Source organism: Cornus florida, unplaced genomic scaffold, assembly GCF_030987335.1.
Source record: "Cornus florida cultivar Cherokee Brave unplaced genomic scaffold, ASM3098733v1 CherokeeBrave_3.0.0_Hap2_Chr11, whole genome shotgun sequence".
NCBI classification, from domain to species: Eukaryota; Viridiplantae; Streptophyta; class Magnoliopsida; order Cornales; family Cornaceae; genus Cornus; species Cornus florida.
The window spans coordinates 19,008,642-19,080,730 of record NW_026775581.1 but is presented as its reverse complement, the minus strand read 5'-3'; the positions used below and the strand labels follow the sequence as shown (position 1 = coordinate 19,080,730).

The window sequence follows — 72,089 nt, the reverse complement described above, 5'->3', positions numbered from 1 at the left end:
AATCAACCAATGTGGATACTCGGATATCGCCTGGATTAAAACCGTACTCTTGGAATCACTTTAGGGCTACTAACCCATTGGTACCTTCCCCTAGTGCGCACTATAGTGTAGGGAGCTTTATATCTCCCGTACTGAACCAAGTCCTAACCATGTCAATTCTTGATTGATATCCCAAGTTCTAAAATCAAAAAGTCGTGAAAATCAAGATACAATATATATATATATATATATTCAATGCACTTAGCCAAGTACCATGCACAACCAGTCATGGAGGTTACACAATGTATGCCCTAGTCATTCAAACTACGATGGCACATTAAATGTCATATAAGTAAATGTGTATGCCAACAAGTTAATTCATAACTTCAACTCGTAGAATACTACCATGTGATCATGTAGCAAGTCCCAAATCATAAGTTTGACGAGAGTTCAATATCAAAGCATACTTAACTTGATGGATGCATAAAAGGGAAATTTAATCAACTTAAGGGATTAAATTCTCAAGACTACAAGGCAACTTTCAATATTCTACGAACAAGATATGCCAAGGATCATGTCAAGGACAAGTTTAATATCAAGTTACAAGTTCATTTCATACAAGATACAACCATGTGAATCAAATTCCATACAAAGGAGATGATTAAATATAGGTCTCAAAACTTATCCGATTATTCTCTATTTGATATACGTGAAAGGACTTGTCAAGGAAATCATGAATACCAAGTTAGAAACTTAATCAAGTCCATGGAACCAGTGTTGTAAATATACCACTAGTATAAGATTAATGATTTAATTATTTGTTTAACAACTCTTGAACAATTAAATCATTACAACGTAAGGGTGCAAGTTCATTAACCACATTAATGAAGTCAAGATACAATAAGTCATGATGCATGATAAAAAGGCAAAAGCCCCATGAAATAAAAGTCTAAATCATTAGAACACTAAGTAGAAATTAATTAACCTAATTAATTAATTTCTCTAAAAATCAATGTTGTCCAAAAATTCTCAAAATAATATATGTGAATGTCCATTCCATGGTGATTGCAAATATCATAGCAAGATATAATCATGTGGAATTTAATTAATTTAAATTAATTAAATCTCTAGATTTCAAAAGTTATTCAAATGATCCCAAATAAATATATAATAAGAATTAAGTCATGGTCATGCCATATATCAAGTCTAAAATGGAATACAAGTAAGGTACAATTAAGTAGAATTTAAATCAAATTAAACTCATTAAATCTCTAGATTTGATAACTCATTTAAATCATCTCAAATTAATATACAATAAAGATCAAGTTATGGCCATGCCATATATCAAGTCTAAAGTGAGTTATATGCAACTACAATTAATCATTAATTTTTCACATTAATAAATGGCATGCATACAACTTATATTTCACTACAAAAAGCAAGTAAAACCCTTAGATAATAAACTAGAACACCCCCTACCTCACAAGAGGATTGTTCCTCTTGAATCTAAGACAAATCAACACAAAATGGCAAACTCTTCAAGGGTTATGTAGAGGAGGATGAAGGGAACAAAAAGTATTCCCAAGGTTAAGCTTGGAAATCAATGGAAGGCTCTCAAAAATCAAAGTCAAAGCTTAAAGCTTTAAGCTTCATCCATGGAGGCTAGGGTTATTTCAAGAGAGGGATAAGATAAAGTGGTGAAGATGAAATGTGAGTGGAGGATATAGAGATCCTCCACTCACTATGTGAACTAGTACCATAGTCAACACACCCAAGTCTTGGTCAATTGCACAAAAACCCTTCTTTAACAACATAATCCCAAAGTGGCCTAAAAATATTTGCATAAAGGTCCCTCCTCTAAATATTTTGCAAACTTAATTGCAAAGTGGTCCTCAAGACAAAAATAATTACTTTAATTAATTACACAAGTAACCCCAAAAATAAGAAAGTTTCCAAAGAAAGTGTGCATCCACACTCCTAAGGAAGAAAGTGCACTAATGGCATGCATTTCTAGGAAAGTAAAAATACACGTTTCTAAGAAATCATATATTCATGAGTGCATGCAAAAGTGGAAGCAAAACTGAACACGAAAAGTGAGGTTGTGCCAACAAAGTGACAAACGGGAAAAAGACGAAAGGTAAATAGTGTCAAAAAGACGAAAACGTGGAAATGACTTGGTCTTTAAAGGAAGTAGTCAATCCAAGGGAAAGAGTCTCGGAAACCATTTCCAAGCACTCGAGACGATACCCAATGACGAGAAACAGAATTGTGAAAAGAAAATTAAACGGAAAAAATTTATCCGTAAAATTTGAGAAAAATGAAAGGGAGGAAAATGACTGAGTCATTACATTTGGTGGGTTCACGGCCATCACGGCTTTTAAATATATTGTGTCTTATAAGGTTGTTAAATCTATATATAACACTTGCCCCTTCCAAACCCAGGCGATGTGAGATTGTGCACCTGTAGCTCGCCTAGTGTGGTAACCTACTGGTGCCACCTATACACTCTCACACACACCCGCCCATAAGGTCGCCACAATCACCCTCCTTTAGGGCCCAACATCCTCTTTGGCCACACTTTCGGCTGGGTCAAGCTCTGATACGGGTCATTACATTTGGTAGGTTCACGGTCATCACGGCTTTAAAATGTATTGTGTCTTATAAGGTTGTTAAATCTATATATAACACTTGCCCCTTCCAAACCCAGGCGATGTGGGATTGTGCATCTGTAGCTCGCCTAGTGTGGTAACTTATTGGTACCACCTACACACGCTCTCACACACCCGCCCATAAGGTCGCCACAATCACCCCCCTTTAGGGCCCAACGTCCTCTTTGGCCACAGTTTCAGCTGAGTCATGCTCTGATACCATTTGTAACAACCCTCACCTTATCCAAACATAATATTGTTCGCTTTTGGCTCACTTGGACCAGAGACTTCCCAGGGGGGTCACCCATCCTGGTACTACTCTAGGTTAAGCACGCTTAACTCTGGAGTTCTGGTGGGTTCACGGTCATTACGACTTTAAAACTCATTATGTCATAGAAGAGTGTTGAATCTACATATAGCACTTACCCCTTCCACACCCAGGCTATGACAGCCCAAGTTTTGTAAACCCGGTGCGTCAGTGATGACTAAAAGATGACCCGATAATGGATCCGAAATGCGGAAGCGAAAGGTGAAACAACGGTCTCTAGAGATACAATGCGTCTCTAAGACACCAATGTGACCCTCAATGAGGTCACAGAACCCAAAGGAAACAAATGCAGAAGTGTCGTTTCAAAAACGGACAAAAAGAACCTAGGGGCAAAATGGTTATTTTGCAAAAAGTGGATTCAGGTGCTATTGAGCACACCGCTGGAAAGAAAACGACAAATTAGTCAAGTTCAAAAAAAATTTTACTCAATTTGGAGTCCAGACAGGGGAGAAAGGTCAAAAACAAAAATGATGTCGTGGCGGCCCGACGAGGACAACCCACAACTGCTGCAACTGAGAGTAAAAATGGATATCTAAACGGACTCTTTTGGAAAAACTCAAAGAAAAAACCCCCCCTAAAATCAAGTTTCCTACCCCGATCGCGAACGGAAACAAAAAAAATGCATTGTAAAATGCCCAGAATGCCCCCAAGAAAATCAGGTCAAGAGGAAAAAAAAATAATCTGAGCTGCTGCCCAAGTTTTGGAAATAGGGCTTCGGGAGGTTTTTAAATTCCCTAAATTGAAAATGCAATCTTAAAATACACCCACAAGACCTCCGGAAGTTTCGGATTGGTCATGACGATTTTCAAAAAAAAGTCGATGAATAGTACCAACTTCATTTGTATTAAAAATTTGCAAAACCTGGCAGTAAGGATTTTCTGGAAAAATATGGATTTTTGAGGGCCAAGATGATGTTTTCTGGAAAAACACAAAAAAGAAACCCCCCCTCAAAATCAAGTTTTCTATGTGACACTTAAGGAAAAATGAAAAAAAAATCATTTTGAAATACCCGAAATGCCCCTGTAACAGAATAGGGTCAAACAAAAAAATATGCGACTTTAGGTTTTTGTTTCATCAAGGAAGGTATTGTTTGCCAAAGTGAGCATGCAAGTGTATATAATATGATAAAATAGATGTGCTACAATGGCCTATGGCCTCATTACAATACATTTACAACATTTGACATGTCAAACCTCTAAGTTAGAAAAATTACATTTCATAGACAAATCATGAACATGCTAACACTTGCATGTGAATAAGAATGCTTCTAAAGAAGCTCAACTCAGCAAATCACCCAAGCAATTGCAATCTCCAATCTTGTATCCTGTACCTGAAATATGCCCTAGTATCATAGGGGTGAGTAACATAAAGCTACTCGTAGGAAATGAGTATGCATCGACCTACATTTTACAAGTGTACATGATTTAATCATTGTGGTTTATTCCACCTAACGTCTATGTCAAAGGTGAGACTCAAGGAGCATCCTAGCTACCTAAGATCATTTCTAGCATAAAACACATCCTTTATGCAATTTCAACAACACAAGAGCATGCTATACATAGCAACAAGACATAACATGCTTACACAAAGCAACTAGTTAGAAATATGCTTACACAAAGTAACCAGATAGAAACATGCTTACACAAAGCAACTAGTTAGAAACATGCTTACACAAAGCAACCAGATAGAAACATGCTTACACAAAGCAACTAGATATAGATTCTCAAAGTTATCAACTTGAAATCTAAATACTAAATCAACTAAATATAGCAATTTAGTATGGATGTACTTAACAACATCAAATTGCCATTAGCCAAAACCACAGTCACAATATAAACATGATTGATAACTTGGAATTGAATGCGAAAACAAATAATGGAAGACTTGGACATCACGTCTCAGACTAAACCAAGAACAAATTGGTTATTCCGGGCATTAACCCGCCTAGTGCGCACTATCTCAATTGGGGAGAACTCATACCTCCCGCACTAAAGCCGAACTTTAGCCATATCACAGTAACAATGTTCCAAGATTCCAAAATAATCAAATAAGTTCACAACTTATACGTAATTTATATAATGCACTAAGTCACCTTCTATGCACAAGTAGATTGTATCCACACAACACATGCTCTAAATCCACAACTATAGGATGACAATGTCGAATCTTCAAAGAGCGATTCGTTACACGCTATAACAATATAATCCAATATTGAAAATATAAACTCATAAATTCATTATAAGTCAAAAGTCATGTTTTAAACATACTATCAATGTCAAATACATGAGTTAATCAATAATACCATAGAAATGGAATTTAATCTATAAACTAATTAAATTCCCTATGTTTCAAATCTCAATCAAATGGCCTCCAATTAATACATGATAAATAATATAGCATGGTCATTACATACACCACATCAAAACTCGATTAGGCCATAAGAACAATAAAGTAGAATTTAATTAAATCATGATAATCAAATCCCTAATTTCTAAAACAACATCAAATGGTTCCAAATTAACATATGCTAGAACATAAGTCATAGTTATCACAAATATCAAGTTAAATACTTAATTAGGTCAATGGAACCCTCAATTAGATTTTAATTAATCATTTTAATTAAAATCTCTAGATTTTCATACTTGTCCAAATGCTCTCAAATTAAAGTATATTAAACAACATGCCAAGACATAATTTAAAAGCATATCACAAGTCAATTTCATGCAAGGTACAGCCATGGGATTTAATCTTTCACAAAAGATAAATATTAAATAAAATATGCAATTTTTATTCAATCAATACCAATTTAATATATGTTAACAAACATATTAAAACATGATTTTCTAGCATGCCACAATTCAAATCAAAGTTATATATCATCATGAATTTTAAATCTTATACAAAGAAATAAAAATTACCAACTTTCTAAATTTGATACAAGGCATACATATAAGTTTTATAATCATGAGAAACATTCAATACAACACATATAAATCCTAAAATACTTCCTACCTCAATTTGAGATGAAAATCTCAAAAGCCATCAAAATGGAACGGCTCCGAATCCGACGAAACTACTAGGTTTTGTCGGGAACAACGCCGTGAACATAACTCTCATGAAAGCCCCATCAAAATCATAACTTAACCTCAAAACCAAACTCAAGAAATGGTCAAAACTGAATTCTAATAAGGGGAAAAGGTAAAGCACGGCGAGGGGAATAACAAACGTTAAGGTCGAAGACTTTCCATCAAGGAAAAGTGAACCAAAAGAGGAGAAAGAAGATGGCAGCACCCCTTGGGCTGCCATGGGAGCTCCAGGTCGTGCATGAAGAAGGGAGAAGATGAAAAATGAAATATCTCACCCCCCTTTTATAGAATTCTCAAAAAGTGCCCCGAAAGGTCCCCGCCGAGTCCAAAAAAGTAAAATTTGAGCAGACGCGCTCAAATGTCAAAACTTTGTGAACAAAAAAGATTCAAAATGATAAAATATGAACAACGGAAGAAACAGCGTCGAAAACTGAGTCTTGAGTAGAAAGTTATGCCCAAAACAAGTTTGGCGCAAATTGAGGGCAGGAACCCTGAAACTGAAAAATATCGACCAGGAGGAAATTCCAAGAGTACACAACTCAACGAAATGTGAAAATGAATCCCGTACGAGGATCCAGGCTCAAAACAAAACATTTTGTAATAACTTTCATTAATTGCACAATGGCCCCTCCGAAAAGTGAAAACTGCACTTATGGCCCAGAATGAAAATATCTTCCAAAAATATTTTCTTAAAAACTCCTGAAATAAAATATCTTCAAAAGATATTTACGAAAAACACCCCAAGAAAAGAAAATAATTTCAAAGAACTTTGCATCCATGCCCCTATGGACACCGGGAGCAACCAGAGTACTTTCTTGCAAAAGTAAATATACGTATTTCGTGGAAACCACTCAAGATGGAGATACATGAAGTCAAAAACTAACTCCGAACACAAGAAGTGTGGTTACGCCAACAAAGTGTCAAACGGGGAAAAGACAAAATAGGGAAAATGACGAAAAGTGAATAATGTCGAAAAACGAAAAATGCGGAAACGACTCGGTCCTCAAAGGAAGTTGTCAATCCACATAAAAGAGTCTCGGAAATCACTCCAGAGCACTCGAGACGACACTAAGCGAAGAGGAACTGAACTCAGAAAGGAAAGACAACGGAAAAAAAAATATCCATGAAAATCCAGGTCATTACATAGGCGATGCGGGATTATACACCTGTAGCTCGCCCAGTGTGATAGCCTACTAGTGCCACCCGCACATGCTCACACACACTTGCCCATAAGGTCGCCACACGTGTCATGTCATATTACCCGTGTAATAATCATGTTGTGTTCGTATCAGGGTTTCTTGATACGAATAATAATCGTGTCATATTTGTGTCGACCCATATAGCAGAATACCCATGCTCTGACTAGATACGAACACGACCCGCCAACACAAATTGCCACCCCTAGTCAATCGCCCAGATATATTCCCATGAATTCATTGTAAAAAGGCTGGGGAGTCAGCAATGACTTTATTAGGTGATGATTTAATAATCAATTTGCCTTGTGAGCAAGCAGTACATGGATAATCACTTGGTAAAATAATCTTCTGATCCTTTAATGAGTGTCCATGTGAATTTTTAATAATTCGATGCATCATTGTAGACCCTAGTGACGATGTCTATAATGCCAAAGTATCAAAAGTCTTGGCTCACAAGACTTTTGGTGTATCAGAACCTTTGACTTAATTGTTCCGATAGTTGTATAATACAAACCAGAAGAAAAAATAGAAAGTTTTCTAATATATGTTTCTTGATTGAAATGATGAAAGTCATATAAAGATATTCTACATCACCTTCATCTGTAGTCTTAATATGATAACCATTACGATGTAAGTCTTTAAAACTTATTGGCTTCTTCAAGATTTGGTAAAATATAAAGCATCATCAATATATATTGTTGTCCCATATGATAACATAATGTTAGCTCTTTCGGAGCCTTCAATAAGGTTTGTGGGACTTGATATTGTACTAACACTAACTTCAACCAATGTTAAATGGGAAAAATATTTTTGATCTCGAAGGATTGAGTGCATCGTTCCACTATTTGCAAGACATATATCATTGACATTAATTAATGCATTTGTCAGATCTATGCCTATTTATATATGCAAAATTCATATTTAGAGTTAAAAACATGAAAAACAAATAAGATAAAAATATGCTGAAAATAACATATTAGAGATAATATGATGAAAGGAAAATAAATTAATTGATGTAGACATTTTCATCATCAAGTGATCAATTTTTTCCATTAGGGTTCTCAAAGAAATCTGAGACATCAAGATAAGCGATGTCCATTAGCTCATTATAAGCAGTAAAATTCATTTCTATATTATTTCCCTTTTTTTTTAATTGAGGCTTAATACAAATCAACCAAAGTCTTAGGCACATGACAAATACTTTGCCACTGCCTTTTCATTTCACACCAATTACAAGCATTTTCTTGTGCCTTCTGAGGTTAAGGATAATCCTTCTCTTTTGTTTGTTTCATCTTATTATTTTTCATTTTGGGGATTTGATGTGAAATTTTTATTTTGACATTTTGAGGAATAATGACCTCCACGGTTATGGAAGTTATTTCTACTACGGCCATGCCCATGACTATGTCCACGTCCACGACCACGAAATGAGGCAACATGATCTAGTTGGACGGGACTGGTGATTTCTTAACAAAAGCTCAATATTTTACTTTGCCACAAGTATGCATGATATTAGCTTTAAATATTTCATAAATTTATGCCCTCGACTTGAAAGTGGAGTATTTCTTTTCCAATATATATGCTCATCAATAATATTTTCTTTACATAATTTCAATATAATGCTGATTTGAAATCAAGGGCGTATCTAGGGGGTAGGCTTGGGCCCATCCCAAAAAAATCAAAATAAAATAAAAAAATAAAAATAAATATAGTCAATTTTAGCCCAGTCCAAATAAAATAAAATTTATTATTAGTATTAGCCCACTCAAAAAAAATATTAGGCCACCCCATCGACAATTCCTGGATCCGCCCTTATTTGAAATAAGACCGAATTATATTGGCCAACAATTTTATAATCATGCAATCGCAATTGCATCCATTCATACCAACTTTTGGGAGGATTACAATTTTGATGATAATATCATATCAATCCTTCAAATTTTGTCATAAAATAAGTAGGTGTTTCATCGTGTGGTGTTCAATTTTTAATTTCTCATAAATTATTACTTTTGTGCAGCCTGCAAGACGCTTGATTTCCTCATTTACTTGTATTCTCAATATTTATAAAAATGAATCTCATCAAGGATCTAAAAGAAATAATTTGTAACCGCAATATTAAGGATAACATAATCAAGTCTTTTCAATTCTGACATATTTCAAACAATTGTAAATAACAAAATAACACAGTTGAATAAAATGAGAGCATATATATTCTTATGCACGGTTGGATCACAGAGATAGATAAAATAAACACTTAGCCAGTTATTAGGCCTAAAAGCATAAATAAATAAAAATAAGCACTTATCCGTTTATTCGGCAACTCTAGTCTTGTGTTCAGTTAGATTGCAAAAATAAATAAATTATGAATTTTCTGACCTTTTAATGTGAGAAGGAAGATTGGATTTTCCTCGCACTTAGCTAAAGCCTTGATAAAGTATAATAAATATAAGGGCGAAATGCAAAAAATCTCCCTTGATTTTCACCCGTTTGTAAAAAAATTCCCGTTATAAATATCTTTAGCAATTAACTGCTCTCAACTATCATGAGTTGGTTATCTTTACGAAAATGCTTATGATTATTTAACTAACCTCTGTTAGAGTAATTGTGTGAGGAAAATTTTTGGACAAAATTACCCTTAACATGAAACATCCGTTTGAGTGATTGTGTGATTAAATTTTCGGACGAAATTACTCTTAAAATTAAAACATTACATTAGTATTACTAAAGTATCCACCACTCATTTTTTTTTTTATTGCATAAAACACTAAAACAAGGCCTCTGATTTTGAAACGAGGCCTTTGATTTTTTCTTTAAATGTTCTTGCATTTGGAATATATATAGTAATATGGTAGTTATTTATTAAATGTCAACTTAAATTGATTTTGGTGAAAAAAAAAAAAAAAAAAACTTTTACCATGATTTTTTTATAAAATAAGATTAAAAAAAAGATATATACAAGAGATCCAAAAATATCAGTACCATGATTTTTTATAAAATTTAAAAGTAGAAATTTATCAAAATATGTGACAAAATCATCTCATAATTAGGAGGAAGTGGCTTTTTTCATTTATATAAATATATGTGTGTGTGTGTGTGTGAGTGTAGCATATCACAATTTAATAAAAAAGTATTGGGATTAAGATTTATGATGTTGAAATAAATCAAATTTTATGTCATAATAAACGTTTTTTCTATAGAAAAAATAAATAATTAAAGATAGTCCAAACAAATATTTGTTATTTAAGTGAAATATCTTTTGACTATAAAAAAATAAAAATATAAAGACAAGTGTGAAATATGTTTTTGTGGGGTGGGGGAGGGGGGTTTTGTTTTGATATTATGGTGGACACCACTGGATTTTTTTTGGGTATGCTATATCTATAATTTTTTAGAATCTTATAAATTTTTATTTTTAAATTTTATAAAAAATCATGATACTGATATTTTTGGATTTCTCGTGTGTGTATATATATATATATCTCTTTCTTTATCTTATTTTATAAAAAAATCATGGTACAAGGTATCTATAATTTTTTTTTTTTTTTTTTTTTATACCAAAATCAATTTAAGTTGACATTTGATAAATAAATACCATATTACTATATATATTCCAAATGCACGAATATTTCGAAAGAAAAAATCAAAGGCCTTGTTTCATAATAAGAGGCTTCGTTTTAGTATTTTATGCAGTTAAAAAAATAAAAATAAAGTGAGTGGTGAGTACTTTAGTAATACTAATGTATTGTTTTGATTTTAAAGGTAATTTTGTCTAAAAATTTTATCTCACAATTACTCTAATAAAGGTTAGTTAAAATGACCCTCTCATGATAGTTGAGGGGGATTAATTGCTAAAGATATTCATAAGAAGAGTCTTTTGTAAACAAGTAAAAGTCAAGGCGGATTTTTGTGATTAAAATTAATGGTACTAATATTTTTTTTTAGAAAATCATGGTACTGATACTTTTAAAAAAATCATGGTACTGATATTTTTGACCTGTTTATTTAAAAATAAGAGATTGATACCGTTACGCCACTGGCTCATTGATTACTTTATCTATTTTTTTACCATAAAACCCTCTTCGACTATATAAAGGGGGTAAAAGAGTTGATATTTAGATCAAAATACCCTTTTATTTAAGTCTTAATTCTGCCGAACTTTAAAATTTCATCTCACAAACCGTACATTTAAAAATTATTAATAATATATGTATTGAAAACTTATGAAATAAGGATTCCAGAAATATAAGATTTGTACAAAAAACCTTTATAACCAGAGAGAAATAGGTAATCTAAAAATTTACTTCAACAATCTTATTTTATTTTTAAAAAATAAAATACTCGAGATATTTGTAAAAAAAATTCAGAATTATTCATTTACATATGGTGCTGAATATATAAAAAATTTAACCCCAACAAAGATCGATTTTATGAGATATCATATTTTGCGTCAAAACATTTTCATTCTTTTATAGACTCACCATTTAAAAAATAAAATAAAATTGAACATTCAGTCTCTATTGGGGCTAATTTTTTTATATGTTATGCTTCATATGAAAATGAATAATTTTAAAAAAATTCTTGTAAATAACCCAAGTATTTTATAAAAATTAAAATAAAATAAGATTATTGTAGTAAATTTTTAGATTATTTATTTCACTATGGTTATGAAGTTTTGTTAAACAAATCTTATATTTATGTAATCCTTGTTTTATAAGATTTTCGTGTATATCTTATTTGTAATATTTGGATGTACGGTTTGTGAGATATGCATTTTTGAAGTTCGGAAAAATTAAGATTTAAATAAAAGATATTTTGGTCCAAATATTTATTCTTTTACCCCTTTAAAAGTTGAGGAAATTATTTGGCAAAAAATTAAACCAGGGAGATTTATTGAAAAAGGACTTAAAAATGATACAAGTTAAGGGTTCTTTGGTAAAATAATAGAGGAAGGGCTTACCAAAAAAAAAAGTTACGAATCCAAGGAGGTTTTTATGTACTTTGCCCTAATATATATATATATATATAGGGATTTTTACATATAAATGGAGTTATGGAGCCATATTTACTCATGGATGGAGTTAGAGTCTTATATTTTCACAAAAATGAGTTTGACCTAAATAATGACATGGCACATGAAGTTTTACTGTTTAAAATTTTTGTTACCCAAAATGCCCTTCTCCTTATTCCAATGCATTTACCTTATCACCCTTGTTCAGAAAACATGGTACCTGGAGGCCAAAAAGTGGTACCTTCAGTTCAAAAATGTGGTACATTTAGAACAAAAGTGGTACCTTCGTAAAAGGGAATTGTTTTTGCAATTGAAAATGACAATGAACCCCACACCGTTAATTAAGTTGCACATTACATCCATAAACAGCTCCATTAGCGCCATGAATAATACAAATTATTCTTCAAGCTAGCTAAGCGAGTGTTTAGAAAATATGGTACCTGAAGGCCAAAAAGTGGTATTTTCAATTCAAAAACGTGGTACCTTTAGAATAAAAGTGGTACCTTCATAAAAGGAACTTATTTTTGCAATTGAAAATGGTATTAAACCCCACACCGTTAATTAAGTTGCACATTAGATCCATAAACTGCTGTTGAAAAATTTATAAACCTTCTTATTAAATATAAAAGCCTAACATGCATGTATTTATTAAATAGAACAACCAAAATTCATTACTTTTCATTAAATCAAAACCATGAAGTGAAGTACCATGTCTACAAAATACTTTAAGTCACCACGAATGTCAAAAAAGTTATGATCCATCCAATCTAATAAAGTCAACAAAAAATAAAAAACTAAATCACTAAATTTAAAGAAAGTAATCATCTTTTGCAAAATAAGAACACAATTATTAAGTTTGAACATTTATTAGCCCCTACTCGTCCATACAAAGTCTCTTGATTGCAATATTAGCCCTCACTTATTCATATAAAGTCTTGATGGCAAGAATCGATCCTCCAATCACACTGTCAAAAAAAAAAAAAAAAAAAGGAAGAAGGTTACTACATTTAATTGTATCACATTAACGAAAAAATTAACCAACCTTAAAGAAGTAAGCGAAACGGAAAAAGTGAAGGAGAGGAACTGAAAACGTGGACAAATTTTCAAACTCTTAAACAAAATGAGAAAATATAATTAAATGCATAAGATGAGGCATTCCGGAATTTCTAAACTGGGGCATTCCAAAATTTCAATAACACATCAGTATAATTATAATTGTATGCAAAGAAAAATATAATTCCAGACTGGGGCATTCTAGAATCTCAATAACACATTAATCTCTTTAAGTTATAATGTATAAGATGTATGTTTGAATTCATGATAATCATTCTATTCTTATTATACAATTAATATATATATATATATATATATATATATATATATATATATAGCATCCTACAATTAATTAGGACCCAGATCTATATCAAAATTCTAAATGGTCTTCATGTATAAGAGGTCTAGAGACCAAAGTGTCTCCCTATAATCATTGAAAAATTCTAAAGATTTAATTATGACCCAAATCCATATCAAACATGATCTTTGGATACCATAATTTTTTTAACAATTGCATTATTAAAATAGTTATTCAAAAGTCCCAAACAGCCTTGTCGATTAAAATGGTGCGAAAAAAAAAAATCTACCATACTAACTATTTAGATGTAGTATATGATAATTAAGAAATATTTGTGTTATTTATGGCGCTAATGAAGCTGTTTATGGATCTAATGTGCAACTTAATTAGCGATGTGGGGTTTAATACTATTTTCAATTGCAAAAATAAGTTCCTTTTACGAAGATACCACTTTTGTTCTAAAAGTACCCCGTTTTTGAACTGAAGGTACCAATTTTTGGCCTCCAGGTACCATGTTTTTTAAATACTCGCTTAGCTAACTTGGAGAATATTTTGTGTTATTTATGGCGCTAATAGAGCTGTTTATGGATGTAATGTGTAACTTAATTAGCGGTGTGGGGTTTAATGCCATTTTCAATTGCAAAAATAAGTCCCTTTTGCGAAGGTATCACTTTTGTTCTAAATGTACCACATTTTTGAACTGAAGGTATCACTTTTTGGTCTCCAGGTATCATGTTTTCTAAACAAGGGTAATAAGGTAAATGTATTGAAATAGGAAGAAGGGTATTTTAGGCAACAAAAATTTTAATTCATGTGCCATGTCATTATTAAGGTCAAACATTTTTGTGAAAATATAAGACTTTGACTTCATTCATTCATGAGTAAACATACCTCCCTAACTCCATTTATATGTAAAAATCCCATATATATATATATATATATAACAGAAAGTGGGTAATTTATATGTTTTTTGGTTGGTGGAAAACGCGTGGTGGTCTCTTTGTCCTGTCAACAACCTCTTCGTGACCACGACGAACAACACTTGACTTGGGTGTTGTTTTCTGCGAACATCGATTATGGCACCGAAGCGACGGCAAGAGGATTTCAACGCTCGATCGGAGGGCAACAGTTCCGAGCCCAAGCGTCAAGAACTTCTTTCTATGAGAAAGTGAGGACTCTGTTCTTGTTTTTTGTTTTTTGTTTTTGTTTTTGTTTTCATACTCTTTGAATTCCTTTTTTTTTGTAAATTATGCCCAGTCACTGACGTAGTTTTTATACTTGGTAAAATTTTGAAAGTGTAAACTAAGTTAGATTTGGTCGTATGGTGAAAATTGTGGATGAATGTGCTTTGTTCAGGTGAGTTTTGGTTGTCTTTGGCTCGATATTATCTGGAATTGAGATTGTTGTTTGTTGTCCTTTCTTGTTTTTGATCTTTTTTGAATTTCCCTGTGAGTAATTTATGCCCAGTCAGTATATGTAGTTCTGTACTGGTATGCATATTTTGTAAGTGAAAACTGAATTGAGTTGGAATCGAAAACTGAATTGAGTTGGAATCGTTGGATTGTAAAGTAAAATGGTTGATGAATGTGCTTTGTGTGATTTGATTCTCTTTGGCTTAATATTATCGGGAGTATATTGTTCTTCCTGTTTGTTAAAAGGGCTAACCTACTGCATGAGAATCCCACAAGTGGGGCATGTGGAAGAGAGGTTCTTTTCGGTTTTGAACCCTTGATCTCCAAGTCACAATGGAGCAATCTACCTTTACTCTAGGCATGCCCAGTCACATTATGTTGTTGTGGACTCCTATTAAAACTGAATTGGGTATGATTATAGTAAAAACAGTTGATGAATGTGCTTTGTTCATGTGACAGTTGATTGTTTTATGGAGATTGGACTTTTATAAGTTTTATTGTTCTTGGGGAAGGTTTTGATGGATTTTCTGAAATTTATGGAAAACAGGGAAATATATGGAATAAAAAATTGGGGTAAAGTGCAAAAAATTCTCCTGAACTATTGCATTATGCAAATAAAACTACAAATTGCTCCCTAAACTAATGATTTGTTACAATTAAAGAGAAACTCACCACAAAAGACTATTTTATCCTTTCTCATTAAATTTATTATTTCTTATTAAATTATTTTTATTATCTTTTCACTCATCTAAACATTAATTATGCCATTTACCTTAATTTTATTATTAGTATCAATTTATCATAAAAATGAAAAAGTAAATAAATTTAGTTCTAATGACCATTTTTTAAATTGATTAACTTATTATTAAAACTTTACTATTTATAATAAAACTTACTATATTCGATTTAAAAATTTTAGCATAAAAAAATACTTTTTTTTTTTTCATACAATATATTTATGAAAAATAAATGATTTAATTAAATAAAAATAACCTTCTTTTTTTTTATGCAATATATTCATGAAAAATTAAGAAATTAAAATAAATTGTTATAAAATTTTCTATTGAAGATTTTTATTTCAACAATTAATTTCAAGAATTAAGGTAAATTTATACAATTTTAATGGAGAATATGTTATCAAATTAACATGAATTTTTTTCAAAATTTATTTTTTAAAGAAAATGGATTAAGTGTAATTTAATAAGATAGGGAATTATGGTCATTTAATGAAAATAGCCCAGACATGGGGCATTATGCAACAAAAATGTGATAGTTCAGGGATATTGTGAACAAATTTACTTCAAGGGTGTTATTTGCAAATTTAGACATAGTTTAGGAGTTTTTTTTTTTTTTTTTTTTTTTTTCACTTTACCATAAATAATTATGTTACCAAGTATCGAAGTGGGCAAGGGTGGAGAAAGCATGTGCCCGGGGGTAGCTGCCCCCCCCTCCCCCCTGCTGGCCACTAGATTTTTTTTTTTTTTTTTTGTGCTATACATAAATTTGTAGAAATTGATAAAATGCCCCCCCCCCCCCAAAATTAATAAAATGGCCCCTCTGTCCCTGAATCCACTAAATTTTACCCCCCCCCAAAATTAATAAAATGGCCCCTCTGTCCCTGAATCCACTAAATTTTATTTTATTTTATTTTATGCGTATAATTTGTAAATATTTATAAAATAACCCCATAAAATTTATAAATTATCCCCCATAAAATTATCTATTTCTAAAAACGTCTTTAATTCTTTGTTCCTATTCATTCTTATTCTTCAAATTTCTTTTTGTCATCTTCAAAAACTTTTGCATTCTCTTTTTACAATTAAAACCTATTTTTTCCTTTCAAAATTTGCTCATATTTTTTTTCTTTTTATTTCATTTTCTTCTTAAAAATTTCCTTTTTCTTCTTAAAAATTTCTTTTTTCTTTCACTCATGCATAATATTTGTGCAATAACCTTATTTATTTATTTTTTTTCTCTTCTTGTTCAATTTTTATTCACTTATTATAATGCACTGTTGTTATGCTATTATATTTTTGGCCTATTTGGAAAAAAAATTATTTTGTCAGTGTTAACTTCCCCAAATTCCTAGCTCCGCCCCTGGAAGTGGGTGTACTGTTGACATTGAGAAATTTAATAGGTTTACATTATAGAATTTGTGGTTTATGTGAATGGAAAATTGTATAGTTGTACTTACCAAAAAAAATAAAATTTGTACATTTGGGCTGGCTGATTTACTAAAGAATTGTTTAATTTGGGGGCTGAGTTGGCCTAGCATTGCATGGTTCATGAAAACATAACAAGAATGCTTACTTTAGTGAGAAATGGAGTGAGTGTGGCCGTATGGCTTTAATGTTGAGAAGTTTAATTATTTTGCTTAAACAATCAGTGATTGCTATTACATGAGTAATTTTATTTTCTCGGTTTCTGACTCTTTCTTTAATAATTTCTAGTGTGGTACAGGAGGTAATGAGGTTGGGTGCAGTCGAGAGATTTATGGAACCAGGTTTGGAGCAATTGATACGTCGAGTTGTAAGTGCATTTTCTGAAATTGTTTTGTTGAGATAACATATTCAATATGTTTCTTTGTAGAATATTATTTTAAAATTGGGATTAAAATATGTCATCGGTTTGTTGTTTTGCATATCATATTTCTATGGAGCTCATCAACATCATCATCATCACCATCACCATCACCATCCTTGTATTCATCCCAAATGAATAGGGTTGGCGACATAATCTCTTTTCCATTTTATTCTATTACATGCCATGTTTTATCTTATATTAAATTTTTATGGTCATTTTTTATTACTTCATTCCAAGTTATTTTTTTTCTGATCTTCTTTTTCTTATCGTTGCATCCGCGATACTACTTTCTATGTGTCCATACCCTAAACACACTTTCTCTTATTTTATCATTAATAGACACTATTTCTAATCGCTCCCTCACACTCTGATTAGTAAACATCCCTCTTCTAGTCACTCTTGCATCAATCTCAACATTCTCAATTCAATTCTAGGAATGCATCGTTCTTGTTTCTCTTGTACTGCCCAGCACCATGCCCCGTATAAGATAGTTGGCCTAATCCTATAAAATTTTCATTTTAACTTGTTTGGTATTTTCTTATCACATAGGATACCACTAGTCAGTCTCCATTAGTTGGTGAAGTCCTCATTGTAGGAGAATTATCAAATGTCTTTGTTTCTAAAGTTATCAACTATAGTTCATCAATGTGGGTGATTATCTGGTCTCCATAGAGTTCGAAGCCACTAGATGCTACAGTTTGCAAATTAATCAACTCCACAGTGGAGCTTTAGCCATCGATAAGGTGGATCTGGTATTGTTCTCATTCAGTGTCAAAGGCCACTCTGTATACCAGTGTGCTGGTATGCATTTAATAGTTCGAAGTACTTGATTGAGAATTCAAAAACTTAGTTTATTCTGTTTGTGGATCGTAAAGCCCAACAAATGGAGGTACAATTTTGGTCACTAGTATTCAAGACACTTAATGTAGTAGTAGCTTGCATCGATTCATTTGAATGCTAAAAGATGTCAACAAAAAATTGTATGATAGTTTATTTTGTTGGTGAATCAGTACATCCAGTTATCATCAATTTGACTTTGTATCAACATCATTCCATAAAGGATGCTAAGAGAATATTTGCGTTATCCTCCACCCCCTATGTTGGAACTTGAATATATAATTTTGGTGTTCATGCATCCACTGAGGGTGTTTGGGATGCCTTATGATCTTAAAATGATTCCACTATGTTATATGCTATGTTACCTGTACTAAGCGAAGTGTTGGATGCAGGTGTGCATCATTTGTTGGACTTCCTCAAATCTCAAATCTTAGGATACAAGAATATGTGACTAAAAGTTGAATACGGATACGTAGAGAGGGGGCGAAGGGAGGGTGGGCGAGGGGAGGGCCAGCCCACCCCCTCCCCCCACCTATTTTTTTTTTCTTTCTCAAAAGTGTATTAATACTAACTATTTATAATTATTAATGTTAATTTTGTATAGGAAAGCTAAAGTTGGCCCACCCCATATCTTTCTCAAAACTCTAATAATGGTAATTATTTATAGTTATTAATGGTGATTTTTGGAATCTTTGGGAGTTTGGAGGCCCTGTTTAGGGATGACAATTTCTTCCGACTCGACGGGTTTTCGGCTCTCCCCTGCACTAAATGGGGTGGATTTAGTGGCCCCTAAATGGATTTGGGACGGGTATGGTAAAATAATTGAAAACCCGAAGCGGGTTTGGGGCGGGGGTGGATTTAGTGATGAACCCGCCCTTTTAATTATTATTTTTATACATAAAAATATATATTTTATATTTTTAATATTGTTACTTTGTTGGAATTGTCCGTTAATATATTTTTTCACTACTTAGTAATTTACAAGTTGGGCCAGCTTATTTATTAGCTCAATTTGAGCACATTGGGCTATTATGTATATATTTTTATTACGTAATAAAAGAGGCATAACACAGCCCACCCCCGTCGCGTCTCGCAATTAAACGGAGTACAATAGGGTGGAGTCGGTACTTTGTCTACTGGAGTAGGGACAAAGATGGTATAACAATTACAAACCCGTTTCGGAGTAGGGACAGAGTTGGTGTGATAGATTTTCTAACGGGGTGGAATAGGGTTTAGCCAAACTCGCCCCAATTTCGCCCCGTTGCCATCCCTAGCCCTGTTAGGCCTTGTGTTTCTGTCGAGGAATGTGTTTCCCTTTTGAACGCTTCTTTTATAGAATCTTTACTTATCAAAAAAAAAAAATTCCCATTTGTAGTTACCAATCTATGGTAAGTAAAGGTGGTTTGTGAAAGAAATTACTTGTGACCCCTTTAAAGTCTTTATTAGCATTGCTTTTAAAAATTCAATTTAATGAAAAAAAATGTTGTAATCCTTGCTACAATATATTAGAACTCTCTCTTTCTCTCTCTCTCTACATATTTATATATGTATATAAATTAATTGTTATAAATTGAAGAGAAGAAAAAGAATGCTCAACACCTCATTTATTGGTTGTTAACTAATCTTGTCTCCATTTATTTTTCTCATATCATTTATAGAGTTGCTATTAAAATTGTGCATTAAAAATGCGCCGAAACAAAAATAGTTAAAATTTTTATTTTTTATTTTTAAAATTTAACTTTATATTACTACTTTGTGACTGTATTAAAAAAAAAAAAAAAAACTACGTATGTAAATACATTATATGTTTTAGTATAGTGCATTGTTCTAAAGTTGTTGTTTTATTAGAAAATATTCAGTTGTTACTCAAATTAAATAGGAGATGTGGTAAAAAAAAAAAAGAAAAAGATTTCAATCTATCTTATAGAGAAAATACTAATCTTGTCTCCATTTATTTTTCTCGTATCATTTATTTTGCTATTAAAATTGTGCATTAAAAATGCACCGAAACAAAAATAATTAAAATTTTTATTTTTTATTTTTAAAATTTAACGTTATATTACTACTTTGCGCCTATATGTAGACATGAACTATGTATGTAAATACTACTTATCAAAAAAAAATTAAAAAAAATAACTACGTATGTAAATACATTATATGTTTTAGTACAGTGCATTGTTTAGAGTCGTTGTTTTATTAGAAAATATTCAGTTATTACTCAAATCAAATAGGAGATGTTGTAAAAAAAAGAAAAAAAAAAGGTTTCAATCTATCTTATAGAGAAAAAAACTAGTCTCTACTATTAAATGTGAGTTTATTTTTATTTTTTCAATCATGCTATGTGGACAATCTGGGTGTCCACGAAAAGGGTAATCTGAGAGTCCATGTAACAGCAGACTTGTAATGTTCCGTTTGACAATAACTTTGTAAATCTATTAGATCCTAGAAATGGCAACAAATTTTTTTAAATTTTTTATCTTTTACCCCTTGGCAAGAAAACTCACACACCTATTTGTTTAAATCTTCACCATCCACTTTGGGAGGCAGAGGAGATACCACTGGGCTACAACCCTTGGTGGGAAATGGCAACATTTTTAGTTATTGTAATTCTTTCTGATGATACATCACTCTCTGTAAATGATTTCTATTAACATTGTAAAGAATCACCATTTAGTAGAGTATTTGTCTTCAAGAGTGGTCATTGCTGCTCACAAAATTTTCAAAGTTAAGGCACTAAGTCTGTCTACACAAAAGGGAGTGTGTCTAAGGGGCTGTTTGTGTGAAGACTAATAAGGATGGATTTGGGTGTTTTGTTTTCTATCACAAGGCGAAATATGAAGATGAAAATCTAACTGTGCTAGCAAGTGAAACAGAATGGTCTTGGATGTGCAAACTAAATGGAATAAATGCAAGGCACACAACAATGGTTTGCAAGAATACAACAGATACGGAGTTCATGGATAGAGAAAATGCAAACACACAATACATAAGGATTTACTAGGTTCAGCACCTGCCCACGTCCTTGCCTCCAGGAGAGCCTCCCGAGGATTTTCAGATCTTACTATCACTCTTCTCTTTACCAGGTAGAGAAGAAACCATTATAATGGTTCTTTTCGCTGGCTGAGAACCCACCCTCTCTTTTACCAGGATCAGAGAAAATCTTTTCTGTTTAGTAATGCTACTGGCAGAAATAAGATTTGTAGTCAGCTATGGAACATGAAGTGTGTCCAATAAAGTTAAAGGAGTAACTGATAGGTGACCCTTCCTAACAATGGAAGATGGAGAGTCATCCGCAAGGCTTACCTTGCAATGGCTAGAGTAGATACTATAAGATTAGAAGGAGGAGGACATACCAGTCAAATTGTCTGAAGCACCAGAATTAATGATAATGTTTAGATGCAATAGTACCTGAGTGGGCATAAGTGGAGGTTGGTTGAGATGATGTCTCCATCTGATTATAGAATTGTTTATAACTTGTCCAAATCTGCCCGAGTCAAGGTAACTGTGGCAAAGGAAGAAGAGGCAGAGTTGTTAGGAGTTGACAACGAGACTGGTTGTGTAACATAATGTGTAGAGGAACGTGACTTCTGTTGTTTCTGCTGTGGTGGGCATCCATGCAGTGCATAACAATGAAATTCAATATGACCAAGCTTCCCGTAATGGTCACATCACCCACGTTGTTGTCCAGGAGGAGGACCAGTGCTAGAACTTTGAACTAACTCAGATGGTGCAGTTCGTGAAGAGTTGGGAACACGAACTGCCATAGCAGAGTGATCAACATAAGCAGTGCCTCGTGGATGAGTCTGAAAGCTCTCATCTGATAACACATAGCAATATGCATCCTTAAGAGTAGGGAATGAAGACAACACCAACAAATGAAAACGAGCATACTCAAACTCGTCGTTTAACTCAGTAAGAAATTGAAACACCCTATTCTTCTCCACAATCCCCGCATATAAAATTGCATCATTTGGATCCTTGCAAGAGTAGTGGAAGGAATCATAATATGACATCCTTCCAATATAACATGAAGCTTGGCAATGTAACCTGAAATTGTCAAGTTACCCTAAGAAATCGAAATCTCGTCCTAACTGCAAAATTCCCAAATCTGCTTAGCAGTTTTCATGAATTTATATATAGTCAACGGCTATGTTTGGCTGCATTGATTTGACTAGCCAAGACATAACCATGGAATTATTACAATGCAGCGAATGCATTGTGGATATGCCTTCTCTCACTCAGCTGGCTCTTTCTCAGAACCAATAATATAATTAATCTTCCAAATCAAATAGTTGGAATCATCCAACTTCACTATAGTGATCTGAAGTCCTGAATTTTCTCATGAGTTGTTGGGAAAAATGGAACCACCACCCATAAAACCCGAGTCATGAGAATTAACTGTCAAGGACCCTGAATCTATCATTCCCTGTCTACGAATCAAGGCAATGAGCAATAGTTTTATGCAATATTGAAATTCTACATTACGCTACATTTTATGGTTCTACAAATGGTACATCATTATTGATTGTTTAAATAGTCAGTAATATCTCGTTGATGTTATATGTGTTTCCAGGTTAAAGAGGAAATTAAATTAGCACAAGAAACTAGTTTGACTAGCTTTAAGGGGTGAGGATTATAACAACTATCATAAATATATGTTTTCTTTCTCCCTCCTCTTTTTTTTTTTCCCCAGTGATTAGGTGACAAAGTTATCCTTATTCCTTTTTCTTTTTTTTTTTCGCCTATATGGTAATAGTTTATAGGTTAAACCACCCTTTTCCCACGTAGTTGAGTCAATTGACACTCTTGTTAGTGAATGATGCATAACTGACATATGGTTGAACTTGTTGTTCAGGAACTCCAGGAATGAGATACATCCTTCTGAGTCAAAAATCTTCCAGCTATGCTTTTTAGATAAACTCTCTCTTCCAGTATTGACTGGAATCCGAATTCAAGGAGAAAAAGGCACCTCCATCAGAGTTGCTTTAGTTGATGGTTTAACAAAGAAAATTGTCAATAGTGGTCCTGAAGCCTCGGCAAAGGTTGAAATTGTTGTTATTGAAGGAGATTTTGATGACGGTGAAGGACATTATTGGACAATTGAAGAGTTTAACCAAAAGATTGTTAGAGAAAGAAAAGGGAAAAAGTGTTTTCTTATTGGAGACGCATTTCTGAATATGAAAGGAGGCCTTGGTACTGTAGGTGACATTTCTGTTACACATAATTCGATCTGGATGAAGAATGGTGAATTCAGGCTTGGAGCTAGAGTGGTGGATGATTTCAGTGGGACTAGAGTAAGAGAAGCAATATCAGAACCCTTCATTCTCAAAGATCGCCGCAGCTCATGTGAGTAGTCTAATCTTATTATGTGCTATTTATTTGCTAAAAGCTGGCATTTGCAATTATATATTGGGAAGAGAAAGTGGGTTCAGTGGTGCTACAAAATTTTGTGACACGGATATATTTAAATATATGACTGTTAATATGTTTAATTCCAAATGTTTAAATGTGGTGTGGTATTAAAACTAGTTTTGTGTATTCAGAGCTTGTGAGTTTTATGAGTTCTAGTTGTGTGTTTTGCATAATATATTAGTGATGATGCCAGTGGGAATATTAGCCACTTGCCACTTCAATTTACTTATTAATCTGTTATGTCACACTATATGCTCTTGAAGGCGGTGAATAATTTTCTTCATTATTGAACATATTTACTATGTGTTTTTAGGTTTTTGACTTGTAAGAGAAGGTCTGCTTTTCTTTTTGTCTAACCTCCTATTCTGTAAGAATTTTTTGGTTTGTGGGCTATCATTAATTATTATATTGGGTTTGTCTGGGATGCTTTTGTGATAGAGACTGCACGGGATAAGGTCAGGTTATTGTTGTGACTCGTGATCGTAAGAGTTCATAAGTTTGGCACACCTTATTACATCGGATTTGTGTGTTTGATGGAGAATAGGATTTGCATGTGTAGTTATAAAGAATTGATCCCCACTTGTTAGTCTGCCCACTGGACATAAAAACATTAAGGCAAGAGAAGAGAGCTGAAAAACCTTCTGTGTATTCTTTCAGATAATGAAAGATCTTGTGATCGATTGTTTGATCAATGGCAAAGGGAAAAAATCTTTGAACCAGATTGGTGATCCAACATATCATCTAAACAAAGAATCTGAAACTTCCAAGCATGTTTTGTGTGCATGTGCCCTGACATGAAGAAAAATTCTACAGAAGATTATGAATGGCTTTTTTCTACGTAATGTTGAGGAGCTAGGATGATATTCAAGGCTTGGTGGTGGCTGTGGAATCCAGTTGAACTTTACAAAAAGGTTTAAATGCGTAGCACTTCAATTAATAAAAGGAGATTTTGAATGTACCTAAATTAACTAATGTGATATAAAATGTATATCATATATATGTATGCATGTATTTCTGTTTGTATATTTATATTACTTATTCAGTAACCTATATGTGGAGAGACGTTTTAAGGGGTTAAAACGTTGTTCACTTGACAAAAGCATTATTTCAAAGCTCTCGTATTGATTGTCAAAATCAAGCATTTGATCCATCCAAACAATGTTCTTTTGAATAAATAGCACCGTACCTGCATGTTTAAACAAATTTTTTTTTTTTTTTTTTTTTTTTTTTTTTTCAAAAAATAAAAAATTAGGAAGGAGAACGTTGAATGCATATCAATTCATTTCCTATCAAACAGAAGGCTATAGTTGGGAGGCATTTTCTTTTTAGGTGGAAAATCAGCTGGGAGGCATTCATCTTAATCTTCTAATTGAATTGTATTCTAAACAATGTGATAAATGTAAGTAGAAATAGTGAGTCATTTAATGATTTGGTTCTTTCTGTACAGAAACAGACAATGTGCTGCTCAAATGGATCTGTTGTTTTCACATCTCATATCAGCTTGTATTGTCACCTCTTATTGAAGTCTGTTAGTTCCCTGAACTTTGGAGTGATGAGGGAATTGTCAATGTTCTTGAATTGGTTTGAGCTTATGACAGATGAAGAACATGGGCTACCCGTACTGTTCATTTTTTTTCCCCCATCAACTTCAATTAGTTCAACACGTAGCATTTAGTTTAATATTGTATGGTGTATGAGTCATGTGTTGGCATATTCCTACTCAGAACTTATGTTATAATGTGTCGAAGTGGCTTGAGTCTTTTGAGTACATCCGTGAAGACAAGGCATACACAGAATTGTGAGGAACAAAGTGAAATTCACATCCTTAATCACATATGTATGGGATTCTTATATTAGCTATAAATATGGGGTTATAGTCAGTCTATGGGTATGTGGAATGTCTCTAATCATCTACAAAGAGAAAATCATTGTGAGAGGAGAATTCCCAATTTATTCAATTGAGGGTTTCCACGGATTCCATCATATGTGGTTGTGTTCATCAATCCAATTCAATTTGACTGGTTTAACTGTCAGAGTAATCACTGGTGAAACAAATTCGTAAGGAGAAAAGTCTGTTGATGAACGGACTGGCTACCTAAGACTTTTGGTCAAAAGTTTGGAGTCTGTCTGTGTCAGGAGGTGTCTAGGGTTCTAGGGTAAGCGGAGTGATAACCTAGTTGTAATCTCTTTCTCATATACCAGACCTATGTCTTGTGGTTTTTACCTTTTGGGTTTTCCAAGTAAAAATTTGTGTGTATCTACTTTATTCTAATTTAATTTATCTTTGTTTCATGATTGTGAGTATGATTGATGAAAATTGAAAATTTACTAAAATTTAAATATCAATGTTCAGAAGACATCATTCAACTTTTATTTTATTTTTTTCTAGGTTTCTGTCTTATACTTTGAACTCAGTAGTGTCATTTGGTTATTCTTCTTATGTCCTCTTTGGTACTTGCTGCTTCAGAATTTCAAATTGTGATATTTATTTGAATGAATAAAGTAACATGTATTACTTGACTAATGAGTTATGGCTATGAAAAAAATATATATATGTCTAGTCGTAGAAATCACTAGTTTCTTTAGTCTGAATTTCTTGCACATATGGATTCCTATGAAACTATAAAGAAATTCAGGCAAAGAAGGTAAATTGTTGCTAATTCTAAGGTGGTGGAATAACTTTTTGATGGTTGAAATATTTAAACAAGCTCACCGTAATTTTGGGTTTCCATTTGCAGTGTACGAGAAGCACTATCCTCCACTTCTTTCTGATGAAGTGTGGAGATTAAAGAAGATCGCCAAAGATGGCACTTTCCATGAGCGTTTAAGCAGAGAAAACATTACCAGTGTGAAGGAATTTCTGACTCTGTTCTTTATAAACCCTCAAAGACTGCATGATGTAAGAATTGACTCATCTTTCCTCTTATATTAACCTTTGCAGCATTTGGTAGTGATATATTTAACTTTTTACTCTGTTTTCATTGAAGATTGTGCAAGGCACTGTGAGTTGTACGCGGCGGAATATTTAGAAAGTTTTGTATTTTTAGATATAGATATGTGTCTTTTTAATCTTTACTTATTTTAGCAATTAAATAATTAATCACATGCACGATAAGATAAAGTAAAGTAAGAGTTAGAGATGACACCAGGATTTTTAGCGAGGAAACCCCAGTTGATAAAATACGTCAACTGTTTGCGCGGGAAAAATCTCGTGGATTGTGCAGTTCAAAGTAAACCGATCCACTATGTATGAAACAAAGTACACTGAACTTTGATTCTGGCTCACACCCTATCGTTCTACCAAATACCAATAGCTGACAATCCTCTGGCTTTGCGACGTCCCATCCAACAACAACTTGATCTCAGGCTTATGCTTGACCTTTGTAGAAGGGTAGTAGGTAAATTAAACAACACTCCTCGAATGCTTTGACCCTTTCAAAGTGTGATCACTTTTACTTTTGTTCTACAATATCTGAATTTAATGTAGAAGTTGATTTGTTTTTCTCTGATTGTTGTAGATGCAACTGTATGATCACGATCAGGATTTGAACAATACTCTTAAACTCACTATGTGTTTATGTGTGTGTTCTAGAAAGACTGACAGAGAAATCTTTTGGATTTTCTGCAAAAATAATCTTTCTAAGGCTTTTAAGAATAATGAATTGATAGTATAAAAGTCGATAATAAACCTAGGTGAATATCAGGGTTTATATAGAATATTCAAAGACTTAATCTTTCAGAAAATAAAGGAAATTTCATGCATAGGACTTTTGGTACAATTCTAAACCAAGTATGAAAGAAATCAGAACAGTATTGCAAACTTACCAAATCCTGTAGAAGGCTCCTGAACCGGTTCAAGAATGGCAGAGTTATTTCGAAGCCAATTTTGAAAGGCTTGAACCGGTTCTAAGAAGCTTGAACCGGTTCAAGTTTGCCAGACTTGAATCATAAGGCTGAAACTTGGTAAAAACACTGTTTTGGATTTTCTGAAAATATACCAAGTATGGAACTGCCCTAACCTTTTTAGATTTCTTCCTAAAGTGTTGTTTTTTAATTTCTTGATGATCTCAGTTATGGCATCTTTGAATAACCTTCCAATTCTATAGTCGCTATCGATCCTGATATGGTAACTTGTAATTACAACTCGACTAGGACTTGTTTTGTTACCGAAAATTGCCGATTACAAAATTTATATTTCACAATCTCCACCTTTGGCAATTTTGTGACAAAACCCTAAAAACATTTAAGTAATCTACCAAAGAAGAAAAGTAAATTACAATTTTGTTAAAAGGAAAAACACGGAATTTCTTCTCTGTTCTCTTCTCTTATTGGATAAACGATTTGACCTGATTTCCTGCACAATATCAAGCAAAAACTACCAAGTGAAGTTTAATAAAAAAAATTATAAAACTCCCCCTTAAGTAAATATCCAATTATCTCCCCCTTAAGATAATATTTATCTCTCCCCCTTTTTGGAACAAATTGACAAAGAATATAATGTTAGAGCAGAGAAAAATAAGAGATACAGTAGAACAGTTAAACATGTCATTCAGTCAAAATATATTATCCAAAAATAATGACCATGTTAAACACAAAGTATGATGTCATGATGCATGAGAAATAGATACAAAAATATTAGCATCATTATCTCTCCAACCATAAAGTCAGAAAGTCATCAATACTCTAATCTCCACCACTCTCCTCATCATCATCCTCATCCCCACCTGAATACTCATCATCATCATCCTTAGCTCTCAAAGATGGATCTGGAGGTGTAGGCCGGTAAACATCATCTAAAGAACCTCCTTGCTGTTGTCCTCTAATCTGTCCCATTTGAACCTTGAGATCTCTTCTCTCATCCATTATCCTATCAAACATAGAAGTTTGATTCTGAAGAAGAAGAGAGTACATCATGTTTGCATCAGCTCTTGAAAAATTCCCTTGTGAGGAAATAGTTGTGTAACCTTTGGAGCCTGTGAAGAACCCTCATCGGCACCTCTCTGAGCCTTTCTAGCATTCTCCCTAGCTAATTTGGACTTACTCAGAGCACGAGTATCTAGCTCAGTCACAATACGCTGATGGTAAGCTCTGGGAGGAATCTTAATATTCTTGAGCTTGTAGAAATTCATGATTATCATTGGAAAAGGTGATGAATTGCAACGCGGGTTCTTTTTGTAATGAGCCACCATTTATTGCATAATGGATAGTGCAAGCTGTATGTGCTCATCTATAGCAAGAAAGTATAGAATATGTGCTTGCTCTAGAGTGATCTCGTCCTTTTTTCCAAAATATCCCAGATTAGCCATGGCGAACAAATTAAAGAATGCTCCCTCATCTGTCAGAAAACGAGCTGAAATGCTATCTTCATTCCTTGGAGTGGAACACATATTTTGAATACAATCAATGGCAATTATAGACCCGAATCTTCCAATGGTAAGACTTGTCCTATCATATCATCTCTGTCTGGTATGTCCAAGATGGCTTAGATGGCTTCTTTGTCAACCACATAATCAATCCCAAAAAGTGATACAATGAAGAAATTATCCTTGACCTCTCGAATATTGGCATAAAAGTAATGTACCATATCTGGAGAAAAATAGCTTTTACCGAGTTTGGTAAAGAAAAGCCACTTGTTTTTCTCAATGTATGTCATAAGCTTCTGTCCAGTTGTGCCACGAAGCTTTTGTAGATTCACATTCCTTTCAATCTTTAATCGGACCGTCCTTGTAGATGTCAACATAAGCTTTCCAGGCGAGTTCATTGTAGAAGTGAGATTGTTCAAACTCAATTCTTCCCGTGCTTGAAACAGAGGGATACTTGGTTCCTCTCGTGAAGGAGAGTCAGTCGCTATAGGAGTAGAAGCGGTGTCTCTTGGAGCATTATAATCTCTTTGGGTTCTCGGATGACAATGCTAGTTATGGCCTTTTGGGAGGCTTTGGGTGTACAACCCCCTTTGCCTTTAGTTTCTTTAGAGATTTTCGGTGCCCTTTGATTTACAAAGTTTTTCGCTTTGAAGCTTGCAACTTTTTTCAAGAATTCTATCAAACACTTAGTGTGCAACCCCAAAAGTGTTATAGAATGAGCTTGATTTGATCTTCAATCTTCCCCAAAATCAATAACAAAGTATTTTGCAATATAGACCACAAGTAGAAGCTTCAATCTTCTTCAACAACAGCCCAAGAATTGAATCTCTTTACCAATCCTCTAAGTAAAGAAATCTCAAACTCCAATTTTCATATTTCAATCTTCTCTTCAAGTATTTGTTCTTTAATCCTCAATGATATTCATGTAATAAACAATTTATGTCATGGAATGATGAACTAGATGTTAAATATATAAATATATATATACATATGATGTATATGTATATGAGCTTGTGTGAGGAGGTGAGAGTTTGTGAGAGAAGGGGTAAAAAATCACACAAGCAGAGAGAGCAAAGAGTGCCTAACAGTGTGCAGCCAAATAAACCCTAACCCACAGCCTTGAACCAGTTCAGCCAAAGTGGAACTGGTTCAAGACTGGCAGTCTACTTTAGTTGAACTAGTTGACAGCTTGAACCGGTTCACACTTGGTGTGTGTCTTGTCAAGACCCCAAATTGCACAATGAAGTGTGTAGTGTGGTCAAGTTTGAATTTATAGAATACCACTACCACTACCACTACCAACTATTAAAGTAGTTAGAGTAAGTAGGGATCGTCCCAAGGGATTGAAATCGTGTTTTGGAATCAATTTGTTAGATTAGTAGGTTGAATGATCAAAAGATGGTTTGTTGGTTGAATTATACTACAATTTAAACTAAATAAATGCAATGTAAAATAACTAAAACAAATAAGGTGTAAAGAATATGAGAGAGGAGTCTTGGGTCATAGAGTTCACCACTAAGCATTACCTTCCTAGACATTCAATATTTGATAGATTAAGGGGATTGTGTGTTGTAAATGAAAACGTGTGTCACTAATTGAAATATTAGCATGGATGGCCAAGTAAGCATACATTGTCTAGTCAATTTAGTGAATAATACAACATATCAAATTAAGCCATTAATCCTTCCATAAGCCCACAATTAATGCACACTCAACAAATTAGAGAAATATACTATTTACATTCATAAGCATGGAACATTAAACAACAAGAATGGATTGTTCCTATATAAGAAAGTAAGGCAATTACACTACAACTAAGCTAGTGACATGAAAACTAAACTAATTAAACTAAGGAAGTGGCACAATCCATCAAGAAATAAGTATGAATCATCAAATAAACCACAAGAGTAACCTATTTAAGGACCATGCCTTGACCATCACTAGATTCATAATATCAACACGCATAGACATGCATCAATGTCACAAAATCTAGAGATAAACACATGAACATCCATTCTAGCATACATAGACATATGGATAGAATTAAATGATCAATTGGAAATATTAAGCTACACAAATCATTGTAGAAACAAGATTTATATATAAAAGATGTCAAGACAAGATATACTACACAAATCCCTATTAATTACAAAACATCAAAGTCTAAGAGGCATGCTTAGGGCTATCTCTAGTCCCAAGAGAATGGTTTAGCCACTTATTGATGTTGTCATCCAACCCTCAAGGGCTATCTCTATGGTAGAATTCATCTTCCTCCCCTTGTGCTCTTGGTAGAAACCATAGAGGAGTGGAAGAACTTTCCCAAATTCTATGTTTCTCTCCTAATCTCTAGCCAAGTCTCCCTCTAACTAACTAACGTCTTTACTAAAAATAGCTAAAATCCTTATATAGGTAGCTCAAATGTCACACCCAATGGTTAGACCTCGTGTCAAGGACCTCCAAATGATTGCATCATGAGCACACATTTAATTTGGCTTGAAATCAGATTTCTATGCAATTTGAGGCAGTTCGATCGATCACATGGTTGCTCGGATCGATCGAACCATGGCGGTGCACTTTTTTGATAAGGACAAAGCTTAGATATTTTTTAGGAAAGGACAAAAGTGGTCGGTGAGGATAAGATCAAGCGGGTTCGATCAATCGAAGAAGAGGTTGGATTAATTGAATAGGAAATTTTCCTGAGGATAAGGACAAGGGGTTCGATCCATCATGGCAGGGTTGGAACGATCATAGTGTGATCATCGCAACTTGGTTCGATTGATCATAGAAGGCTTTTTTCACCACTTTGCTTTCACTTTGCTCCTTTCTTCCACTAGGCTTGAGATTGCTTCTTTTAATGCTCTAATTCAGTTGAATTGATTTATTTTGGGGATAAGTGCCTGAAAAGGGTAATAATATGAAATTAGACTAAAACGGAAAAATAAGATAGAATAAGGTCCTAGAATATTCAAGCTTAAGGGGTTTAAATGCGCATTTTTCAGTGTTTATCACACCCCCAAACTTAAATATTGCTAGTCCCTAGCAATGAACTACAAAGAAAAACAAGAAACCAACAACAATACAACTATGAACTAGAAAGCAATTAATGGATAACGCTACTCTCGTAGGAAATACGATTGCAGTTAGCATATGCAACAAGCCTTTTAAACCCCTAGGTTAATCCTAGTAGACGAGTGAAGTCTCGTGAGGGTTTCTAGAAATGATACCCACAAACATTAAGTTCTTTCTCACTAAAGAGGCACCAATATTCCAAACAAGTATTGGGAGAAAATTATCTCAAGTATGCAATTTTTCAACCATTTCCAAGCAATCTCCCAAAATTTCAATATCAAGCAAGCAAACATGGTCCTCCACACATCAAGACAATGATCATGCAAATCAAAATAGTTCTAGAATCCTTTTTAAGTGAACTAGCATCAAATATGTTGCTATCTAAGCCAACTAAAGAAATGATCACATCCGGTCTCAAACTAGCACACAAATCTAGTACCGATCATCAAGATAAAGAATTGACCTTTTATTAAAGCTTTATTCATCTAGGTGCGTTTATTCTTTTCACTCGATTTTTTTTTTTTTTTACTAACCCTAAGGATCAAAGATGGAAGCATAGTGCAATGTGTTGATCTATTAAGCTTTCTAGCGATTCATAAGGTCGAGCGTTAGGCCAATGACTCCCAAACCGGACGGCTTTAGGGCATTAGGTGTTAAAACACCTCTAAGGGCTTACAAGCTCAAATCAATTAGGTTACAAATCAAAACAACCTCCATCTAATCATTTCCCACTTCTCACCTTTGGGGAGAAGTCCTCATTTTTTTTTTATTTTTTTGCTTTTGCAAATTTTTTTATTTTTTATTTTTTATTATTATTAACCTAGAGTTTGGGCCCTCTACCTTTCGGCGCGAGAAATTCAGTGCTTGATGAGGCTAGAATCCCGGTTAGTTAGTAAAAAGGGTTTGTTATCCACCTTTATCAAGAATGAAAACTTTCAATGCACTACTAGCTCAATTAGAATATAACCAAATCAATAATCAATAAAGCATGTACCCCACAAATGAATGATAGTGTGCACCTGTGATGGTGTAGAATCCTAGAGTGAATCTCAAAACAATCACAAAATCAAGATGATGCGGACCACAAGTGTAAGCAAGATATCAATCTTTTGAAAAATTTACTCCTAAATGATATCCACAAGGCATACAAGGAGTATTGGACTCTCAAGTCAAACAATTTTTAAATTTTAAGCAACATAGTCCTCAAAAGATCAAAATCATAGCTAACATGGATCAATCATAGAAAATCTCTCAAATACACAAGTCATGCTCAAAATCTTGAATTGAATGCAAAGAACACACATTACTCCCAAACTTAAACTGCACAATGTCCTTAGTGTGCAATAAGAACAATAGATAGAGGAAAAAGTATGCCAGTGTAGCTATGGCGATGAATGGTCGGGACACAAGTATCTGAAGTGGGTGGTCCCCCCCAAAAAAAAACTTTGGATTAACTGTGGTCCTGAAAAGATGGCACTGGGATAAACTCTCATCAAATAACAAAATTGGATAAATAATGGTGCACAGTGGACATGCTAGTGTAAATGGGAAAGTAAATGAAAGAGAGAGAGGAATAAGGATGGTCCTGAAAAATATGGGCAGCACTCTCTCCTTGAAGTCTCTATAATGCACCTGATAATGGAGTTAATCATTAACAGATATATGGATATAAATCAAAACATCCATAACATCTAAAAATAAAACAGTATAATGTACCTCACAGTAATCAGGCCAACAGACTGTCCGCAAAAATAGAATAATAATATCAAAGTATCAGTCTAAAACATGAGTATAGATAGATAAGATAAAGAGAGGGAGAGAGGTCAAGCAGAGGAAGACGGTCTGGCAGGGCGTCCCCAGATCTGACTGGATATGTCACGCAGCACTGTCATGACATCTGTGTGGAGGATGGCCATGTCTGCCCTAAGGGACAGGACTGCATCATGTAATGTTTGGAAACACGCCTCCCACATGTCTGACTGAGCCTGAGTGTCAGGAATGAATGGATCATCCCGACGGTGCAATCTGGAGTCATCAGAAGACTAATGCTCGTCCTGGCTCTGAGAGTGGTGACTCTACTCCGGAGAGAGCTGTGGTGATCCCACTGGAGGCTCCTGCTCCAAGTCAATACCAACTCTCTCTGCTGCTGCCGCCTCCTCCTCCTTCTCTACATCCACCGCCGCTTGGACTGCCTCTGCCTCTAAACTCTTAATAAGAGCGTTATAGCTCTTATTCCAGTCCTTCTTCCTGTAATGGCAGGCTCTAGACTCAATGACCTCCTCTGGGTCAAATGGGTAGTGCTGGTCCCGGAAGATCTGTGTAATCAGGTGGGCATAAGGGAGGAACTTGGGCCGCTGCGGGTTGCTCTTGCTGATGAAATCATCATACAACTTCATCATAACACTCCAATAGAGTATAGGAACTGAAAACCAATGCCCTGTATCGATGGCATATAAAGCTGCAAGGAAATTTGCCCGCCGCTGGGTCTTGTGCCCAGCCATATATACATTTCGGTATAAAACCGAATCAAAGAACCAGATGTTGTCATGCAGGTAAGTCCGAGTGGCATAAGTGTCGGTGGTAGTAATGGTGCCGTGAAGAGCTGTGGCCATATCGGCATATGATGGCCGCTGCAAATTCGGGTAATCAATGCCTGAAGGGCAGAGATGTGGGTACTGAGACGCTGTCGATAGTGTCTCGACAGTAATACGGATAAGCAGTGTTATTAAAAGCACGCCTGGGCGCGCGCCGAGGCACAAGGCGCCTACAGGAGCACCTTATGCGCCTCATGCTAGCCCAGGCGCAGCGACCTTCACTAGGCGCGCGCCTGGGCTGCGCCTTGGATATTTTAAGAGGCGCGCTTCATATATTCTGTGCTCCTTTTATAATTTGTTTGTGTGTTTCCTTTGATGTATTATGTGTACTATGTGTTTGCTTTTTTTCTTTATATTATTATATATATATAGTTACAGCTTTTGGAAACTGAAAGTACAAAATGGAAACTTAAAGTACAAAATGAAAATTTGTCTTCTTGTGACTTGGCAACCCAATGTCTCCTAATAGTCAACAAAACAAATCAGTCAAGAGCAAAAGCTGCAGCAGAAATAAAGACGTGAGGGAGTGGGAAAGAGAAGAGAAGAGAGAGAGGAGAGAAAGAAAGAGAGAGAGAAGAGAAGAGAAGAGGAGAGGGCTATCAGTTGCCTCCATCCGGCCAGGAATCACCGAATCAACTTAACAGATCAGTTTTGTTTTTCCCTTCTCCAGTTCTCCTCTTCTCTCTCTCTTCTCATTTGCTCTAATCTCCATATCTCGTTTTTTTTTTTTTTTTTTTTTTTTTTGAGTCTCTTTTTTTCTGCTTTCTTTTTCTGGGTCTCTAGTAGACTAGTATATTTTTTTTTTCTGGGTCTCTGTTATGTTTTTTTCTTCTATCTTTTTGTCCGTCTCTGTTTTTTTTTTTTCTTCTTTCTTTTTCTCCGTCTCTGTTTCTGTTCTTCTGGGTCTCTTTTTTTCTTCTTCCTCTCTATATATCTGGTTTTGTGTTTTTCTAGCTCTTTCTTTTTCTGGGTCTCTTTTATTTTTTTTTTCCTTCTATCTTTTTCTCCATCTCTGTTTTTGTTCTTGTGGGTCTCTGTTTTTTTTTTTTTCTTCTTTCTTATTCTTCATCTTCTCCTCTCCCCTGTCTTGCTATATATATATATATATATATATTTTTTTTTTCTCTCTCTGGCCTGTATTTTTTTTCTCGTTGTATTTTTTCCCATCATTTTCAACTTCTTGGTGTATAGCTGTAATATCTGTACGCTCTTCATCATCAAAGTCTTCAGCAAACATAGTTGCGGTGCTATATTACCCGTAGGAGAATCAGTACACCACCTCATCCTTTAATAAAGAAATACTGAACAGAATAAGACTTTTTAAAATTATTATTTTTTTGTTGTCTGTTGCATCTTAATTGTTGTAAAATTTCAGATTCTGTTTTTGTTCTCTCTAGCCTTCATTTTTTTTTCCCTTCATCTACTCCACCGTATTTTCTTTCTTTTTTTTTTTTTTTTTTCAATCTCTGACTTTTTCTTCCAATAATCTCTCTCATTTTTTTTTTCCCTTCTTCTTTGAAGGCTGTCTGTCTCTCTTTTTTTTCTTTTTTTTTGGTTGTGTTCTGCTGAATTTTGCTACATGGATTATTTAAATTATGAATGCATCTTTTGGAATGGTGTTTGCTGAAAGTGTGAATGTTGTTTGCTGAATTTAACTTGGTCCATCATTCCATTGACTCCATTCTATTTCTCATTGTAAGTAGCTTTATTAGTTTAATTGTTCTATTTTTCTAGTTGCTTTAATTGTGATAGATTTAGACTAATTTAGTGTTTTTATTATTGGATGTTCATTGTTTAATTGTGTTATTTTTGCTAAGAATTATTGTTTTAAAATTTTACTTGTGCGCCTCACATCACTCAAGCTCGCGCCTCGCCATGCGCCTCGCACCTAGGCTCCAAGGGACCTTTAGTGCCTCGGTGCGCCTTGGGCTTTTAATAACTATGCAGATAAGATGTCCGTCAATGGTAGTCCGCAGCTCGGCCAAGTTACTCGGACTTGGCTTAAGGTTCTGGTAGAACACCGAACGAGTCGCGGGAACACTACTGGGGCCAAGATGAGAGAAAGACGACAGCGGTAGATCTCGTCATACGACCACTTGGTTGTGGCCGCCCGTGAAAAGAAGTCCTCGTTAAATATAGACTTATGCGCCACTGAGAGGCGCGCAAACTTCCGAGAAACCCTGTCTCGAACTATCTCGGGTTGTGCCGGTGGTGGCACGAGAGCAGGTGATGGAGGTGGCGTGGGCTCACCCTCCTGAGATAAAGAAGATAGAGAGGAGGAATGCTCGGACTGTGGATGAGCTGGCTCCTCAGGCTCCTCTATCCGCTGCCTCACCCAGCGCTCATATGTCCAGTTAGCTATGGTCTTGTACCTAGTCATGGCCTGCAAAAAGAAAGAACACTTGCAATTGTAGTCAGTAACAGGAAATAGTATGTGAGATACAGAAATGAAAGCATAACAGATAGAAATATGTTTGTCAGATTAAGATAGACAACACGATGTTTAAGATGAAGCAAATATCACAGTATATAAACACGTGAATCTATATATGCAAGTGGTAATGCAGCCAAGTCTAGACTGAATGATCAAATAATGTGAAACATGCTAAATATGACAGGCAAAGATTGCAACCAATGTGGAAAACACAGGCATTGGGCACAGATATGATAGCATGAAACACGGGAGAGGGTAAAGGAGTATCAAGATGCAAAACAGTGCAGTTCGAACGATCATGAAAAGAATGTGATCGATCCAAGTTGGATCGATCATGACATGCATTTGATTGATCAAGCTCTGAATGATCAGAGTACTGATGTGATCGATCGAACCTGCTAAGAAATGAAAAGTCACTGATTCGTGACGTGGAAGACACGGGGTGCATCCCAATGGTCACTTCAAGGCTCGTGACCCCCTATACACCTCAACAATGCACATATGGTCACTTAAAACGGCACGTGACCCCCGAATCGAATTTGGAAATAAAAACTATATATATACATATATACATTTATATACACATGCTCACAATCCAAAAATGGAAACAAAATTGACATGAAATCAATCTAATCTAGGCATGTCAACAAAATAAGACATTAATCAAAATAAAAATGAAAAATGAAACTTGAACTTACCTAAATTCGAGGAGAGAAGTGGAGAGAGAGAAGGGATGAGATCTGAGATGTAGGTCGAAGCTTGAGAGGTTGTCGGAATCTTGCCGGAGGTGGGGAAGATGACTGGAAGGCGTCGGGAGAGAGAGCAAGGGCTTTGGATCGATGAAATGAATGATCAAATGACCCTTGGGTCATTTTTTAAAAATTGGTCCCGATATGTGTGATCGATCACATGGTTCATCAGATCGATCGAACTTGGATCGATCATGTTTGTGCTCAGATCGATCGAACCTGGATCGATCATGTTTGTGCTCAGATCGATCAAACCTGGATCGATCATGTTTGTGCTCAGATCGATCAAACCTACAAAACGACAAAATATTTTTGAAAATTTTTAAACTTTTGAAAATTTAAATTTTTATTTTTTTATTTTTTTTTTTTAAATTTGAAATTTGAAAAAGTCAAAGTCAAAAGAAAGAACTCAGATCGATCGTAGAATGATTGATCGGATCTCGATCGATCCAAGAACTAAAATCTTGCAGACAACTTCGAACGATTGGACAGAGAGATGAAATTTTCAGGGATTCAAAAATTTTCTAAGTATAGAACTGAGATCAATCATAGGGATATCTGGATTGATCGAGGGAACTTGGAACGATCGGAGAGAGTCTTTGAACGATAGACAGAGACCTAAAATATGCAGAGAATCTCGAACAATGGGATAGAGAGATGAAAATATATAGAGATGATATTCGATCGATTGAACAGGGCACTAAATGCATAATTTTGAACTGAAAGTGCATGCATTCCCCATCAAAGTCTCCAACAACAAGTATGATCTCAGATTGTATCTAGACGACGCAAGAAAAGAAAACAAAATAGAAATGAGGGTGTTGACACCCTTTTTGGTAAATTTTGTATTAATGATATGGCAACCAATTTGGGTATAAATTGACACGTGGAAAAGGTTAAAGAAGTAGATTCAGAGGCAAAGGAGATTGAAGCATTTGAATTATTTAATGGATAGGGATTATAATTTTAGTATTTATCTTTTAGTTAATGTAAGTTAAATATTTATGTTTATCTTTAGGATTAGTTTATTTTAAACTTATAATTAGTTGGGTTATCGATAGGATTAGATTTTATTTGAAATTAGTAATTAGTTATTTGATAGAGTTTGATGTATTTAGAATGCTTAAGCATAATAGTTTGTTTTTATGAATTATTATACAAATAATCAAAGAGGCATGCTGAGATAGAGGTCCAGCACCCTCAGAATCTTTATATTATATTGTTTGCTTTCTCAAGCTCTTTCCCAAAATAGCATCCTTACTATTTCTTTCTTTCCCTTTCTCTATCTATCTCAAAATCTCGTTCTATCTCTCTCCCTCTAAATCTCTCTCTCTCTCTCTCTCTTTCTTTCTTTCTATATCTACTTTTGCCCTTTTCTATACTCTCAAAACATTACTATAAGTTATTCATTAAAAAGTCCTTTTAACTAAGGCAATTAGAACTCAATAAGGAGTATTTTTGTTCTCTTTCTCCTATAATTGCCTAAAAGTCAAATTACCCAAAGAGACTGCAAGTTGACTATTCACAATTGAACCATATAGTTGGTTCTGGCACGCCCGCATCATAACAATTCCGAATCAGATTCAGCCAGCCGATTTTAGCGTCAACATTCTTGGCACGCCCGGTGGGACCTCACTAGGTGAGTGATTTATAGTAAAAAATATGCAGTCGGCCTCTCAACCGACATACAAATATTCTGATCAGTCAAATCAGCCGTTGTACCAGTATTCTAATCAACTATATGGTTGGCCAGACGATTATCGGCATATTCCAGCAGTTGATTATCGACAGACACCAACAGCCGCCGATTATCAGTATGTTCCAGCAACTGATTATCGGCATGTTCCAGCAACCGATTGTCGGCATGTTCCAGCAGTCGATTATCGGCAGACGCCAGTAGCCGATTATCGGCAAGTGATAAATCAGCATGTCACCCCCGTCTCACAATCTTCGGCACTCGGGGGGCAGTTAATGGCCAATCAGTCGTATAGTTGGACTGAAAGTTATTAGCGACCAGTAGCCGATTATCAGTTAATGGCAAACTAGTCACCAGCAGCCGATTATCGACAAGTGATAGCCGATTGGCAGGAGATTATTCAGGAATTGAAAGCAATGATGGCTCAGATATCGGCTATCCAAAGTCGTTATCAAGCTGAAAACTCGGCATCTCTTGAATCAATTTTTTAACGTCTTTCTTTACCGTTGACAAATATTTCTTAAGGGCCACAAACAACTACGGCAGGAATTGTCTCGCCGAACACAACTCTTGGTATGCCTATCTGCAATCCACCGATAATAACAGAAATACCATCGATGCCGATTGAGTCGAATGTAAAATCGGCAAGGGTTATTCTACAATGCCTACCAGTTATGCCGATTCCCCCTCAGAAAGAACAGCAAGATATGGGGGAGATTGATCAGGAGATTTAAGAATTGATGGCTCAGCTTATCCAGGCCGAGGTAACTCAAGGGCGTAGACGTCCTCGGCTTAGCTTATCCAGGCCGAGGTAACTCAAAGGCGTAGACGTCCTCGGCCCGTGTACAGGAAACCTTATCCTGACTAGGTGGTAAATCAGCATGTTACCCCTGTATCACAACCTCGGTTACATGAGAGGTTGCCTATAACCAGTACGGAAATTGGCCAATCTTGCCGATCTCGGCAGGATATTTTACCAGAAAATCGGCAGCAAAGTTTGTTAGAATATTATCAATCATTAACTGCCGATTATCTGCAAGTTCCAACAGTCAAATATCGGCAGGTGGTAAATCAGCCTGGTACTAATGAAAGGGTACAAATCGGCTAAAAGTAAAGTGGCTTATGTACCAGAATTCTTTGCCGATTGTGATATTTAATAATCGGCAAAAACAATCATTAGCTAAAAGAATTGTTTTAACTCGCTGTCCTCAGCCCAATTTCAAGAAAAGAAAAAAAGAAGACTGGCCGATGGTAATTTCAAAAGTTTACTTAAAGCTCAGTTGAGAAAATCGGCTGAGGCAAAATCGGTTGAAAGAAAATCGGCTATGACAAAATCGGCTAAAAAACCAGCGGCTACCGGGAGGCATGTGATTGCAACAAAAGTTAGTTGATCCATACATTCCACTTCAGCATGCTGATTATAGTGAGGTCATGCTTGCCGATCAATGGACTTTTGGGTATGATGCAGTCCTGCCGATTGAACTGAATGAATCGGCAAAGGTTATTCTACGACATATCTCGACTCCTGCCGATTATAGTGAGGTCATGCTTGCCGATAAATGGACTTTTGGGCCCAATATAGTCATGCCGATGGAGCTGAATGCGAAATCAGCAAAAAGAAAATCAGTTAAGAAAACTCCGTCCTGGCACAATATCATAGAGATAATAGGCAGATTGGCTAGAATGACGCTTCACAACAATTTAATCCCTGCCGATCATGATTTGCTAATGGAGTTAGAAAATGCATGGGGGACAAGTCCTTCCTGGGTTTATGGGCTGACAATATCGGCAAACTATCTGAAAATCTAGGAAGAAGCCTAAATTGGCAGGTTTGGCTAATATGAAATAAAGATTATCTTAGAGGTGATTCAGAAGAAATAAAGTTTTGGAACTCGTTGATTTGTAATCTGATTCCAAGTGACTAGTGTAACCTTTGTTCAAAATTTCCTTCCAATGTACTTTTAAATTTTAAATATCTTATCGGCTTGGGCAGCCGACAACTGATAAGACATTTAAAATTGGGGGGCATTGTTGACACCCTTTTTGGTAAATTTTGTATTAATGACATGACAACCAATTTGGGTATAAATTGACACATGAAAAAGGTTAAAGAAGCTACATTCAGAGGCAAAGGAGATTGAAGCATTTGAATTATTTAATGGATAGCAATTATAATTTTAGTATTTATCTTTTAGTTGATGTAAGTTAAATATTTATGTTTATCTTTAGGATTAGTTAATTTTAAACTTATAGTTAGTTGGGTTATCGATAGGATTAGATTTTATTTGAAATTAGTAATTAGTTATTTGATAGAGTTTGATGTATTTAGAATGCTTATGCATAAGAGTTTATTTTTATGAATTATTCTATAAATAATCAAAGAGGCATGTTGAGATAGAGGTCCAACACCCTCAGAATCTTTGTATTATATTGTTTGCTTTCTCAATCTCTTTCCCAAAATAGTATCCTTGCTATTTCGTTCTCTCCCTATCTCTATCTATCTCAAAATCTTGTTTTATCTCTCTCCCTCTAAATCTCTCTCTTTCTATATCTACTTTTTCCCTTTTCTATTCTCTCAAAACATTACTATAAGTTATTCATTGAAAAGTCCTTTTAACTAAGGCAATTAGAACTCAGTAAGGAGTATTTTTGTTCTCTTTCTCCTATAATCGCCTGAAAGTCAAATTACCCAAAGAGACTGCAAGTTGACTATTCACAATTGAACCATAAAGTTGGTTCTGGCACGCCCGCATCATAACAATTCCGAATCGGATCCAAAGAGCTGATTTTAGCGTCAACAGAGAGAGGAATAGGGTTGTGAACCCTACGAAGCACACTAGTCTTTAACGTCTCTAGCAAGACGTAGGGCTCTTTTAATCCGGGTTAAAGATCTTGTTATGCATCCCCTCCTTGATGGGGTGAATGGAATTTTGAATCCCACCCAACAAACCATTCCCTAAGGAATTTGTTGGATTTGATTCAAATAAGATTAAAGGTCCTTTGTCAACAAAACCTTTGGGCTTCCATGCCCTTTCAACACTTGGTTTGAAAACATTTTTCTTTGAAATCTTTTTGGAAACCAATGGATGTTTCAACATCAAGCAAAGACTCATGTTTTTCAAATTCACTTTCAAGGCATTTTTCAACAACATATACATCTTCTTGCTTGTCCATTGAATTCGGGGTTGGATTAAAAATGTTTAACTTCACTTTCATGTGACCAAATGAAATTTTCATTATCCCCATCCTACAATTAATGTTGGCATTAGTGGTTGCCAAGAAAGGACGGCCAAGGATAACGGGAATTTGGCTCTTAGGATTTGGGACCGGTTCTGTGTCAATGACAACGAAATCAACCGGGAAGAAGAATTTGTCAATTTTAATCAATACATCCTCAATAATACCCCGGGGCTTCTTAATTGATCGGTCGGCTAGTTGCAAAACTACCGACGTTGGTTTCAAATCACCTAAGCCCAATTGAACATAAACCGAATAAGGGAGAAGATTCACACTCGCTCCTAAATTCAAAAGAGCCCGATTAATAACATGATCACCAATAGTGCAAGAAGTAGTAGGTGAACCGGGGTCTTTGAATTTTGGGAGGGTGTTGTGTTGCAAGATTGAGCTTACTTGCTCGGTCAAAATGACTTTTTTCAGTGCTTGGCTTTTGTTCTTCCTTTTAAGGGTGCAAAGATCTTTCAAAAATTTGGCATAGGCCGGAATTTGTCGAATCGCATCTAAGAGAGGAAGATTGATTTTCACTTGCCTAAACACATCGATGATCTCATTGGCTTTGCTTTGTTGCTTTTCAAGAGAGGTGGATGCTTTCAAAGCATTCGAAAATGGAAAACTTTTTCAAAATCATTTTTGGCAATATTTTCAAGAAAAGATTCTTTCACATGCAATGAAGAAGGACTAGGATGTGAAACGGGACAGGTGTTAACTTTTGGTTGCACTGGTTCACTCTCTTTATTGAAAACACCTACTTGATTATTAACAATTTTTCCAATTCTCAAAGTGGTCACTGCATTTACATGTTCAAGTGTGTGACCTTCCGAAGAGGAATTGGTCTCCACAACAAATTGATGCTTGGGTGGTGGATTCAAAGGCATTTTCCCTTTTCCCCTAGCATTCAATGTATTAGCTATTTACCCAACTTGGGTTTCTAGCTTTGCAATTGATTGGGAATGAGAATGAAGTAATTGGGTATTTACCTCCAAAGTACCCAAAGTGGTTAAAACTCTCTCTTCAAGTGCGGGGCTCCTTGAATTTTCTTGAGAATATGAAGATTGGTTTGGAAAATGAGAGTTTGAAAATTGGTTTCCATTTGGTGCTTGGTAGGATGAACGATAACCTTGGGAAGTTTGGCCTTGCAAAGGGGGTGGAACATATTTGCCTTGAAAACCACTTTGGGGAAGGTTCGAGCCTTTCCTTTGGCTTTTCCAAGAGAAGTTTGGATGGTTCCTCCACCCAGCAGTATAATGAGTGTCGTAGGGATTATTCCCTTGGTTAACAAAAGCGGCATTTACATGTTCATGGTGTTCATTTTGCATATGTCTATGGGGACAGCTGGAAGTAGAATGTAAAATACTAGAACAAGTCATGCAAGATTCATTAGAAGTATGATGAGTATGCTTAGGGGGAGGAAGACACTTGGTTCACCAAATTTTAGTTGATAAAACCTTTGGGATAAAGATTTCACTTCGGCGACGATATTATTAGAATGGTCAACTTGATATAAGCCGACATTCTTCCTTCCACCTAAATTTCTACCATTTTTAAATGATAAAGATCGATGCATTGAATTCTCACTCATGCTCTCATATAAGCGTCATACATCATCTTCATGCCTATCAAGATAAGAACCACCAATGAAAGCATCAACCATTCCTTTATAAGTATCCGACAAACTTTCAAAGAAGAATTGAACTAATTACCATTTAGGAATGTCATGGTATGGACACTTCCTAAGCAAATCGTTCAATCGCTCCCATGCCTCATGAAACATTTCCCCCTCCCCTTGAGAAAATTCTCGAATTGAAGTTCTCATTGCATTGATCTTTGATACCGGATAGTACTTTTTCAAGAACTCTTGTTGCATATCTGTCCGAGAAATTATAAAAAAAGGCCTCAAATTATTAAACCAGTATTTTGTTTTATCTTTAAGGGTGAAAAGGAAGAGTTTTAAGTCTCAAAACCTCTTCTGGCATGTCCATGTATTTCACGGTGGAACACACTTCAAGAAACTCATCCAAATGCTTGTAAGGTTCTTCACTTGGTAGCCCATGGTAATTGGGAAGCATTTGAATTGTTTGTGGTTTAATCTCATAATAGTGAGCTCTAAATGGAGGTAATTGGATGCATGTTGGTGCATTATACTCATTTGGCACATAATGATATCTTAAAACAAGAGGGGGATTCACAACCGGTGGCTCTACACTAGCACCATGATTTACTTGAACAACGGGAGGTGGAGGTGGAGGTGGAACAAAAATTGGCCGAGGCATTCCCAATGGAACTTGGCCTTCTTGTTGTGGAATGAAGGGTCTAGGCATGCCTAATGGTACTTGAATGTTGTCATGATGCACATTAGGGTGAAGAATACCTTGTTGGTTAATGTGACCAAGGTCCTCCACATGGTCATCATTATATTCCTCCATTGATGAAATGGAGTCACTAGAATTACCCCTTCCCCTAGGATTACGAATGATCGATTCAAGATTCAAATTAAGTAGGACAAGAGTAGGATTTAACGACCTACGACCATGCATGCACAATCAAAACAACAACTAGCAACAAGCAAGTAGCAATCACTTCTCCTTTACAACAAATCAATCAACAAACCTCTATGTACATTGTTCCCATACTCCCATGCTTTCAACAATATGCAAGAAAAATAAATTACCTCCACGCGGGCTCACGATTTATCTAGGAATTAAAACTTGTGATCACGTGGGCCGACGATTTAACTAGAGAGAGAGTTAGAAAAGCTCACAAATGGTCTTTAAGCAACTTCAAATTGTTTTTCAAATTTTTTTTTTCTTTACCTTGCTTTGCTTTGCAATTTTTTTATTTTTACCTTTTTATGCTTTTGCTTAGCTTAGTTTAGCTTGATTCTTTGTTGTAGAATCCTTTTGCTTCACTTCTCTTGGCTCAATGCACCTAGCCAATCAAGAACAAACACAATAAGTAACCAAAATAAAATAAAATAAAGACAAGATCAAAAAAGTACTAATTCCTAATTGTTTCCAAAATACAGCGTTGCCAAATCCCCGACAACGACGCCAAAACTTGGTGTGCGTCTTGTCAAGACCCCAAATTGCACAATAAAGTGTGTAGTGTGGCAAAGTTTGAATTTATAGAATGCCACTACCACTACCAACTATTATAGTAGCTAGAGTAAGTAGGGATTGTCCCAAGGGATTGAAATCGTGTTTTGGAATCAATTTGTTGGATTAGTTGGTTAAATGATCAAAAGATGGTTTGTTGGTTGAATTATACTACAATTTAAACTAAATAAATGCAATGTAAAACAAATAAGGCATAAAGAATATAAGAGAGGAGTCTTGGGTCATAGAGTTCATCACTAAGCATTACCTTCCTAGACATTCAATATTTGATGGATTAGGGGGATTGTGTGTTGTAAATGAAAGCGTGTGCCATTAATTGAAATATTAGCATGGATGGCCAAGTAAGCATACATTGTCTAGTCAATCTAGTGAATAACACAACATATCAAATTAAGCCATTAATCCTTCCATAAGCCCACAATTAATGCACACTCAACAAATTAGAGAAATATACTACTTGCATTCATAAGCATGGAATATCAAATAGCAAGAATGGATTGTCCACCTGTCTAAGAATGTAAAGCAATTACACTACAACTAAGCTAGTGACATGAAAACTAAACTAATTAAACTAAGGAAGTGGCACAATCCATTAAGAAATAAATATGAACCATCAAATAAATCACAAGATTAACCCATTTAAACACCATGCCTTGACATTCATAACATCAATACACATAGACATGATCAATATCACAAAATCTAGAGATAAACACGTGAACTTCCATTCTAGCATACATAGACATATAGATATAATTAAATGATCAATTGGAAGTATTAAACTACACAAATCATTGTAGAAACAAGATTTATATATAAAAGATGTCAAGACAAGAAATACAACACAAATTCCCATTAATTACAAAACATCAAAGTCTAGGAGGCATGCTTAGGGCTATCTCTAGCTCCAAGAGAATGGTTTAGCCACTCATTGATGTTGTCATCCAACCCTTAAGGGCTATCTCTATAGTATAATTCATCTTCCTCCTTTTGTGTTCTTGGTAGAAACTCTAGAGGAGTGGAAAAAGTTTCCCAAATTGTATGTTTCTCTCCTAATCTCTAGCCAAGTCTCCCTCTAACCAACCAACCTCTTTACTAAAAATAGCTAAAATTTTTATATAGGTAGCTCAAATGTCACACCGAATGGTTAGACCTCGTGTCAAGGACCTCCAAATGATTGCACCACGAACACACATTTAATTTGGCTTGAAATCAGCTTTTCACGTAATTTGAGGCAGTTCGATCGATCACATTGTTGCTCGGATTGATTAAACCATGGCGGTGCACTTTTTGGATAAGGACAAGACTGAGATATTTTTGGGAAAAGGACAAAAGTGGTAGGTGAGAATAAGATCAAAAGGGTTCGATCGATCGAATAGGAAATTTTCCTGAGAATAAGGACAAGGGGTTCGATCCATCGTGGCAGGGTTGGAACGATCACAGTGTGATCGATCGCAGCTTGGTTCAATCGATTATAGAAGGCTTTCTTCACCACTTTGCTTCCACTTTGGTCATTTTTTCCACTAGGCTTGAGATTGCTTCTTTTAATGATCTAATTCAGTTGAATTGACTTATTTTGGGGATAAGTGCCTGAAAAGGGAAATAATATGAAATTAGACTAAAACGGAAAAATAAGATAGAATAAGGTCCTAGAATATTTAAGCTTAAGGGGTTTAAAAGCGTACTTTTCAGCACTTATCAACAATTTCTTGAACCGGTTCAAGACTCACAGTCTTGTAACCTCAGTGTCTTTTTGAGAATAAACTTTTTTTTTTCAAAATTTTTCAAAACATTCAGTGACTAAATATCAAAGAAAATACTTAAAAATCAAAAACCTTTTTGAATTTTTCAAAAAAAAAAAAAAAATTTATTTTAAACTCAACAAATCACCGATCATTAAAATCATTTAGTCAACACATGATTCAAAACTTTTTCAGAGAATTTTTAAAAAGTATTTAAGAGTACAAATTTTTGACTCCACAAAGTTTTCAAATAATTTCAAATCTCAGAAAGTAATCACAACATGAAATCTAACTTGCAAATTTTATTAAAAAATTTAGAAATTAATCTAGCAAGTTCATGTCCGTGTGTGAAATCTAATCTAATCCATTTTCAATCGAATTTCAACTGATCATTGTCTAAATCATATTGATCGAAAATCGTCAAGATAAAATTGTTTTCGAGCAATTTTTCTAAGCAAGGTGGCTTTCACTCTAAAGAGCAGATAGCAATCCCCCAATTCAACTTATCTCCACCTTTCTTTTTACTCAATTAGCTCCTCTTCAAAGTCTAATGGGAGTTTTCGATCAAATCTCAATAGGTAGCCTTTTCCTTAACAAAGAATTCAGCAATTTTCAAAATTTTATTTTATTTTTTTAAGCTGAATATGTTCATCATTTTTTTTTTCAAGCTCGTATTTTTTTTTTTTAGATAATAACCTTTACAGCTTTTGTGATCAATAAACTCTAGTCAACAGATCAAAGATTTTCAATCAAATTTTTCAAAGATGGACTAATGCACAAAAGACTATGAAATTAAGATATTCAAATCTAAAAATCTCGTAATGAATGCAAATTATCTTTCATTGTATAGATTACAAGCCAAGAATATATTTTTACCAAATAATCATGTGTCTCAATTTGCATTCAAAGATAAATCATAAATTCTTCTAAAGAACTTTCACACATATATCATGAAGAATATGATCAGAAACTTAACACCCTAACCAAACCCTATCCAATGGCAACAAAATATTCATTTACGCACACACCATGATCACTGATTATCTTAGGACTCAGTTTGAAGGTGAACTCCTTTTGGAAACTAGTTCCACGGACTCAGCAGGCACATAATTGATCAGATCTTTCTTTCTGATCCACACAGTCTTCACTCTCACTTCCTGAAATTATGTTTCATATTTTACGTCTTTCTTAGGTAAATTTTCAGCTTTAGAAAATTTAGGTGTCACAAAATTCTTTTTCTTATTAGACTGTATCTTTTTCTTAGCATGAACATTATGAGAATGAATTTTAGAAAAAAATTTCTTTTCCCTGTGAAAACATGAATGATATTTATGTCCATTCTTTCCACAAAAAGTGCAATGGAATAGTTTAGGCACATAAGATATATTAGAATGCAATGCATCAGGCAAACATTTATTAGGCATATGATAATCAGCAGGTCTAATAACAAAAGTTTGAACTTGATTATTAGATAAGCCTTTATCTACTCCTAACCTAGTTTTATCACACACATCTTTAGCCATGTTTTTAAATTTATTCAAACATGATAGAATTGCTTTCAAAAGCTTTTCTTTTTCCTTCATCAATCTGTTTTCTTATATTTTCATTCTCCCCTTTTGCTTAAATTAGCTCCTTTGCTAACTTATTGATAGCCTGTTTGACTTCAATGGTTTCTTCGACCATCTTCTTCAATCTTTCGTCATCATTTTCATCCTCTTGCACCTGTTCATCATGAACTACATTGTCTTCATTATTTGAAATATCAGAGTTAGATAAAGTAACAATATGAGGACCTTTTTAAAGAAAAGCAACGTAAGAAAAATATTAGAATCATCATCAGGAGAATCATTATCACTAGAAGCAGAATTTTCAGAAATAGATACTTTCATTGCTTTTCCTTTAATTTCTGTCATTTTGATCTTTCTTAGGACTAGGACAAATGTTGGATGCGTGACCTTTGCCACCATAATTCCAGCAAGTGAATTCAGTTTATTTTGTTTCTTCTACTTTCTTTTCATTAAACCTAAATTTTGAGGGACTTGTTAAAATTTTGAGGATTAGCCATATTGCCATTCCTTCTCCTCTGTTGTCTTTGCAATATCTGATTGAATTGCTTTGACAGAAAAGCAAAATCATCATCAGAGTTGTCATTGATAGAATTCTCAACCTGTGTTGATTTTAAAGCAAGATTCTTCTCCTTCTGATTTAAATCAAAATTCTGCATTTCAAAAGTTTTCAATGAATCTACTACTTCATAAACTTTAGAAATAGACAAATCCCAATGTTCAGTGATAGTTTCTACTCTTATTTGAAATCTTTTAGGTAAAGACCTTAAGATTTTTTCACAGATTTTCTTATCACTAACTCTTTTACCTAAGTGACGCAGTTCAGAAATTATTTGTAGAAGACTAGATTAAAAATCAGAAAAGGATTCATCTTCTTTTATTACAATGTTCCTAAAGTTATGAGAAAACATCTGAATTTTGGATAACTTCACTTTTGAAGTCCCTTCATGAGTAACCTGCAAAATATCCCAAGCATCTTTAGCAGTTTTACAATCAGAAATTCTAGCATATTTAGATGGAACAACATAATTAATAATTGCATATAAAACTTTTCCATTTGTATCATTATGCTCAGTTTCAACAGCAGTAAAAGTAAAGGCATCTTTTAAAACTTTGATTTCTTTACCATCCACAGTTTTATCTTCTGTAGGTAGTGTATAGCCAGATTCAACAATAGCCTAAGTTTTAGCTCTTGAATTTCGCAAATAAGCTCTCATCTTTGATTTCCAAAAATTGTAATTCTCCCCTTCAAATAAAGGACCACGTTGATTAGAACCACCTTCTTTCAACGTACAAGATATGATGAAAACAAATTTTTGAAATTAATCAAAACTTTCCACAAGGATCAACTCAATGTGTAGAGATTGGCTCTGATACCAATTTGTGAGTTATACGTAGTGGAATATTTAGAAAGTTTTGTATTTTAAGAAACAGATTTGTATCTTTCTAATCTTTACTTATTTTAGCAATTAAAATAATTAATCACATGGATGATAAAATAAAGTAGAGTAAGAGTTAGAGATGACACCAGAATATTTAGCGAGAAAACCCCAATTGAAAAAATACGTCAACTGTTTGCGTGGGAAAAACTTCGTGGACTGTGCAGTTCAAAGTAAATCGATCCACTATGTATAAAACAAAGTACACTGAACTTTGACTCTGGCTCACACCCTATCGTTCTACCAAATACCAATAGCTGACAATCCTCTGGCTTTGCGACGTCCCGTCCAACAACTTAACCTCAGGCTTACACTTGATCTTTGTAGAAGGGTAACAGGTAGATCAAACAACACTCTTCGAATGCTTTGACCCTTTCAAAGTGTGATCGCTTTTACTTATGTTCTTCAATATCTGAATTCGATGTAGAAGTAGATCTGCTTTTCTCTGATCGATGTAGATGCAACTGTATGATCACGATCAGGATTTGAACAACACTCTTAAACTCACTATGTGTTTATGTGTGTGTTCTAGAAAGACGGACAGAGAGATCTCTTGGATTTTCTGCAAAAAATAATCTTCCTGAGACTTTTAAGAATAATGAATTGATGGTGCAAAAGCTGATAATAAACCTAGATGAATATCAGAGTTTATATAGAATATTCAAAGACCTAATCCTTCAGAAAATAATGGAAATTTCGTGCGTAGTACTTTTGGTACAATTCTAAACCAAGTAGGAAAGAAATGAGATCAGGATTGCAAACTTACCAAATCCTGTAGAAGGCTATTGAACTGGTTCAAGCATGGCAGAGTTATTTCAAAGCCAATTTTGAAAGGCTTGAACCGGTTCAAGTATGCCAAACTTGAATCCTAAGGCTGAAACTTGGTGAAAACATTGTTTTGGAATTTTCTAAAAATATACTAAGTATGGAACGTGTTCTAACCTTTTTAGATTTCTTCCTAAAGTGTTGTTCTTTCCTTTCTTGATGATCTCAGTTATGGCATCTTTGAACAATCTTCCAATTTCGCAATCGCTTTCGATCCTGATATGGTAACTTGTAATTACAACTCGACTAGGACTTGTTTTGTTACTAAAAATTGCCAATTACAAAATTTGTATCTCACAGGCACTGCTCTATATATATATATATATATATATATATATATAATGTTGTTTTATTCATTGGTTTCTTATCAAGGAATTGATTTATTGATAAATTTGTTTTTGTGCAATTTAAAAGGAAGTAGTCTTGTTAAAATTCCTGTTGTATTTTGATAAATTGTGCACTTCATCTTCATTGAGAGCATTGAAAATTCACTTCTTTATTTATGGCTTAAAGAATAGGTCGAAAGGGATAGTTTTCTTCCCACCCATCTACTCTAAAAGTTTAAGTGGGGCCTTCTTTTGGTGCAACACGTGTTTCAATTTTAAATCAAGGTGACATACCTTGCTCTGATATCATGTTAACAATCATTTACTTCGAAAGCTTAAACTGTTAGAGAAGGTGTAACTTAAATACTTAAATCCTTCAACATCTTGGTCCTTAATATATAAAGCATTGTACCATGATGTATGTGCAAAAAATCTCGGGACGAATTCAAAAGCCCGAACCGGAATCAATTGCCTACGAACACTTGATAAAAACCTAGAAACACTTGTATACGAAGATTGCTTGCTTTCATTGAGAACTTAAGCCCTTATTTATTGAGTACAAAACGCTAATGGAGTCCTATAAAGGATGCGAAGATTGCTTGCTTTCTAGGACTCCATTCTTGAGGTACAAGTTATTTCCATGCCGATATTGCTTCCTTATCTTGCAGAGTTCTTGTCTCAGTTGCAGAGTTCTTATTACTTTGCTATTGTCGTACACGTGCTGCAGTTTGATTGGTGGGGAATTTTCTCTCCACACAAATATTTTCTTAATTGAAATTAAGAGTTGCAAATCAGTGGCCAAAAGGAAACGTAAATAATGATAATATCAAAGCTGATATTTAGGTAAATTAAGTTATATGACCTTGTGAAAAAGTTCAGTTTACATTCTAAGAATTTCAACATTTCTGAACCAAACTGATGGTTTTTATCTGCATTGGAAACTAAATTATTCCAACCTCCTTTGATCTACGAAGTTTAGCAATATGTATTTGTTGGATGTTGCCAGATCCTTGGTGGAGGGACTAAGAGTGCTGGAAGTAAGATTATGGAGATCATGATAGATCATGCTCGGACATGCATACTTGACAAAAGGGTGTACTTGTACCGTGCCAGCTCTCAAGAGGAAAATGGGGTGGTTTTCAATGTTGTGGGACAGTTGATGGGGCTACTCTTGGAATGCCAGTGTGTTTCTATTGATGCGCTTTCTGAAACCAAGAAGGCATGCTTCTCTTATTCTTTTATTATTATTATTATTATTATTATTAATTTTTTTTTTTGGGGGTCATTTCTAGCTCAGTAACATTGATTTTGATATCAGGCTGATGCCCAACACTTGGTTGTTTCTGCACTAGAACACCGGGATGATTTTTTCACCGGGAAAAAACACCGGGAGGATTTTGTTTCTTTTGACGATATAACTTCTCTCATCCATGCTTGTTCTGAAACTCACCCCTCAAACTCATCCAGTCTGGAGAATCCTTGTGGCCATTACTCTGATACGCAGCCAAGTACCTCTTCTCTGGATGTCTTTTCATACATCCGTTCCACTGGGGATACGAGTAATATGGATGATTGTGGCGTGCTCACCATTGACGGTATGGACTTTACAGTTGAGCAGCTTCTAAGTGATCCAGGAGAAGCCCCCAATTCTCCAGGCTTCGATCCATCATCCATGATTCAAGATTTTGATGAGCACGAGGATCTGTTGTTTCGCAATTACGATTATGATTTATAAGCCTCAACGTGAGAACCTGACTTTGGAACTATCTGCTGCTAAACAAAGAGCTACCATTAGTTTCCCTGTCTCTGGATTTCTGGATTTTAAGGCTTATTGAAGATTTTGATGAGTGCGAGGATCTGTTGTTCTTCATAATCTTTCTGTTACTTGATCCAATTACAAATTTAAGAGTAGCTTTCATCTGGTAAATATAAGATTGGTTTGATTTGATCACCCTGTTTGAATTTTAACTCAATTGCTTCCTTTTAAACCCTACATAGTTGTTCAGGTAAGTCTTTTTACGAGTTCCCCACTTATTCCTTATATCGCAAGTAGGGCTGCAATTCGGGCGCGTTGGGCGGGTTTGAGGTATAACTTGAGTCCAACCCACTATATGAAATGTTAAACCCAGGCCCAACCCTAACCCTATCATCAACCTTACCTACTTAACTCGAGCCTAACTCATCCTTCTAATTTTAAATTTGGGCTTACAATTCGGGCTTATATTTTGGGTTAAAATTTCGGATTAATTTGGGTTATTCATGTGGCTAATCTTTATATCGAAAATTTAATATGATATTGAATTAGTTTTTGATTAAATTACTCCAAGAAGAAGTTTAAAGATTTTTTGTAGATTTTTAATAAATTATAAACAAATTTTTAGAAAATTAATTTTTCTAAATGCTAGCATACAATAAGTTAAGATTAAACAAAAAAAAAAAAAAGTTGAAAGGAAAAAATAGTAATCATAGTTTAAATTTTATATATAATGTATTTAAAAGTAAAAATATATATGAAAATAATATTAGAATTCATATTCGGGTTGTTAATACTTCAATCTAAGTTCAATCCTAATTAAATTCAGGTTGAGATTTTTCAACCCAAGTTTAACCTAATTGTAAAAATGATTGTTCAAGCCCGTGAAAAATCGAGCTTGGCTCGGGGTGGGTTCAGGTTACCTAGCCCAAGTTGCACCCCTTATCGCAACATATGCAATACAAGAAAAGTGCAGAAAATTATTATTTTGTTACTTAGGAAAGCATGAAATAGAAAATGAAATGATTGTACTTAATTAAACTACCTTTGGGATTTCAAATATTATAAATAAATAAAATTTAGGGCAAATTTTTCAAAACCCCCAATACTTTCAAAAAATGATCATAAACCCCCAACCAGTTTTAAAAACCCCCAACAATATAACAACATTATTATTTTATCCCAACTTTGTTAATTGGCCCCGTTAACCTAGCGCGTGGTTAACAAATGCTTTAACAAATTGACTTTTGTGACGAAAATACTCCTGTCACATGTGCTAAAGAAGTGATGTGTATTTATATGTGTTATACCGAAAATACCCTCAAACTTGTAATAGTAAAAACCCACAAAAGTTACTTTACGTTTTACTCATTTTCTCTCCCTCCTCCATGCGCGTTACAGGAAGCCCTAGAAGCCACCCGAGCCGCCATGTTTCCTCCATTATAGGAACCAGTGGAAGTGATTTTGAAGCCTGAAAGTTAATTGTTACTCTAATTTAGGAATTAAGTGTAATTAAATTAATTAAATTTAAATTGAACTAACTAAGCATGAAATTAAACTAATTAGAAAACGAATTAACCTAATTGTGTAGTACCATCCATCTAGTAAAAGCAATATCCATCAAATTGGAATACAAATACAACTAATTAGCCACATGCATAGACATCGCAAGAATCAATTTACAAGGAATTCAAGTGTAAAGCTTATTTATTCATCAATAACACATAAGATAATATGAGATTAATACGAATAAACAATTGAAAGAATTAAATCATGTTATTCAAGCCTATACATCAATTACATAAATAAATCCCCAAAAAGTATGCAAAGAGAAAAAGTTTAGGTTACATGCTTAGGGTTTATCCAACCCTAAGTTGAAAAATTAGCCGCTCATGATTGATGGACTCAAGGTGTCAACAAATTCCATCATCTACTTCATCATCTTTGAGCTTTTCCTCAAAACCCTAGCCTGTTTTTGCTTTTTCTCCCTTTCCACGTGTTTTCCAGAGAGAGCGTAATATTACGATACAGAAAAATAAAACCTAATAAAATAAAATAACTACTCCAAACTAATGGGTATTGATTCCCTTAAATAAACCTTATTAGAGACCAATAAGTTACAAAATAAGCCCAAAACAAGAAAATCCCGTAGTCAATTAAAAATCAATCCCGCAATGCTGTCAGGTGCTGGGGGATCGATCCCCCAAGGGCATTTTTAGTTATGTGAATAGTGGGGGATCGATCCCCCAGAGTTGGAATTTCCTTTTACACCTTTTGTAACTCCATTTTGGCCCCGGGCTAATTGGTTTGCTTCTTCATCTCTGGGAACATTATCAAGGGCCCGAGAAAGGTAGAATTGACCGTTTTTTAAGAATAAACACACTATACGACCAATGGGCTGCGACCTCTTTTTACCATTTTCTAAACTTTTTCCGAATGTCTTTGCTTGACTCCAAAAAGGTTTCAGTGAACCAAAATTAGTCCGTTTAAATCTTGTTGACCTGAAATTGATAAAAACATAAATTAGAACTAAACACATGAAAATAAGATAGATGCAATGACTAAAATACCCTAATTTAGGTACTGAAATGTACAACATTTAAGCACTTATCACGCCCCCAAACTTAGATATTGATAGTCCCTAGCAATGAACTACAGTATGAAAATAAAACAAACATATATACAATTATGAACTAATAAAACAAATAAAAATAACACCACTTTCGTAGGAATCACGGTTCCATTTAGCATATGCAGCAAGCCTTTTAAACCCCTAAGTTACCCCTAGTGGATGAGTAAAATCTCGTGAGTGTTTCCAGAAATGGTACCCACAAACATCAACAACTCTTTCTTATTTGAGAAGTAACGACACATATCAAACAAGTGTTGAAAGTAGACTACTTCAAGTATGCAAATTTCTGCCATTTCTAAGTTATTCTCAACATTTCAACATCATATAAACAAGAATGATCCTTCACACATCAAACAATTAATCATGCAAATTGAATCAATTCTATCATTCTTTTTGAGTGAACCAACATCAAAATGTGTTGCTATCTTAGCAAATTAAAGTAATGGTATAGCCTTACCATCAAACTAGCATACAGATATAGTACCAGACATCAAGACATTGAATGAACCTTGTTATTCAATCAAACAATTTTTTTTTTTTTAATTGATTTCATTTTTTTTTTCCACCTTTGGTGAATGCTTTTCTTTTATTTATTTATTTATTTTTGTTCCTATTTCTATTTCTATTTCTATTTCTATTTCTCACCTTTAGCGAGTGATTTTGCTCACCTTTGTTGAGTGTTTTTATTTCTTTTCTTTGCAACGTCATTTTATCAAGAATGAAAGCTTTCAAAACATACTAGCTCAATTGGGATAAACCAAAACAATAATCAACTAAGCATGTACCCCACAAATTAAATGGTAGCGTGCACAAGTGCAAGTGTAGAATTCTAAAATCAACTCTCAAAACATTTTTAACCAACCAGATGATGTGTACCACAAAAGCAAACATGATGTCAAAATTTGAAATTTACCCCTAAATGGCATCCTAGAGCATACAAGAAGTATTAGACTCTAACAACTAACTTTTCAAAGACATATGTTTCAAAAGTTTGAAATCATTGCCAAATACCATCTCCAATCTCATCATGCATTTAAGACTCAACTTAAAATAGAATGAATTATAATGGCCTTACCCCCAAACTTAAACTGTACATTGTCCTCAATGTGCAATGAGAACAATGAAAAATGATGGAAAGAGTATACCGTGATGGTAAAAACAATGAAATCTGGCAATGATCCAGTAGGAAAGATGTCTCCCCCAAATTTGGATGCAAAAACCTAGCTGTATAACCATACTAACAAACTCACATCAAATATTACATGGGATAAGCAAGACAGACAGTTCAAAACAATATATAACATGATGCAAAGAGATATGAGATGCAAACATTCATAACCAAGCATAAGGGCATACCGGTAACACACATTGTTGAATTTTTTATAGTATGTTTTTTTTTTTTTTAAAATTTTATTTTATTATTATTTTTTTTAAAAGAAACAAAGAAAAACAACAGGTATATACAACCGACAAAAAAAAATAAAAAAATGGGTTAAGTTTAACGTCTTGCTAGTGATACTTGGCAAATTATATTTTTTATTTTTATTTTATTATATATATATATATATATATATATTTCAGAGTTTAGGCTTTGTAGTAAAAGTTTTTAGACTGGCAACACTCACTTTGTAATGAACTGCAAATTCAACCAAAGTGCAACAACTCTACTGCAATGACAAACCAAAATCTGCAAATCAACCACCAAAATTCAACAACCAAACTTTCCAAATCACCAATTCAACTCTAAACAATTAACTAAATCAAGCACCCTGTGCACAATCCAAATCAACCACAACCCCAAAATCAAACATCCAATTCGGCCACTATGAATTTTATTTTATTTATTTATTTTTATTTATTTATTTTTTTTACCTGTACTTACAAACACTAATATTTCATATTTCCACTTTAAACAAAGAACATATTGTTTCAGCAAATAACAAAAATATATATCCTTTCAGCTTAGAAAATCACATAATACAAGCTTCACCAACAGCATTACATTCGTTGAAATACGGGCCTATCATAACTTGGAGGTAGAGGGGCAATTCTCAAAAATCTTCAGCATGTATGCATCTCGAATTGTGAACTCAGTTACTTGAATTGAGTTGGTAATAGGACCAAATACTCTAACCTCTTTATACATTTCCAAAATAAAGGCAACGCAAGTTGTTAATTTCCCAGCACTGTATACTGATTCATCTTGTTCGGGAATGGTAAGTATTTGATCAAAGGTGAGAACCACGCCTTTCAGTCTCAGCTAGAATTCCATACAAATCCAAATCCTTATTTAAACAACCCGCAGCCAAAGAAGAAAACTGAGATCTGCAACGACGGAGGCCGGTGAGAAGATAACTACCGCAAGTAGAGGAAAACGGCACCATACCCACAAAACCCAACAAACCGTGGCCGAGAAGAACACCCAAAACAGCGAATAATGGAAGGAGTTCAATGGCGCTGTTGGTGCTATTTTTTTTTTTTTTTTAATTTTAGACCTACAATCCGAAATAATTAATCGCAGGCAAAGGAGAACGACGACCCACAAATTCCTGGATAAGAACCCAACTCACAAAATCAATTAATCACAAGTAGAAACACCCAAGCAAAATCGCTGGAGAAGAACCCAGCCAAAAGCGCCGGAGAACGGCGAATGACGAGCTCGCCGGAAGGAACCCAGCCGGAATCGCTGGAGAAGACGCCGATTCACAAGCTTGCCGGAAAGAGAAAGGGCGAATCACGAGCTCGCCAGAAAACGCCGGAGAACAGCGAAGCTGAAATCGCCGGAGAAGACCCAGCCGAAATCGCTGGAGAAGAACAGCCCAGCCGCGATCAGAGAAGAACGCAGCTGAAATCGCTGGAGAAAACGGCGATTCGCAAGCTCAGAACCCGTCTGCGCAGCGAATCATGGCCGACTAAACAACCCAGAAACCGTTACTTAGAAACCGCAACCCAGAAACCGGCGAAAACCGTCGACCAAATCAAAATCGCCGGAGATTTAAGCTCGCCGAAAGGACCCGCAACCCAGAAACCGTAACCTAGAAACCGCAACCCAGAAACTGGCGAAAACCGTCGACCAAATCAAAATCGCCGGAGAAAACGGCGATTCACAAGCTTGCCGAAAAGACCCGCAACCCAGAAACCGTCGGCGCAGCGAATCACGGCCGGAGAGACATTACCCGCGACGTCGCTGTTTTTCAGACCTACAACCTACCAAATCGGCAACCCCACCCTTTTAATCGCACCCAACCGAAACCCAAAGAGGCGAAGCAAAGGGCGAATCTCAAACCGCAATCGCCGGAGAAGAATCGGAAACCATGGCGCCGGAATGTGACGCCTTCAACACCGCGGTAGAGAAGAAGAGAACAGTGGGAGATTGTGGGTTCGTGTCCCACCGTGAATGCCAGGAAGAAAATTGGAAGTGGAGTTTGGGTGAAGAGATTCGTGGGGAGGAGAATGGAGATTTGCCCAGAGAGAAGAGGAAGGTATTTCGGTTAAGAGATTTGAGGCGAGAGATAGGAGAAGGGCAATGTGATGAGGCGCTTGCTCTCCTTAAGTGAGGGATCCATATTTTTAGACAAAAAATTGGCCGAATGAGAAAGTGGACAGGTAAAAAGGGATCGATCCACATGATTAGGGGATCAATCCCCCTTGGACTATTTTTATGTTGCTCTGTCAAGCATAGGATTGATCAATGCCCTTTATGCTTTTATTTGTTTTTTTAAACAAAGTAGAACTAAAAAAATATATATATACAAAAGAAAATTATATATATAAAAAATAATAATAATAAAAATAATAAATTGGGATAAAATCAAATACCAACCGACACTACTCATTACAATTTTTTTTTTGTTTTTTTTGTTTTTTCAATATATATTTTTTAATAAAGCAAACTAAAATATATATATATATATACACTAAAATGAAATATATATAAAAATAAAAATAAAAAAAATAATAATAATACTAATAAAATTGAAATAAAATCAAACACCAACCTACATTACCCATTACAATTTTTTTTTTTTTTTTTTTAATTTTGTTATTTATTTATTTATTTTTTCTTTTTGAATTTAAAAATGCATAAATGTACAAAAGGAAAAAGAAAAAAAATAAAAATAAAAAATAAAATAATAATAAAATGTAAATTAACATGCAACGAAGAAGAAACTCAATACAACTAATGTTTAACGTCGCTAGAAAGACGTGAGATGCTCTCAATATTCAAGGTAAATGGGATCTACTAAGAGAGCGGATTCCACATTTCTTTGAAGAGCTTGTCCATCAATATATGGTTTAAGCCTTTAACCATTAACTTTGAAGGTTCCTTCATCCTTTAGATTTTGAAGTTCAACCACCCCATGAGGTGAGACGGAGATGATTAGATAAGGGCCTTCCCATTTGGTTCGAAGCTTTTCAAGGAAGAATTTGAGCCTAGAGCTGAATAACCAAGCCTTTTGACCAACCTCAAAGGACTTTTTCACAATCTGTTTATCATGAAATGCTTTTGTCCTTGCCTTGTAGATTTTTGAGCTATCATAAGCATCATTTCTCAATTCCTCTAGCTCATTGAGTTGGAGCAAACGGTCCTTTCCAGCCTTATCAAGATCAAAGTTGAGTCTTTTTATTGCCCAAAGTGCTTTGTGTTCTAGCTCAACCGAAAGATGACAAGGCTTCCCATAAACAAGTCTATATGGAGACATGCCTATTGGAGTCTTGTAAGTTATCCGATAAACCCACAAAGCATCATTCAATTTCCTTGACCAATCTTTTCGGGTCGAATTGACAATTTTCTCAAGAATATCCTTTATTTCCTTATTAGATACCTTGACTTGCCTACTTGTTTGTGGATGGTAGGGAGTGGCCACTTTATTCTGACAGAGTATTTCAAAAAGAGTTTCTTCAAGAATTGATTGCGGAAACATTTTCCTCCATCACTTATCATGGCCCTTGGCATACCAAAACGAGCAAAAATATTTGATTTAACGAATGCAATTACCACGGAGTGGTCATTCGTTTTGGTAGCACATGCCTCAATCCACTTTGACACATAATCAACGGCAACGAGAATGTATTGAAAGCTATAAGACATTGGGAATGGTCCCATAAAATCTATGCCGCATACATCGAAGATTTCAACCACAAAGACTGAAGTTAAAGGCATCATGTCTCTCTTTAACATTGATCCCAACTTTTGGCATCGAACACACAACTTACAAAAGTTATAGGCATCTTGGTGGATAGTGGGCCAGAAGAGCCCACTTTAAAGAACCTTCAAAGCGGTCCTTTTTTTACTAAAATGCCCACCACAAGCAAGTGTGTGACAAAACACAAGGACGCTCGGAACTTCACTTTCCAGCACACATCTCCTTATGATTTGATCTGGGCAATAACGAAACAGAATGGGATCTTCCCAATAATATTTTTGAATGTTAGCAAAGAATCTATCCTTTTCTTGTTTTGACCAATTAATGAGAAGTTTGCCGGTTGCAAGATAGTTAACAATGTCGGCGAACCAAGGCAATGTCCTATTTAAGATTTGAAAGAGTTGTTTATCCAGAAATGATTCATGAATTTTAAAATTTGGAGAAGATTCAACCATTAATCTAGACAGATGATCGGCAACAACATTGTCGAAGCCCTTTTTGTCCTTGATTTCAAGGTCAAATTCTTGAAGAAGTAGTATCCATCTTATAAGGCGAGGTTTAGTTTCCTTTTTCATTAAAAGATGCCTAAGAGCGGCATGATCGGAAACACAATTAACTTAGATCCTAAGAGATATGACTGAAATTTATCCAGGGCATATACTACAGCAAGTAATTCTTTCTTGGTAGTAGAATAGTTCAATTGGGCACTCGAGAAAGTTTTGCTTACATAGTATATAGCACATGGTAGTTTACTTACCCTTTGCCCCAAAACAGCACCCATTGCGAAGTCGGAAGCAACACACATAATCTCAAATGGTAAGGACTAATTTGGAGGTTGCATGATTGGAGAAGATGATAGAAGAGTGTGAAGTTGATGAAAAGTATTTAGGCATGCTTCATCAAAGACAAATGGAGTCTCCTTGGTAAAAAGGTTGCACAAGGGTCTAGCAATTTTACTAAAGTTTTTGATGAACCGGTGATAAAATCCAGCATGTCCTAGAAAAGAACGAATTTTTCTCACCGTAGTAGGTGGAGACAATTCGAAAATAAGCTCAACTTTCGCTCTATCTACTTCTATTCTTCTTTTAGAGATGACATGTCCAAGCACAATTCCTTCTTGAACCATGAAGTGGCTCTTTTCCTAACTTAACACAAGATTAGTCTCACGACATCTTTAAAGCACTTTTTTGAGATTTTGGAGACACGAATCAAATGAGGACCCAAAAACTGAGAAATCATTCATGAAGACTTCTAAATACTTCTCCACCATGTCCGAAAAAATTGACGTCATACACCTTTGGAAAGTGGTAGGAGCATTGCATAATTCAAAAGGCATCCATCGATAAGCAAATGTACCAAATGGACACGTCAAGGTGGTCTTTTCTTGATCCAATGGATCTAGGGCCACTTGATTGTACCCTGAGTAACCATCTAGGAAGCAATAGTATTGTTGCCCGGCCAATCTTTCCAAGATTTGGTCAATGAAAGGCAATGGAAAATGGTCCTTCCTAGTGGCAGAATTCAGCTTTCGGTAATCTATGCAAACACGCCACGAAGTGGCGGTGCGTTTTTAAATGAGATCACCTTTAGCATTTTCAACAACTGTGATTCCTGACTTTTTAGGAACCACTTGAGTTGGACTAACTCACTTGGAATTAGAGATAAGATAAATAATTCCCACATTTAAAAGTTTCACAACCTCCTTCATGACAACTTCCTTCATATTTGGGTTCAATCTCCTTTGAGCATCCCTAAATGGCCTTTCATCCTCTTCCATGTGTATGCGATGCATACAGATAGAAGGGTCAATGCCTTTTAGGTCAGCCACACTCCATCCAATAACTTCTTTGTTAACTTTAGGCACTTCCAAAAGATCATTCTCTTGGTCATTTTCAAGATTTGAAGCAATGATGACCGGAAGAGTCTCTTTTGGGCCTAAGAAGGCGTATTTGAGATTGGATGGAAGAGGCTTAAACTCAAGAGTAGGAGGAGAGATGAGAGAAAGAACTGGTGGAGTACTCGAGAGTGAAGGAAGAGGTTCTTTCTTGCTTTTCTAAGGTGGGAAATCCAAAGCGGTCACAGAGTCCATCAAAGCATTCACCTCACTTATGGATCCTTCTGTGTCAAAACCACAACTTTCAAGCATTTCACAAAGGCACGCCTCAAGAGGGTCCTTAGATAAAATAGAGGGAAAAGTCTCCTATATGGTTTCATCCAAAATATCCACTAGGAAACACTCGTCTTCATCTGCGGGATGTTGACTCGCATTGAAAACATTAAGCTTAACCATCATGTTGCCAAAAGAGATGTCCATAATGCCGAATCTACAATTAATGGTGGCATTGGCAGTGATAAGAAATGGTCTTCCTAGGATAACTGGAATGTGAATGGTAAGTGTTGACCTTGAATATAAGGCTTTTGATGTTCATAATTCATTAATGATGTTATATGCGTACTAATATCTACCTTGAGCAAAATTACAGATCAAAAGTATTCATCAAGATAAGTCATTACATATTAAAGCTCAAAGGAAAAAGCATCATCAAGATATGACAAAGAGGAATCAAGATTCAAAAGAAGGTATCAAGATCTCATCAATGGGGTTTACTAGGATGGTGAGTTTTTAGGAAACTTTTGTTAAAGCATGTATGAACATTTTAAAGCTCACATTCTAATAATCATGTATAGAAACTCATTCATTAGGTTTAAGGATCATTGAACTAAGTTTAAACATCATCAAAACATGTTTCTGAAATATAAATTCCATTTCAGTCGACTGAAATGGAAGGATAATCTAAACCAGTTGACCGATTCTATCAAAAAGCTTGGATCAAAATTTCTAAGTAATATCAGTCTTCCGAAACTCAGGACCATTATATTTCGGTCTACCAAACCTAGCAAATTAAAGAACATCATTTAAGTTTCAGACGACCGAAACTAAAGAGGTAAATGAATCAGCAGAGCCGATTCTCACAGAATGTTTTAGAACAAAGGAAGAAGGAGTTTTGGTCGACCGAAACAAATGGAGTTTTTCATCGGTCTACCGAAACAAGGCTAGTGGTCAACCTCAAACCAATTCGGTCAACCGAACCTCAAGAGTGATTTATTTCGGACGACCGAACCTGCGAAAATTTAAGTTTCAAACGGCCATTTTTCCTCGAAGTGTGTGTCCAACAGCTAGAATACATATCAGAGACATCTGAAAGTCTATATAATGACTTGTGATCTTTATAAAAGTGTATTGCATTCATTGAGAAATATTTTCTTTGCAATCATAAAGCCTTTCATCATCATATACACACTTCATATCATCAAAGAGTTTTGAGCTTTAATTTCTTCATACATACTCTAGAGTGAGCATAATATTGTACTTCAGATCTAAGAGAGATCATCTTGTATTTCATCAATCTATTTCAAATCTTGTAAGGGCTGGTGTGGCCGAAAGAAGACTAAGAAAAAGTGTTTCTCTTAGCACTTAGAAGCAAGGAAGAGCTTCTTGTAAAAGGTTTACTCTCCACCCGCAAGGAGAAGCTATAGTGGATTGGGAAGTCTCAAGAGGGGTCTTGAGTCGAGGAGTAGGAGTTTCCAAACCTCGCTAAAATCGCTGAGTATATGTTTGTAATTTCTATCTCTATCTCTTACATTAATTACTTCATATTTTGTTTGATAAGTATTGTCTAGTAAAGCTTAAAATTTCAGATAGCTTTATTCAACAATTGTCAAGGAAGTTAAGCTCAGTTATATCTTGTAAATTAAAACGAAAAATTGACCTTAGTTTGCTTAAACTCTATTCACCCCCCCTCTAGAGTCTATACTTGGACAACAATTGGTATCAGAGCTAGGTCTCTGTTGAAAAGGCTTAAGTGCATTAGAGAATGATCATGGCAAACTTAAATGGTCATCTTCATCAAGAAGGTCAATCTAATACTAGACCTCCTTAGTTCGATGGAACAAACTACGGCTATTGGAAAAATAGAATGATAGACTTTCTTCAATCCGTAGATTATCAAATCTGGCTGGTTCTAGTTAATAGACCTTTTGTTCCAATGAAAGTTGTTGACAAAAGAAAAGTCCCCAAAACTGAAGCTGAATGGGACACCGAGGATTATAAACTTATTTCTTTAAATGCTAAAGCTAAAGTCAATCTAAGTTGTGCTACAAATCATAGTGAATATAATAGAGTCTCTACTTGTACCACTGCTAAAGAAATCTAGGATAAACTTCAGATTACTTATGAAGGAACTTCACAGGTCAAGGAATCCAAAATTGACATTCTTATGCATCAGTATGAATTGTTTCGTATGAATGAAAATGAGTCTATTAGTGCAATGTTTGTGAGGTTTACTGACATTATAAATGGCTTGAAACATCTTGGCAGAACTATGACTAACTATGATCTTGCAAGGAAAATTCTAAGAAGCTTACCTGAAAAAATGGGATGCAAAAGCAACAGCAATTAAGGAAGCTCACAATCTCAACACACTTGAATTGGATGAACTTTTCGGCTCTCTTCTCACATGGGAGATCACCCTAAAAGATAGAGAATGAGATCATCATCGAAAGAAAGAAATTGCTCTCAAAGTCTCTCAAATAGAAAAGGAAGTTGCCGACAACGAAAGTGAAAATGATGATCTAGCTTTCATCATTCAATCCTTCAAAAGATTTCTTCATAGGAAGAAATTCAACAAAGGAAGGTTCAAAAAGGGTGAATCATCTAATGAACAAAGCAAATGAGACGCCCCTACCTGTTTTCATTGTGGAAAACCGGGACACTTCAAAGCTGATTGTCATGTTTATAAAGAGGAAAAGAAAAAGAGAAGAGTAATGCAAGCCACTTGGGAAGATGATGACTCAAACGGTTCCGAAAGCGATGAGGAAAAGGCTATTCTCTATCTCATGGCAAACAGGGATGAGGTAAACTCTAACTTTGACTCTTCATCTGAATGTGAAATGTCTTATGATGATTTGGTTGTTGCTTCTAATGGCCTACTTGATGGCTTTAGAGAATTGCATGATGAAATAGGTAAAATGGTCAAAAAATGTGCTTCTCAAAGAAGAGAAAAGCTTATCATTGAAAACAAACTTTAACTCTTAAAATGACAATGAATCCTCGAAATCAATTTTTGAAGACCAAACTGATGGTCTAGCAAAGTTCACTCAAGGAACAAAAAATCTAGAACTCATGCTAGGTGCTTAAAGGAGTGTCTTTAATAAAACTGGATTAGGATCTGATCCTTTTGATAAAAAGGCATGCCTATTGAAAAAGAGAGAGCTGTTGGCTAATAATTTTGTTAAAAGTACGAACACATATTCTAGATACAACTATTGTAAAAGATTGGGTCATCTTATTCAAGATTGCTCAAAGAGGAAGCCGAAGATCATAAAGAAGTGGGTTCCTAAAGGAACATATGTGCTCTTAGCTAACTCCTATGGACCCAACAAAATTTGGGTACCAAGTGAAAATGTTCGAAATCTCTTCTGTAGGTTGGTTTCAAAGTATCCACATCTTCCAAGGACAAATGATTTCTAGATAGCGGATGTTCAAGACATATGATGGGTGGCCGCCTAAAATTCTCCTCTCTAGAAGCATACAACGGAAGAAGCGTAACATTTGGAGACAACTCCAAAGGCAAGGTAATTGGCATTGGAATCATAGGTATTTTTTCTTCTTTGTCTATTGAACATGTCTTACTTGTTGAAGGTTTAAAGCATAATCTATTTAGTGTTAGTCATCTTTGTGACAATGGATTTGATGTGACTTTTAAAGCGGATAAATGCATTGTTAAAAGGAATGAATCTCAAATATTTTGTGCTCCTAGAAGTGGCAATGTATATACCTTGCTCTTAGGTGAACTTCAAGAACAAGATGTTAAATGTTTCATGTCATCTAATGAACATAGTTGGTTGTGGCATAGATGGTTAGGTCATGCTAGCATGGATTTAATCTCAAGATTGTCTAAAAATGATCTTGTCAAAGGTCTCCCTAAGACAAATTTCTCAAAAGACAAACCATGTAGTGCTTGCCAAATTGGTAAGCAAATCAAGTCCTCCTTCAAAAGGAAAAAGGATATAACCACTTCAAAACCACTTGAGTTAATTCACATGGACCTTTTTGGACCGGAGAAAATTGCTAGTCTTGGTGGTAAACTTTATGCCTTTGTGATTGTAGATGACTACTCTAGATTCACTTGGGTATTCTTTCTTGCATGCAAAAATGAGGCTCATTCAATTCTTTTAAAATTTTACAAAAGGGTTGAAAACGAAAAAGAGTGCAAAATTAAAACCACTAGAAGTGATAGGGGTAGAGAGTTTGACAATCAAGACGTTGAAAGATTTTGCGACGAAAATGGCTACAATCACAATCTTTCGGCACCTAGGACTGCCCAACAAAATGGAGTTGTTGAAAGGAAAAATAGATCTCTTCAAGAAATGGTTAGAACCATGCTAAATGAGCACAAATCACCTAGATCTCTATGGGCCGAAGCCGTCAACACCTCATGTTATGTTATAAATAGAGTTGTTATTAGAAAGATTCTCAAAAAAACACCTTATGAGTTATGGAACAAGAGGAAACCTAATATAGGCTATTTCAAAGTTTTTGGGTGTAAATACTTTGTCCTCAATGACAAGGATAATCTAGGAAAATTTGATGCTAAATCCGATGAAGGCATTTTGCTTGGTTATTCTTCTAGAAGTTAAGCATTTAGAGTTTATAATAGAAGGACTTTAGTCGTGGTTGAATCCATACATGTTGTGTTTGATGAATCCCCAACCTCTCCCATAAAAAGTGTGATGGACAATGAAGAAGAAGTTGAACTTGAAAAGGGTACCGATGAACTTAATACAAATAAGTCCCCTATAGAGCTTGAGAAGAGTATTAATGAACTCAACATAAATGAGTCTCCTATTGATATCTATCAAAGTTCCAATTCAAGTGATGATATCTCTCAAAATAAAGCTACTCCAAATGAATAGAAGTTAGTTCATAATCATCCCATTGACCAAGTTATTGGTGATCCATCCAAAAGTGTTAGCACAAGGTCAAAATTAAGAAATATATGCAATTTTGTGGCATTTGTTTCTCAATTCGAACCTAAAAATATACATGAGACTGAAAATGATAAATCTTGGCTTTTAGCAATGCAAGAAGAACTCATTAAATTCAAAAGGAACAAGGTTTAGCATCTGATGGGGTATGTCGCCGCACCCTACGTTTGAGAGTGTGCATTAAGGCGAGGGCTAAGAGTTACATTTATAAAGCCACTACTACCTTCACTAAAAATATAGCTAGGGCGAGTAGGGATCATCCCAAGGGATTATGGGGATTGAGCAATGTCGGAGTTGATTGTGGAATCACTATTAGGGTTAGTAGGTTGAGTGATCAAACAATTGGTTGGTTGGTTGATTAAAGAGCTACTAAATTAAACTAAGTAATAGCAAAAGAGTGCAATTAAGTGTAAGTAAGAGAGAGAAGAGTCTTGGGGTTTAGAGATCACCACCAAGCAATGCATTTCTATATCATTGACAAATGATTAATAAGGGCAAATAGTGGGTTACAATAGTGGTGTGTATGTATTTGGTTGATTCAATAAGCAAGGATGACTAGTTAAGCATGTATTGTCTAAACATCATGTGAAAGGCACAATATATCTAAGCTATGAAGCACATATTGTTTAAACAACATGTGAAAGGCACAATAAGCTCACAATCCAAATACAACACAAGGGTAGAGACATATGCTAATTGCATTCACAAGCTTGGATCATCAAACAACAAGCATAGATTGTCCTCCCATTTAACACTACACTACAACTACACTGCATCTACACTACTAGCATGAAAATAAACTAGGGGAGAGGCACAATCCATCAAGAGGTAAGCATGAACCATCAAGAGAATCACAAAAGCATTCTTTTAAGCACAATGTTTTGACAATCTCTAAATCTATAGCATCAATACACATAGACATGCATCAATAACATAAAATCTAGAGATAAACACATGAACATCTATTATAGCATACATAGACATATGGATAGAATGAAATGACCAATTGGAAGCATTAAACCACATAAATCATTGAATAAACAAGATCTATATATATCAAAGTGTTAAAACATCAATTACAACACTAATCCCTCAATAATACACAAGATTAAGATATAGAAAGCATGATTGGGGCTAACTCTAGCCCCAAGAGGATGTCTAGCCACTCATGGTGATGATGCTCTAACCCTCAAGGGCTAACTCCATGGAAGATGTTTGCTCCTTGTTGATGAAGATCTCCAATGGTGTCTCTAGCCTCCTCCTCCTCTAAAACTTCCTCTCCAAGAGATGATATCAAAAATAATGTTGGCTCCCAATGAAAAAGCAATCCTTATCTTTATATAGGTAGGTCAAAATGACACCCAAAATGAGCTGGGGTCGTGCACACAATATTCTCCAATGATTGGATAAAGGACAACTTTCAATGAGCTGGAATTTTAACTTTTTCGCACTGGAGGAAGTTCGATCAATCAAAAGGAAGTGAGATCGATCGAACTTAGGCTGGATCTGACCTTTTTGGAAAAAGACAAATCCTAGATATTTATGGGAGATATTTATGGGAAAAGGACAAAAGTGGTTTGTAGGTGGTACAGCAATGGATAGGATCAATCATTTGGATAAGGACAAAGGTGTTCGATCGATCGAAGAATGATGTTGGATCGATCGAACTTTTGGACTTAAGTGCTTTGGGTCAAGGCTTGGATCTATCTTGAAGTGCTGAGATCGATCAATGTTCGATCGATCGAACCTTGGACTTGGATCGATCGAACTTGCTGCTTTGCTTCATTTTGCTTCTTTCTTCCTCCACTTTGCTCCTTTCTTTGTTCAATCCCAGAATTGCTTCAATTAAGCTCTTATTTGGCTGAGTTAGCTTATTTTCGGGATAAGTGCCTGAAAATGGAAATAATACAAAATCAATCTAAAATGGTAAAGTAAGATAGATAAAGGTACTAGAATGCCTAAGCTTAAGGGGTTTAAATACGTACTTTTCAGTGCTCATCAGCATCTTGTCCCTAGACCTCAAAATCAAACAATTATTGGCATAAAATGGGTTTTTAGGAACGAAAAGAATGAGTCGAGAACTATTGTTAGGAACAAGGCTAGACTTGTTGCAAAAGGCTATAACCAAGAAGAAGGTAGAGATTATGAAGAGACTTTTGCTCCCGTTGCTAGACTTGAGGCTATAAGACTGTTACTTGCATTTGCATCTCACAAAATTTTTAAATTATTTTAAATGGATGTAAAGAGTGCCTTTTTAAATGGTTTTATAGATGAAGAAGTATATGTAGAACAACCACAGGGCTTTGAAAGCTATGATAATTCAAACCATGTCTATAAATTGACTAAAACTTTATATGGTTTGAAACAAGCCCCTAGAGCTTGGTATAAAAGACTTAGTGGATTTCTGCTTTCAATTGATTTTGGTAGAGGTAAAATTGATAATACACTTTTTTACCAAAATCATTGATGGCAATTTGTTGATTATTCAAATTTACGTTGATGACATTATCTTTAGATCAACAAATGACACTCTAAGTAAAGAGTTTGCCTCCTCCATGCAAAACGAGTTTGAAATGAGCATGATGGGTGAACTCAACTTCTTCTTAGGATTGCAAATCAAACAAACTCTTGATAGAATTTTTATATCCTAATCAAAATATACCAAAGATTTGCTAAAGAAATTTGGCTCGGAAGACGCTAAACATGCTAAAACTCCCATGAGTCCTTCCTTAAAGCTTAATAAGGATGAGAAAGGCAAGGAAGTTGATATTAAGAAATATAGAGGGATGATCGGAAGTCTTCTTTATTTAACGACTAGTAGGCCGGACATCATGTTTAGTGTTTGTCTATGTGCTAGGTTTCAATCTTGTCCCAAAGAATCTCACTTAAATGCTGTCAAACGAATTTTCAAATACTTAAATGGCACTATCAACTTAGGATTGTGGTATCCTAGGCACACATCATTTGAACTTGTAGGATTTACGGATGCTGATTTTGCAGATTGTAAAGTTAATAGAAAAAGTACAAGCGGCGCTTGTCACTTTATTGGTCAGTCCCTTGTATCTTGGTCTTGCAAGAAACAAAATTCAGTAGCATTGTCCACTGTTGAAGCTGAATATGTAGCTGCTGGAAGTTGCTGTGCACAAATCCTATATATCAAACAACAGCTTGAAGACTTTGGTTTATTCTTCAACAAAATCCCTATCAAATGTGATAATACCAGCGCCATTTGCATATCAAAGAATCCCATTCAGCATTCTAAAACAAAGCATATTGAGATTAGATATCATTTCTTGTGGGATTATGTATCTAAAGGTGATATTGAATTGATGTTCATTAACATTGAGAATCAATTGGCTGACATTCTCACAAAGCCACTTCAAGAAGATAATTTTTGCACACTTCGTCAAGAAATCGGAATGGCTATAGAAAGAGAGATTCATGCTCACTGATGAATCATTCAAGAAAAAGATGTACTTCTAACTCCAGTTCGGCAGACCGAAACTCAGCTTTGGTCG

General features: G+C 35.0%; 2 protein-coding genes across 3 annotated transcripts; both read left to right on the top strand.

The window, feature by feature from the left end:
* Positions 1 to 14,558: 14,558 nt before the first annotated feature.
* Positions 14,559 to 53,960, top strand: LOC132287104 (calmodulin-binding protein 60 A-like). 2 transcript variants are annotated; one of them, XM_059789607.1, is made up of 7 exons: positions 14,559 to 14,764; positions 17,459 to 17,537; positions 23,002 to 23,054; positions 23,284 to 23,774; positions 26,579 to 26,739; positions 52,999 to 53,211; positions 53,311 to 53,960. In XM_059789607.1, the coding sequence occupies exons 1-7, from the start codon at positions 14,673 to 14,675 to the stop codon at positions 53,725 to 53,727; spliced, it is 1,506 nt and encodes a 501-aa protein (XP_059645590.1). In that variant the 5' UTR covers positions 14,559 to 14,672; the 3' UTR covers positions 53,728 to 53,960. The 2 variants fall into 2 exon arrangements, with proteins under 2 accessions (XP_059645590.1, XP_059645591.1); XM_059789608.1 differs by lacking the exons at positions 14,559 to 14,764; positions 17,459 to 17,537 and adding an exon at positions 17,544 to 17,731.
* A 17,328-nt stretch (positions 53,961 to 71,288) lies between these two features.
* Positions 71,289 to 72,023, top strand: LOC132280854 (secreted RxLR effector protein 161-like). The gene has a single exon (XM_059782614.1). It carries the CDS (start codon positions 71,289 to 71,291, stop codon positions 72,021 to 72,023), a length of 735 nt encoding a protein of 244 aa, XP_059638597.1.
* Positions 72,024 to 72,089: the final 66 nt, after the last annotated feature.

What these genes read in the sequence shown, in the direction of transcription:
- LOC132287104 (XM_059789607.1), top strand. Translation starts at nt 14,673, where the DNA reads ATGGCACCGAAGCGACGGCAAGAGGATTTCAACGCTCGATCGGAGGGC. An exon ending in AGCAATTGATACGTCGAGTT is followed by an intron (nt 17,538 to 23,001) that starts GTAAGTGCATTT and finishes ATGTGTTTCCAG; the next exon opens with GTTAAAGAGGAAATTAAATT. An exon ending in AGTTTGACTAGCTTTAAGGG is followed by an intron (nt 23,055 to 23,283) that starts GTGAGGATTATA and finishes CTTGTTGTTCAG; the next exon opens with GAACTCCAGGAATGAGATAC.
- LOC132280854 (XM_059782614.1), top strand. Translation starts at nt 71,289, where the DNA reads ATGAGTCCTTCCTTAAAGCTTAATAAGGATGAGAAAGGCAAGGAAGTT.